The sequence below is a fragment of the Citrus sinensis genome, chromosome 6, assembly GCF_022201045.2.
Source record: "Citrus sinensis cultivar Valencia sweet orange chromosome 6, DVS_A1.0, whole genome shotgun sequence".
In the NCBI taxonomy this organism is placed as follows: Eukaryota; Viridiplantae; Streptophyta; class Magnoliopsida; order Sapindales; family Rutaceae; genus Citrus; species Citrus sinensis.
The window spans coordinates 8,811,750-8,872,736 of NC_068561.1; the positions used below are offsets into that span (position 1 = coordinate 8,811,750).

General features: G+C 34.0%; 3 protein-coding genes and 1 non-coding gene across 16 annotated transcripts in view; 2 read left to right on the forward strand and 2 right to left on the reverse strand.

Annotated features, from left to right (window-relative positions):
• LOC102615668 (putative pentatricopeptide repeat-containing protein At3g23330) overlaps window positions 1-6,427 on the forward strand; it is an 11,771-nt gene extending 5,344 nt beyond the window's left edge. Inside the window, exons 1-6 of one of the 12 annotated variants that reach the window (XM_052443859.1) lie at window positions 1,454-1,610; window positions 1,713-4,387; window positions 4,666-4,750; window positions 5,344-5,519; window positions 5,603-5,692; window positions 5,827-6,427. In XM_052443859.1, the coding sequence (XP_052299819.1) occupies window positions 1,991-4,342 (2,352 nt within the window). In that variant the 5' untranslated portion in view covers window positions 1,454-1,610; window positions 1,713-1,990 and the 3' untranslated portion in view covers window positions 4,343-4,387; window positions 4,666-4,750; window positions 5,344-5,519; window positions 5,603-5,692; window positions 5,827-6,427. Of the gene's footprint in view, window positions 1-1,453; window positions 1,611-1,654; window positions 4,751-5,343; window positions 5,520-5,602; window positions 5,788-5,826 lie in introns of those variants that run through there. The other 11 variants (XM_052443863.1, XM_052443858.1, XM_052443855.1 and 8 more) reach the window with 11 other exon arrangements.
• Window positions 6,428-35,631: 29,204 nt separating this feature from the next.
• LOC102616163 (hypothetical protein) lies at window positions 35,632-42,119 on the reverse strand. Of its 2 annotated transcripts, XM_052443336.1 has the most exons (6): window positions 41,869-42,119; window positions 38,651-38,718; window positions 38,486-38,562; window positions 38,302-38,387; window positions 38,086-38,209; window positions 35,632-36,040 (listed from the first exon to the last, which is right to left on the reverse strand). In XM_052443336.1, exons 3-6 carry the CDS (start codon window positions 38,489-38,491, stop codon window positions 35,993-35,995), a joined length of 264 nt encoding a protein of 87 aa, XP_052299296.1. In that variant the 5' UTR covers window positions 38,492-38,562; window positions 38,651-38,718; window positions 41,869-42,119; the 3' UTR covers window positions 35,632-35,992. The 2 variants fall into 2 exon arrangements, with proteins under 2 accessions (XP_052299296.1, XP_024948509.1); XM_025092741.2 differs by lacking the exon at window positions 38,651-38,718.
• A 15,537-nt stretch (window positions 42,120-57,656) lies between these two features.
• LOC127903578 (small nucleolar RNA R71) lies at window positions 57,657-57,763 on the reverse strand. Its single transcript, XR_008056286.1, has one exon. It is a non-coding gene; the product is annotated as a small nucleolar RNA R71 (small nucleolar RNA).
• Window positions 57,764-58,013: 250 nt separating this feature from the next.
• LOC107178784 (uncharacterized) lies at window positions 58,014-59,483 on the forward strand. The gene is made up of 2 exons (XM_015534372.1): window positions 58,014-58,127; window positions 59,010-59,483. The coding sequence occupies exons 1-2, from the start codon at window positions 58,014-58,016 to the stop codon at window positions 59,481-59,483; spliced, it is 588 nt and encodes a 195-aa protein (XP_015389858.1).
• The last annotated feature ends 1,504 nt before the right edge of the window (window positions 59,484-60,987 follow it).

The following is a 60,987-nucleotide window of genomic DNA, read 5'->3' on the forward strand; positions in this document are numbered from 1 at the left end:
ATAAAAACTTGTGGCCTTAAATTTTTGGAAGCATAGCATTTATTTTTCAGTATTTTATAAATATAATAATCTATGAAATAAAGATTGAAACAAATAATTTAATCAAATGATCTCTAAATAATATAACAACATTAATAAATAGTTAAAACCTACAAGTTTAAAAGTCATTTTAGGATAATAGAATAAAAGTTTGTACATATTACAAGATAATTGCAAAATAATAAAGTGATTTAATCACTAACAAAATGAATTGTGCTAAATAATTTAAGTAAGAGTATTATAGTATATGTAATAATATTTTATATCATTATTTATATTATTATAATTTTAAATTAATATTATTCAAATTTAAATATTTATTATTCATTATATTAAATTATTTAAAAATCATTAATTGTTATTAATATAATTAAATAATGTAATATTATATTATATTATTGTATATTATTTAAGCATTTATTATTAATGATATTAACTTTTAAATATTAACAATTTTATATATTAATTATTATAATACAATTAAATAATAAGTTATTTATTATATTTTTAATATAATAAAAATTAAAATATAATATAATATTATTGAATAATAAATTATAAATTTATTAATTTATATTAACAATAATAATGTAAAAATAAAAAAATGAAAATTAATATTATATAATATTATTTTAAATTAAAAAATTATATTTTATTTATAATTATTATAAAGTTAAAAAAAAAGACCAACTAACTAATGCGGCCACAGCTGCGCTAATCGGATTTAGCTAATGCAGTAAGGGTATGTTTGGCAGGTGGTATTGCATTGTATTATCTTGTGGGCCCAGCATTAGTTAAAATATACCTGTGTTTGGTGATCAAATGGATTGCATTGAGCAGCATTAAAATGCAGCTTTTGCTGCATTATCAAAACTCGCGCCCCCCTCATGATTAGGCTGTATTACTGATTTTTGTGTTTTAAAAGTCAGTAGCTTCCCCTTTTTTTAACTTTATAATAATAGTAATAAATAAATAAAATTTTAATTTAATATAATATTATACAATATTAATTTTTATTTTTACATTATAATTTATTAATAAATTTATAATTAAATATAATTAATAATAAATACTTAAATAGTATATAAAAATATAATATAGCATTACATTAATTAATTAAGTTACAATAATTAATATAAAATATTAATACAATTTAAATATATTAATATAATATAATATTTAATTTAAATTAATAAAAAAATTATTATAGTACAGTGTAGTACCAAACATTGTACAGTATTATTATAATACAATATTAATATAATATAATATAATATAATATAATACATCAATATTAAAATAATACAATACAATATAATACAATACGTATACCAAATGCACCCTAAGTGGCGGCATTATAGTGCATTAGCCAAATATGGGGTTGCCTGAGGGTAATGAGGGGTGTCAAACACCTCCAAACGAGTAATGGATGGAACTACAACCCTTACTGCATGCTATTTTCCAATAATCATTTGTATTAAGGAACCAAAGATGTTTGCTGAAATCTGTATTCTAGTATGCTGTCAAAAGTGCTCCTAAAAGTTTCCTTTGACTTTTGCATGTTTAATCAAGTATTTCTTTCACCTTTTTTGCGTAAATCTACTTGTTTTTGTTTATGATATTTTTTCAAATTTTGAATTATGTGCCAACCTTCATTTGTCCTTTTCATTCAGGAATCTGTGAAGACCAAGCATCCTGAGGGGATCTCTGTTTAACCTCCACCCAGATCAGGTCTTGTTGCATTGCTTCGGGGGCCTTGATTTGTAACAGTCTGTCAATGCCCTTGTGTTGAGGTGACATACTTTGACGGTATCTACAACTTTGAACGTACTGTGAAACAGATTTTGCCAATTGTGTAACTAACATTTAAGTGAAGTTTCCTTTACCGCCAACACAACCACCTCAAACCAAAACACCATGCTCAATAACCAAAACTTGATCAATCAAACAAATGACATCCACCAAAACCCTAATAAACTTACTCAAAAACCCTGTCTCCATCAAAACCAAATCCCAAGCAAAACAACTCCATGCCCAAATCTTCAAAACTCTAGAACCCAACTCTCGCTTTCTCATCTCCAGACTCCTCTTTATCTACAACAACTTTAACCTCGTACACGACTCTCTCTGTCTCTTGGACACTCTGAAAACTCCGGCCCCACCTGTTACCTGGAAATCTATCATCAGATGCTGCACTCAAAATGGCCTTTTAGTTGAGTCCTTGACATGTTTCGTACGGATGATAGGTTCCGGTGTATACCCAGATCACAATGTGTTCCCTTCTGTGTTAAAATCTTGTACTCTGTTAGTGGACTTCAGGTTCGGTGAATCTGTCCATGCCTGCATTATCAGACTTGGTGTGGATCTTGATTTGTATACTAATAATGCTCTTATGAATATGTACGCCCAGTCTCAAAATATGGATATGCATATATATGATAGATTTCAAGGTTTTGGATTTAATGGTGGGAGGGAAGCATCTGTGCATGAAGTGCTTGACAAAATTCCTGAACGAAATGGAAATGTTGAATTAAGTAGTGGGTTAGCTGGATGTAGTGAGTTTATTGATAAGGCAAATAGTTTTACAGATAAATTTGAGAAACGGGTTGTGAGTGCTGGTCATGATGCAGATTTAGATGCAGCAAGTGATCCGCTACTTAGTAGTAGTAGAGGTAGGCAAGTTGATATTCATTCTGATGGAAGAGTCAATGAATTAAAGCCTTTGCGATCAGATAGTGTGAGGAAGGTGTTTGAAATGATGCCAGTAAGCGATCTTGTTTCATGGAATACTGTGATTGTGGGACTTGCGCGAAATGGCTTGTATGAAGAAGCTTTGAATATAGTTAGACAAATGGGGAATGTTAACTTAAAGCCTGATTCATTCACCTTGTCCAGTGTCCTTCCTATATTTGCTGACTATGTTGATGTTATTAAGGGAAAGGAGATACATGGGTATGCTATTAGGCATGGATTAGATGCAAATGTGTGCATTGGAAGTAGCTTGATCAACATGTATGCAAAGTGCGCGCGAGTGGAAGATTCACATCGGCTATTTTGTCTCTTACCTGTAAAAGATGCAATTTCATGGAACTCGATTATTGCAGGGTGTGTGCAGAATGGCCTGTTTGATGAAGGACTAAAATTCTTTAGGCAGATGTTAATTGCTAAAATTAAACCAAGGCATGTTTCTTTCTCTAGTATCATGCCAGCTTGTGCTCATTTGACAACACTGCATCTGGGGAAGCAACTCCACGGGTGCATAATCAGAAATGGATTTGATGATAACATGTTCATAGCCAGCTCACTTTTGGACATGTACGCCAAATGTGGTAACATTAGGTTGGCAAGATGTATTTTTGATAAAATGGATCTCCATGACATAGTGTCTTGGACGGCTGTTATCATGGGCAATGCTTTGCATGGAAATGCCCATGATGCTATTTCATTGTTTGAGCAGATGGAAAAGGATGGTGTGAAACCGAATTCTGTGGCTTTTGTGGCTGTATTAACTGCTTGTAGTCATGCTGGTTTGATAGATAAAGCTTGGAGTTATTTCAACAGTATGACCAAGGATTACGGCATTGCTCCAAGCTTTGAACACTATGCTGCTGTGGCAGACCTTCTTGGTCGTGCAGGAAAGTTGGAGGAAGCATATGAATTCATATCTAACATGCATGCTGGACCTACTGAAAATGTCTGGTTGACATTGTTGTCTGCTTGTAGAGTCCACAAGAATGTCGAGTTGGCTGGAAAGGTTGCTGAGAAGATATTTATGATTGATCCCAATAACATGGGAGCTTATGTTATCCTGTCCAATACATATGCAGCTGCTCGGAGATGGAAAGATGCAGCAAGTTTAAGAGTCTTTATGAGAAACAAGGGCATGAAAAAGACACCAGCTTGCAGCTGGATTGAAGTAAAAAACAAGGCATATGCTTTTGTGGCTGGAGATAAATCCCATCCTTTCTATCACAGAATAAATGAGGCTCTGAAAGAACTCTTGGAGCGGATGGAACAAGAAGGGTATGTTCCTGATACTAAAGAAGTACTTCATGATGTTGAAGAGGAACAAAAGAAAAACTTACTATATTACCATAGTGAGAGACTCGCCATAGTTTTTGGAATTATCTGCACGCCTGATGGGACAACGATTCGAATAATAAAGAACCTTCGAGTCTGTGGGGACTGCCACACAGCAATAAAGTTTATATCAAAGATTGTTCAGAGAGAGATAATTGTTAGGGACAATAGCCGGTTTCACCATTTCGAGGATGGGAAGTGTTCATGTGGAGATTATTGGTGATAGAGTCCATATGGTCTGCAGAGAGCTGCTACCTGATAGAACAAGGTATATGATCTGCAAAAAACACGGTATATGCTTTCGTGGCTGGACCTGTTGCTTTTCAGAGTAGGTGACATGCTCACTAAATATACATTTTTACATACATTTAGAGTCTAATATAAATTTCGTCTACATCTGAATGTTCGACTGATTGTTTGTCAGCATTTATGGAGAAGTTAGTGCTTTGTAAACTGCAAATGAAAGATTTTGATTTGTCGCTGATATAGTGGATTCTGGAGGTTACATGTTTATTTTGTTGTTTGCTGTTTTATCCTTTGCTACAGATGCTTTCTTCCAAGGATATAAATTTTGTGGGTCATACATACAAGACGTTTGAAATTGTAAATGAGCATCACTTACCTGGAATTGGTAAGCTGCTGCTTGTCTTTTAATTTACATGTACATCCATTGCTAGTTTTTATTTTTTTAATTTACAACTCTCAGAATGCTTTTTTTTTTTTTGTTTCCCCATTCCCATTTCGCACATTGTGTATGGAATCTGAGTCAGAAAAGTGATGAAATCTAATGACATTGCAGTAACACATCGCATTTTCATTTTAGGCTCAGTTCTACTGATTTCAGTTCAGTGTTTGTATTGGTTGGGATACCATAACATAGATTGTGGGGATATGAGGACAATAACTAGCGTGGCTTAAACTGGAAATGTTTTGTGAATTTCAAGTCTGCATCAAGTATTCCCTTGTGTCTGAAATTTTTTCACTTCCATGTGAAAGATAAATATTTAGTTTAAATTATATAATAATGAATTAGGAACAATAACTAGGTTTTGTCCCACACTTGGTCGGCGGATCTTATCAATTTCGAACATCAGTTGCATATCTCTGCTGTGGTCTTCATATTTGTAAAGATTGCAATTCAGACTTTAGAGGTGTAATCTTTGCAATTTTCAAGATTGATTATATAAGCTTTAATGTGACTGTTCTTTGGTATTCCATGCACAGCTGAATGGAAGAAGAAAAGCACAAAACTGAAGAAAAGCACAGCTGACTTCTTTCCACCAGTGCTTTCATTGGTTGTTGTAAGCGTCTACTTAAATGTTTATGATCAACAACCTACCCTTCACTTGCTGACACTGACCTTAAAGTACTCATATACTAAATGTATGAGATATTACAAAGTAGGAAACCAGTTTATTACAAATTAGCATTTTTCCAGGGTGTATTTCTTTTTCTCATATTAATTTGATTATGTGTGTTACAGAAGATGAGTCTGCTACAGTCAATCAACCTGTTCGTGGGTGGAGCTTTCTAAACCTTTTGCCTCCCCTAATAGAAGTTCCCGAGGAGGAGGGTATATCCTCCCAATGAGCTACACTGTTATTCTAATGATGAGCAAATAATATATACATATTTTACCCTTAATTATATAATTGTTAGTTATTTTTATTTGTTATTTTTAATTAATTGAATTATTTTATTGAATAGGGAATTAATTAGAGATTATGGATAAAAAGGCATGAAGAAACTCAATTTAGGAAGCAATGGAGATGAAATTGAGAATCAATTGAAGGATAAGAAATTAAAAGAATTAATTTATTGAGATTTAATTCAAGAAGAGAAGAGATGCTCACTTGGGAAGCAATTGCCGTTAATTTTAGCATGCGCATGGCATTAAAAAAGGAATTCTAATGCAATTCTAAGTAGAGATGCATCACTTGGGAAGCAATCACCGTTAATTTTAGCATGTGCATGACATTAAAAAAGGAATCCTAATGCAATTCTAAGTGGTGGGCACGTGTGAGAGCAAAACAAATTAAAAGGTCAAGCCTTTCGGCTTTAGAATTGAAAAGGTCAGTGGCCCATTTTGAAGACTATAAAAGTTGATTTGGCTTTTGAGAGGGCTGCTGCTAGAGGAGAAAAAAGAGAGCAACGTTAGGAATTCGGCAGAGAAGAAAACCGGCAGCAGCACTTCAATAATTTCCATGGATGGTTTTATTTATTTTGTTGTTCCCAATTCAAGTATGTTTAGCTAATTCTCTTATACTGAGATTAAATATGAAACCCTATTTAATTAAATAATTATCTTTTAATTAATTCCCTATATATGTTCTTTAATGTTTATGGTTCTTGTTTCACATGATTAGTTGGATGTTATTAAATCTTTTTATCAATTCTGTCATGCATTATTGATTGTTAGTATTAATATTTGACTAAATCTATACAAATCTATAAAGTTTATATATGATTATTTTTTATCTGTGTCTTTCATTAAATTGTTTACATAGAGTTATTAGAAAAACTTTAACTGTTTGTTATTTAATATATTTACATGAGATATTTAAATATCATACTATTAAGCATAAAAAGAACATACACAAGATTAATTTTATTTGGGCTTAATTGTTATATTCATGAGATGACAAAGATTAATTTCGAGTTGTTACTCTAAAATTGGAGATTAATTAATAATTAGATAATTACTAGTTGAATTGTGGTGAATTCTAAAATCTTGGTAATTTTTGTCTTATTAAATTCTCCTTTGTTTTAATTATTTTTTTAGTTTAATTAGTTTAATTTTCCTTAAAATTCAAACTGCTCAACTAAATTAGAATTAATATTAATTTTAGATTTAAATTAGACTTTTTAATTTGTAACAATCTCTGTGGGTTCAACCTCATTACCACTATTCTATTTTTATATTCGTGCGCTTGCGAGTACATTAAAATTTTTCACAACAAGTTTTTGGCGCCGTTGCCGGGAAATGTGCCAGAAAGTCAGTTTAATCTAAATTGATTTGATTCTTCCACTAGTTATAATTTACGTTGTCTTTTATTTTTTTAATTAAAAAAATACAAAAAAAATTTTATTGTTTGGTTGTTTAATTTTTTTTATTTTAAATTTTATTTATTTTTATTATTGTTGTTTTATTTTTCTTTCTTTGTCTAGTTAGTTTATGAGTGTTTTGGAACGTGATCAACAAATCGTTTGGTCAAAAAAGAGTCTAAAATTGATAGTAGTCAAGCTAGTTCTTCTCAAGTGATGGATGACACAAATATAATATTGCAAGTACTTCCACCAGTGCAAGCAAAGAAAACCCTTAGATAATATTTTTCACCACTTGTAGTCTACCAACCATCTTGTATTGTGTTGCCACAAACCACAACAATACACTTTGAACTCAAGTCCTCTGTCATTCAGCTTTTACCATCTTTCCATAGGTTAGAAAGAAATGATTCATATTTGCACATTAAGGAATTTCTTGGCATATGTTCTACATTCTGTTTTCAAAATTTTAATAATGAGTCAATTAGGCTTCGTATGTTCCCTTTCTCATTAAAAGACAAAGCAAAAGCTTGGTTGAATTCACTTTTTGCTGGGTTTATTACTACGCGGATGAGTTGAGTAATAAGTTCATCACCAAGTTTTTCCCTATGTCTAAAACAAATGCCCTTAGGAGAGAGATAAGTGATTTTTATCAAAGAGAGAGTGAGCAATTTTATGAGTGTTGGAAAAGATTCAATGATTTACTCCTTAAGTGCCCCCACAATGGCTTTGAGAAATGGAGACTTATACAATGCTTTTATAATGGTTTAACCATGTCGAATCATCATATGATAGAGTTTATGAATGGTGGGAGATTTTTAAACCTACATGAAGGGGCTGCATGTGATTTCTTTAATTCACTTTTTAAGAATTCTCAACAGTGAGATTTTTCAAATCAAAGAGAGAAATCACCTCTAGTTTTTAGGAAAGGTCTATATGAAATTAATGATGATTTTGATGTGAAAAACACTCTAACTACACTTTTTAGGAAAGTAGATGCCTTAACTATGAACCAATCCATGAATCATCACCCTAGTGTAGCTAATTAGGTGTGTGCTCTTTGTTATAACTTGTCTCATAAAGCACATAATTGTCCTTCATTACCAGCCTATCAAGAGGCTTATTCTGAGTAGGTACATGCCTTACAATCATATGAGAAAAACCCCAATAGTCCATATTCACACACATATAATCCTAATTGGAGGAATCCCTAATTTTTCCTGGAAACAAAATCAGCCTTTATCAAACCAAGGAGGACAACGATTTAGTATGCCTAATCAACAATTTGTCTCTCCTAACCAAGTATACCCCCTGCCCAACAGCTTGTCCCTCAATTTGTCGCACCCCAATAAAGAAAACCTTCTTTAGAGGATACATTTCAAAGTTTCATTCAGTCAATCCAACAAACATTTCAGTCAAACACTCAAGCTATTCTAAAGCTTGAACATCAATTGGGTCAATTAGCAACTACTGTAGCTGAGAGAGAAAAAAAAAATTTCCAAGTCAACCAGTTCTTAATCCCAAAGTAGTGCATGAAGGTAGATCGAGTTCAAGCCATTAGCATGAATAAGAAAAATCGATTATGACCTTGAGAAGAGGAAAATTATTTAACAACAAGGTAGAGGTTCAAACAAGAAAGACATCTGAACCTACTTCTTCAGTCCAGTTCCATCACAAGACTCATCACCTGATGATTAAGAAGGAAGTGGCCCACTAGCTTACATTCCTAAGGCTCTTTTCCTCAAAGGTTAGCAAAGGTAAATAAAGAGACTTTAACATGTGAAATTATGGAAATCTTCAAGCAGCTAAGTATAAACATCTCTTTACTTGATGCTATTAAGCAAGTTCAAATATACACATCTCTTTACTTAATGCTATTAAGCAAGTTCCTTCTTATGCCAAGTTTTCAAAGGATTTATGCACTAAAAAGAGAAAGTTGCATGTCACCAAATAAGCATTTTTAACTAAACAAACTAGCAATTTACTTCAATGTAAAATGCCACCAAAATTTAAGGATACATGTTCCCCTACTATCTCATGTGTTATAGGGAACCAATTGTTTGATAAAGCATTATTAGATTTAAGAGCTAGTGTTAATCTCTTGCCTTATTATGTTTACATGCACCTTGAACTAGGTGGATTAAAATCAACTTCTATTATTTTGCAACTTGCAGATAGGTTAATGAAAAGACCTCGTGGTCAATGAAAAGACCTCGTGGTATTATAGAGGATATATTGATACTGATTGACAAATTCTATTATCCTATTGATTTTATTGTTATTGATACTCAGCATGTACAGAATCCTAAGAAACACACCTCAATTGTTCTAGGTCGTCATTTTTTAGTTACAGTTTATGCTCTTATTAATTGCAGGAATGGAAACATGCAACTGTCTTTTGGTAACATGACCGTGGAATTAAATATTTTTAATGTTCCCAAGCAGGCACAAGACGATGATGAAGTCGTTGAAGTATATATGATAGAAGCATCAATTGATGACTCATTTATTTCTAACCACTGTGACAATCCATTAACATGGCGCACAACTGACTTTGATTTATCTTTGGACGTTGACAGTGGTATTGAAGAAGTTAATACTTTACGTGATTCAACTCTTATCATAGATCTAATTAAGTGGAAAGAAAAGATGAACCACTTCCTCCTGAAGAGAAAATTGAACCCTTCAAGTTGGAGTTACTTCTAAAAGAAGTGCAACATAAGTCACATTCTGACATGAAAAAGGTGGTAAGATCTAAAGTGCTTAAATTGTTAGATTTTTATACTACTTCAGATAATTCTCAGGAAAGCTTAGAACAAAAGAGATCAAAGCAGTGCGATATTGAGGAGTTTCATTACCATAATCCTTTTATAGATAAAATGCTCCAATGCTTAGTCAATTATGTTTTTTTGGTATTTTATGTATAATTGCTTTGGTTTTCACCAAATTCTTATTGATCCTCATTGATTTGTTGTTTACATTAATTAGTTAGTTTAGTAGGATTTTATTTTTTTTTATTTTTATTATTTATATTTCTTCTAACATTTTCTTTTTAGTTGTCATTTTCTTTTAAGCTTCCCCAACCCATTCAGTTGTGATCTCTCCAAACTTTTCTTTTATTATTTATGTTTTTATTTTTTTTCATCTTTTTGCATGCATATCTTTTATTTATGAAACATTAAGGACAATGTTCGGAATAAGTTTGGGGGTGGGAATAATGTGTGCTTTGTTTGTTATTAAAAAAACCAAAAAAAAAATCAAAGAATTCAAAAATTCAAAAAAAAAATTGTTTGTTTTTATGTGAAAAGTAATGATAAGAACTTGATTGACAATGAATATGGTTCTTAGAAATATTTGAATATTGTCTTAGTTTATACTTGATTCTTGTGTTAGTTCCTCTTGATTGAGATTCTTTACACATCATGAGCACTACTATGAATTCTTTCATAATTTTGACTTGAAATTTGAGATTGACGCAGCTTGAGTTGAGAATTTTAAATAGACTAAATGACTGTTTGCTTTGATTCTTATCTCCACAATACAAAATAGTATACACAGGCGCCAAAGTCAGAAATAGCTACCTATAACCCTTAAAAGTGAAGCTATCCTTAAGTAATTGGGGCCTATATACTACTAGTATGTAGATGATAATCTACCATGAGAATAATGTTACCTTAAGGGGTAGAGTGAAAGCTCCTGACTTTGGTTAAAAAAAAAAGAGAAAAAAAATAAAAAAATCAAGTGCATATGCTGAAATGAAAAAAAAAATCAAAAGAAAATGCACATGAAGCCCGTGAAAAAGGAAAAAGAAAAAAATGGAGATCAAGATGATAAGATTAGTTTGACCTACTCTTTTCTTTGTTCAAGGCGAAAACTGTTGATATTGAGGATTTTATGAATGGATTTGATTGAATTGATTCACACACACTACAAGAATCAAAAGAAAGATGAGATTAACTATTGAATTAAAGTTAGAACTTTGCCAATATTTGAAATTTTCTTTGAGCTATATAATTTGTGCAATTTTTGAGGCTATTTTTTTAATGTTTTGTTTAAAGTTTGTTGTTCTTTTTTTTAAATGATGTTTGTGGGTGTCATCGCTGAAGCCCTTACGAGACTATAACTCGTCCACTAGGGCTGCCTAGGGTTAAAAGGCTTGTTGTATACGCTAAATGCAATCACGGTTATCTGCGAAAGTGGTTTAGTTAGGATTTACTTTTTGTTTTTTTTTAATTTTTGTTTTTAGTTGTGCTCTAGGACTAGCAAAATCTAAGTTTGGGGGTATTTGATGACCATATAATATATACATATTTTACCCTTAATTATATAATTGCTAGTTATTTTTATTCGTTATTTTTAATTAATTGAATTATTTTATTGAATAGAGAATTAATTGGAGATTGTGGATAAAAAGGCATAAAGAAACTCAATTTAGGAAGCAATAGAGATTAAATTAAGAATCAATTAAAGGACAAGGAATTAAAAGAATTAATTTATTGAGATTTAATTCAAGAGGAGAAGAGATACATCACGTGGGAAGCAATTGCCATTATTTTTAGCATGTGCATGGCATTAAAAAAGGAATCCTAATGCAATTCTAAGTTGTGGGCATGTTGTACAAATTTTATTGAACTCGCAAGTGCACGAATCTATTGTAGAGTAGATTAATGGTGGTAAATGTCGATCCCACGAGTTGGTGGATTTTAATTATGTGTAGAATTAATTTTCTAAATGGGTGGTTGGATTTGTGGTGAAAGTGACTTAGATTATCCTAAAATTTGAATTAAAATGGAGGGAATAAATTAAAGAGAAAACTATGGAAATGAAGTGCTTGGGTATCTAGATCTGCATCAATATACACCATGAGCTAAATATTCCTTATTAATGCTAATTAAATCATGGGGGGATTTCCACTCCTCATGAACCACACTCTAATCAATATGGTGTTAAGGACTTATCGTGCTAAATAATAATAACCTTATACTAGAGAGCCGGTTAAACCAGTGCGGTATCTAAACAAGATTATTACTATTTGTCGACGAAAAGACAAAACATCCACAATAATTAGAGGGGAAGAGAAAGTAAATTTACCAAATAAACCTCATGACACATGTTGAGACTTCACCTTCAACCCAAGCTTGAAAGAAAATTAGTTACTCATAATTGAACTAGGGGTAGAATGAAAATTTATTGAAATAGATAGAAAATACAAGATGGAGAAGGAATTATAGAAAATGGAACTCACAAATAAATTCAAAGATGTCAAATTAGGGGGGGAGCCCCCTTTTTATAGATACATTGAGTAAATCATGGCCATCAGATTAAAAACAATTTGGACACTCAGGATTGCGCCACATCATCGGTCAACAGTACGCGGTTTGACCACACAGTTTGAATAGTGACGCAATTTGGTTGTAAATAATTCTGTGTATATGCATAGACCGTACGCATGATTTTTGGTCCACTAACATGCTGCCACGTCACCGATCAACAGTACATAAGAATTTTAGTCCAATAGGATTGTAACACCTCATCGGTCAATGCTACATCATCGGTCAATGCCACATCATCGTTCCGTATATGTGAACAGTGTCGTGAACAGTAACATGAACAGTACCGTACATGTGAATAATGCCATTTTTTTTTATGCTCCTCTTAAGGTTTTCGACTGTCCTGAGTTCAAAAGTGATGTATGTTTTGCTGTCTGATCTCTCGTTCATTGTGAAATGACCATGATGCCCCTAAAATACATAAAATACTTCATTAAAATAAAACACACATAATTAAATCACAAAAGACTTAAATACATAAAAATAAGGGTGTTAATAAGACTTGAAATGTAAAATGATGATTTTCTCCTTTATCAATATACACTTTCTAGTACTCAACACACCTCTCAACTAGCTTATTGCTAATTCTTAGCAATTTAAGCGAAGACAAAATTCAAACACAAAATGATTTTTTTCCAAAAAAAAAAAACAATCGTGTTTATTCAATCAGACTAATGATATCAATCAAATAAAAGTATAAGCATTATCTCCAGTCTAAAGAAACATCACACCCAATCAACCATCCACATAAATTAGCCCAGTAGACTTTGTCACAGCTATTTTCAAAAATGACATGTCAAACCCTAAAATCTCATTGGAAGTAGTGACACTTTCATAAAGAAATTAAACTCAATAAAAATAGTCACTCCAATGAATGGTAAATTGAGAGAAAATAATAAAGAAGTGATATCACACACTCTCACTAAGATGAAAAGAATATGCCCACAGCATAAAAATAACACGATCTTAAGTCAAACAAAATGCTAGCCAACCCAATGCATTCATTTTTTATTTATTTATTTATTTTTATTTTATTTTATGCATCATTACATCTTTTTAGCCCATATAACTAGCTTCTACTTCAGACTATAGATCCCTAAAATCAAGGACTTTTATTAGGACGTAACGTAGGCTAGGGACATGGCTAACAAATGAGGGGAAATAAAGAAAACAAAGTATATGGTTGAGAAAAAGTAGAGATCTTTTGTAAATTATAAGGTGCATTTTGCTTATTTATTATTATTGTTATTTTTTTTCTTTTTTTTGAAACAATTTTATTTTTTTGCTTTTGTTTTATTTTGTATGGCACAACTTTACTGAACAAGATAATTATTTACATTTTTCTCAAACATAAATAGGTGTTGGAACTTATAAGATATCAAGTAATACTTCAAATCAGAGTAGGTTAAGATGATAAGCTGACAAAGAATTTTTTTTTTAAAAAAAAGGCTCAAAAGGGTTAACTATGGATATTTGATAAAATGAATGGTTAGAAAGGCTCAAATGGGTCAAAGATGGCATTTCTATCGTCTTTTAAGGCTCTAAATAATCTTCCATATCTACTAGTTAGATGGAACTTCAGATGTAGCAACACATTTTTTTTTTAAGGATTGACTCAAAGGAAATCTAGAGATCATGTATAAAATAATAAACTGCTAAGTTGTATGAAGAATGGGCAAAAATGGTTACTCTTCAAGAAAAATGACAGGCTCAAAACCTCACTTGGAATTTATTATGACATGTGCATTCCCTCAAGCAACTCACATTTGTCTCCGACATCAACATGTAGAGTAGCAAATATGGCGTAACATCACTTAAGACCAAAGATAATATAAATACTAAAATTTGAAAGTCATCATGTCATCAAATGTTAAAAAATCACACAATTATTTTTTTGTTTTAGGTTCAAACGACATTCTACCCCTAACTTTTTCTAAACATGAAAAGAAAATATGCATGCAGAAAGGTGAAAATGATGCAAAAATCTAATTAGAAAAGTTACACATAAAATAATAGAAAAGAAAATGATTTTTTTTAAACTAAGAAGATGCGTTTCTAGAGTCACTATACTTTATATTCAGCCATTTTCGACTCAAAAATTTGAAAGTGTATATTTATAAAAGAGAAATTAGAAAGAAGAAGTTAAAAAAAAATGATTGTCAAAGCAAAAGAAAATGTCTGAATTTTTTTTTTGTTTTTTTAAACAAAGAAGATGCGTTTCTAGAGTCATTACACTATATTTAGCCATCTTCAACACAAAAGGTTAGCCACAGTTAGTCTCTACAACAAAAAATCAGTAAAAACTCAACTAAGATTCTACAATTGTCAATTATTCTCTCCCCCCAACCAGAACGAAACATTGTCCTCAATATTTTAAAGGAAAGAAGTAGAGTTTATAAGACATCACCTGAGTGGTGCAACACAGAAGCAAATATTTACAAACGGAGAGTTAAATCTAATTTGCACTTCTTACTGAGGCTACTGTTCCTATCATTATTTGGACACTCCAACACAAAGGTCCTGGGGTCTGGCTCTAGTCTATAAGCTCGTAACAGATCAAGTAGCTCATTAGCAGTGTGAGCACAAATAAAAAAAATTTTCACTGTGGAAGGAATGAAATAGTTTTTTATTACATAGTTAAGAAATGCGATGAAGCCATCATAAAAGTTATTGACATTTAACAAACCGATGGGTTTATGGTGAATGTGCAGATGAGTCTAAGATGCTAATGTGATAAGTGCCTGTACAGTTGCAAGATCTCCCGGTAGAAAAATAAAAGCATCAACATGATTTAGCATTTCAGTTATTCTTTCTTGCATACTTGAGACGACTAACTCTTCTCCAGTCGGTGAGTCAGAAAAACTGCCCAAAGGTTTTAGGGCTCTTGGGATGATGCTTAACATTTGGCTTCCTCTGAAAAAAGCAGCTTCTGAGACCAATTTTGTTAACCCTCAGTTACCTCCTCCATACACCAAGTGTAATTTTCTTTCTGCTATACGACCAAGATCTATGGCTGCCTCAACGAACTCTTTATGTTTGTTATAGTTAAATCCAGAAAGCACACAAATGTTCTTGAATTGTTTATTAGGAGTAGTTGCCATTGGGATACTTCTCAAAAATAATTTGTGAGTGCTTAACAAAAAATCATATTTAAGGATCTTGGTGACAGTGGATCACAACTGTAAATGAGGTAGCATGTCATTGTCAATTAACGTGTAAAGCATATGGCTTGAGAGTCAAAAAGGAAAAGTAAAAAGAAAAAAAATAGATAAAATAAAATTATTAAAGACAATAATGCAAATGATAAAACAACAGTGAAGTAAAATGATATTTACATGTAGTTGCGACTGTGGCTCACATCTTCCTCTGGTTTTACGTCTAGAAACGGCTTGAACGCCCTCTATGGGTCGAAGATATGCTTCCCATTCAGTTTTCTTATAAACTGGCAAACAAAGTCGTTTATAGTCAGATTCCTGAGACTATATCGCACATGTTCTTTCTGGAATAATGGTCATAACTGGAGAATTGCTCTCGCACATATCCACTAGGATGCATTTCAAGAAACAAAAGGATATCATTCAATAACTCCTTATTCAAGCCATCCTTAATGAATTGAATTTTATCTTCCTTGTTATCAGACACCATTCCTAAAGAACATGGTTTTTTTATCGCATCTCATTTTGGCACACTTATGACAAGTAATAGAAATTCTTTGAGCTATTTATTTTCTTGCATAATTTCCTTTACCACAACCAGACATGTATGCAATAAATTTAGGAGGCAACTCACCTGCTAATCGTACTTTGGCCTCAATTAACCAGCGGATGTCAGCAGGTATGTTATTCCTCATAAGCAATCGCATGCGTTCGGACCGAACTTTATAGATTGTAAGGAGGGCATTCTAAGGAAGTGAAGGGAATCGATTGTGAAGCTTTGCTAAAATTTCGTTTCTGTCCATACCTTCGCCTCAGAATATCAGTTATTATGAGAAACTGAAGTAATCGACTTGATTGTCACGAAGTACCGTTATCCGCTACTTAATCGGGGTAACAAACTAAAGCACACAAACAAAGTAACAAACTAAAACACACAAAGAAAATTACAATCGTTCTCTTATTGAATTTACCTCAAGCTCCAACTGGATGTCGTAGACACCTCCCTCAATGTCTCTGAGTTGTCTTTCTAAAGCCTCAACATGGGATACTAACTCTGGTGGTTATAGATCCCAAATATGATATGTTTTACAAAATTGAATCTAGCTTCTAAGATGAGATTTTACACGGTGAAGTCGTCTAAAAAGGTCCAAGAGGATCTGTTTTGCTGAGGAACTCATGATTAACAATGATGAAAGAAAACTTAATGGTTAAACAAACACACTTATGCAAAGATAATTTAAATTAGCAAAAGAATAGTAAAAAGAAAGAAAAAAATCAAATAACCGAAAAGAAAAAAAATCTCAATTCAAATTTGGTGGGTCACTCAAATTTATTTCGGTGTCCTCTCCATGTGGTTGGTACTCTAGATATGACTTTAATCTTTGACTATTAACTTTAAAAGTGACACCGTTATTCGGGTCCTTAATTTCAATTACCCCATGTGGAAAAACAGTGTAAATAATAAACGAGTCAGACCATCGAGAGCGTAACTTACTTGTGAATAGGTGCAAGCGAGAATTGAATAAAAGCACTTTCTAACCTGGAGTGAAAGATTTTCTCATAATTTGCTTGTCATGGAAGACTTTCATTCGCTGCTTGTAAATCTTGGCATTTTCGTATGCATCATTGCTAATTTCTTCAAGTTCTGCCAACTGTAATCTTCTTTCTGAGCTAGCTTGTTGTATGTCAAAGTTGAATTTCTTGATGGCTCAGTATGCACGATGCTCGAGTTCCACAGGTAGGTGATAAGCTTTTCTATACACTAGCCTGTAGGGTGACATCCCCATCGAGGTATTGAAAGTCATTTTATATGCGCATAATGCATCATTGCGTCTTAATGACCAATCTTTTTTGTCTAGCCTTACTATCTTTTCTAATATGTCCTTTATTTCTCAATTGGAGATCTCAACTTGGTCATTGGTTTGCGGATGATATGGGGTCGCCACTTTGTAAGTGATGGAATATTTTGTCAAAAGAGCTTTAAATGATTTGTTGTAAAAGTGGGTACCACCATCACTGATTATTGCTCGAGGGAATCCAAAGCGTGAAACAATGTTACTTTTCAAAAATTCTATTACCATCTTGTGATCATTAGTTCTACATGGAATTACTTCTACCCATTTTGATACGTAGTCAACAGAAACCATTATGTATTGATGGCCAAAAGAACGGGGAAATGGTCCCATGAAGTTGATACCCCATACATTAAAAATCTCAACCACTAAAATTGGATTTAGTGGCATCATATTCCTTCATGTAATGCTCCCCATTCGTTGACACCTATCACATGAAGAGTATAAAGTGTAAGCATCTCAAAATATAGTTGGTCGATAGAAACCACATTATAAACTTTAATAACTGTTTTCTTAGCATTGAAATGGCCTCCACAAGCTTGTTCATGGCAGAATGAAATAACATTTTGAAATTCATTTTCTGGGACACATTGTCTGACAATTTGATCTGCACAATACTTGAATAGATAAGGGTCATCTCAAAAGAAATTCTTTATTTCTGTAAAAAATTTGGCCTTGTCTTGCTTGGTTCAATGTTTTGGAAGCTGACATGTAACAAGATAATTAACTATATCAGCATACAACGGTAATACTTCCACACTCATTAATTGTTCATTTGAAAATGACTCATTCAATATTAATAGTTCTGTAATTGTGTCAAAATTGAGACGAGAGAGATGGTCAACCACAATATTTTTTGTGTCTTTCTTATCTTTAAATTCCAAGTCGAATTCCTACAAAAGTAACACCCAACGAATTAGTCTAGCTTTTGCATCATTTTTTGTGAGTAGATATTTAAGAGCAGCATGATCTGTGAATACAATTATTTTACAATCAATGAGATAAGATCGAAATTTCTCTAATGCAAACACTACTGCTAGCATTCTTTTTCAGTGGTTGAATAGTTCAACTGTGCATCATTCAATGTCATACTAGCATAGTAAATAACATAGGGAATTCAATAAACGCTTTGTCCTAATACTGATCCTACTGCATAATCAGATGCATCACACATGAGCTCAAATGGTAAGCTCCAGTTTGGGGGCTGAATGATGGGTGATGATGTCAACAATTGCTTTAGTTTTTCAAATGCCATAAGACATGAATCATCAAAGATAAAATGTACATCCTTAGCAAGTAGATTGTATAAGGGTCCATAAACTTTGCTAAAACCAGCATGCTCAAGGAAAGATTTTACTTCTCTAACTGTTTTAGGTGGAGGAAAATTGGAAATAAGATCTACCTTGGCTTTATCAACCTCAACACCTTTGCTCGAAATGATATGACCGAGAACAATACCTTGTTTTACCATAAAATGACACTTCTCCCAATTTAAGACTAAGTTCTTCTCGATACATCTCTGCAGAACTAGTGTTAGATGATGTAAACATTGATCAAATGAGTCACCAAAAACAGAAAAGTCATCCATAAAGACTTCAAGGAATCGTTCAACCATATCAGAAAAAATACTTAACATGCATCGTTGAAATATAGCAGGTGCATTACATAATCTAAATGACATTCTTTTATATGCAAAAGTACCAAAAGGGCAAGTGAAAGTGATCTTCTCTTAATCTTTTGGTGTTATTGGAATCTTATTATATCCTGAGTAGCCATCTAGAAAGTTATAAAATTCATGGCCTGCTAATCTATCAAGCATTTAATCTATAAATGGTAAAGAAAAATGGTCTTTACGTGTGACAGAATTCAACTTTCTTTAATCAATACTTACACGCGATCCTGTAGTCACTTTAGTGGGTATCAATTCATTATCAGTATTGGTAACTACTGTGACTCTTGATTTTTTAGGGACAACTTGCACAGAACAACTTGCACAGGACTGACAAATGAACTATCAGAAATGGGGTAAATGATACATGTATCTAATAGCTTAAGGACTTCAGTTTTAACAACTTCTTTCATGTTAGGCTTCAACTGACGTTGCATTTCCCTAGTAGGTTTAACATTTTCATCAAGGTGAATGTAATGCATGTAGTCTACTGGGTTTATACCTTTTATGTCGGCTATGGTCCATCCTAATGCTTCTTTGTGCTTTTTTAACACTTCCAACAACTTACCTTTTTGTTCGTCATTTAGGGATGATGAGATGATTACTGGTAGAGTGCTTTATTCTCCTAAAAACACATATTCCAAAGTGTTGGGTAATGGTTTGAGCTCGAGTTCCGGTGGTGATTCTGATGATAGGATGAGTTTCTTCTCTAATGGTGTTAGTTGTTCAACTCTTGACTTCCATTTATTAGTGTCCATGGATGGTGCTGAGTTAAGTAGAGCGTTGACCTCATCAACTGATCTGTCAATATCAAAATCAAAACCAAAGTGTGTTAAATATGTTTGTAAAGGATCATCACTAAGGTTTGAAAGAAAAGTATTATCAATTAATACTTCTATTAAATCCACATTAACAATTCCATCATTTGCATTGTGAGGTTGTTTGGCAATGTTAAAAATGTTTAGCTCCATAATCATGTTGCCAAAGGACAACTGTATATTTCCAGTCTTGCATTGAATGTGAGCATCGGTAGTTGCCAAGAGAGGTCGGCCTAGGATAATGGGGATGTGCTTCCTAGAATCCTGAATTGATTGAGTGTCAATTACAATGAAATCAACAGGAAAATAAAACTTGTCTACCTGGATAAGCACGTCCTCCACAATACCACGAGATATTTTCATGGACCGATCTGCAAGCTGTAACACTATTGGAGTTGGGTGTAATTCTCCCAATCTAAGTTTCATAAATACTGAATAGGGTAACAAATTTATACTAGCTCCTAAATCCAAAAAAACATTCTCAATGTGTGGTTCCCTATACTACACGAGATAGTGGGGGAGCCTGGGTCTTTGTGTTTTAGAGGAATTTTGTGTTAGAGTATAGAACTAACGTTTTCTGTTAAAAAGGCATTCTCTTGAACATGAATGTTTCTCTTTTTAGTACAAATGTCTTTAAGAAACTTGGCATAAGATGACACTTGTTTTATGTTTTATAACATCAAACAAAGGGATATTAACACTTACCTGTTTGAAGATTTCAAAAATCTCACATGTGGAGTTTCCCTTCTTTCCTTTAGCTAACCTCTGAGGAAATAGAGCTTTAGGAACGTATTCTCGTGGGTTGGTTTCTTCTTTCTCCTCTGATGATGAGTCTTCAGTATTTATAGGTACAATTTGATTTATTTTTATCACTGGCATCTCCACCTTGTTGTTGACTTCTTTCCTTTTCCGCAAGGTCATGACGGCTTTGACCTTTCCATGTTGCTGTGGTGAACTAGTACTTACTTCATGCACTCCTTTAGGATTAGGCACAGGTTGACTTGGGAATTTACCTTTCTCAATAGTCATTGCCAAAGTCTGAACTGAAGAGGCAAGCTGTCCCACTATTTTCTCGAGGTTTGAAACTGATTGGGCTTGTGAGTTGAAGCCTGCTCTTATCTCATTTTGTAGTTCATCAATGGTGCGGTCTGTTGCTCGATCGTAGAGTGAGTAAGATTCTTGAGATTCTGAAATGCATCCTCCTATGGTCTGGGTTGAGAGTAGCTCTAGTTCTGATTGTATGGTCTAAATAGGGGCTGAGAAGCTTGAGGAGCTTAAGGAATTGGTTGCATTGGTGGAGCTGAAGCCGCTAGACCATTCTGTTGGAATCCTTGAGACCATAAAAAATTAAGGTAGTCTCTCCATCCAGGGCTATATGTGTGGGAGTATAGGATGTAATTAAATGGTTTTCTCATTACACCTATAGCATGGGCTTGATCTGAGTATGAGTCATGGTCATGTGGTTCTGTTGATTTAGCAGTCGTTAACGATGCTATTTGTCAGGAAAGACCTTCAACCATTTCCTTGACTTCTTTAATTCTCGAACTTGACTCGCCAATGTGAACCTCATTCACTCCTTTAATTCTTTTAGTATTTCTAAGCGATCGACTCCGTTGTTGGGAATTATCTGCTTGTCGCTGAAAGAATTCCAAAATCTCTGATGCACTTTTTGACATTAGCTCTCCGCCACTTTTTGCCATCAGCCATTCTTGTACATGTGGCAATAATCCTTCCAAAAAGTATTGGCATTGGTGTCATTTCTCGTACCCATGATGTTGATACTTCAAGAGTAGCCCATTGAATCGCTCTCATGTTCGAAAAACTGATCATCTTCTCTCTGGGTAAACTTTGAGATTTCCCTGCAAATATCATTGGTTTTATGCATTGGGAAATATTTATTCAAAAAATTTGTTTACCATTTGTTCTCATGATGTAATGCTATTAGTAGGCAATGTATTGAGCCATTAACGAGCTCTATCCTTTAAAGAAAATGAGAATAATATAAGTTTAACATCATTATATAAAAAATTCTCATATTTAAAAGTTTGACAAACAACATGAAAATCATTCAAATGATTATACGGGTCCTCATTTTCTAGGCCATAGAATGTTGGGAGATAATTTAGCACACTAGGTTTTAACTCAAAACTTCTAGTAGTTACATTTGGGTATCTTATGCATGATGTACTCAAATTAGCTAAGGGACTGAAGTAGTCCTTAAATGGCCACTCCGGTGGTGCTTGTTGTTGTTGCAAATCCATTTCAAATTTACTTTTAATTGCAACGTGTTTGTGTGTGCAAAACGTTTTTTTCAAGTTCAAAGTCTATACGCTCAAGATTAGGTAATGATGACCTTCAACCATGCATGCAAAGAACACAAAAAAAAAAGGGAACAAAACAAATAAAAATAAAGAAGAAGGAAAAATTACGATACTAACCTTATCACGCTGTTACAACATTACTATGAAAACACACTAAAATAAATACGTGAAACAAATTAACGAAAAATAAATTAATAAGATAAATAAAAAATTACAAAGAGAAATAACCTGAAAAATTAAACTACAGAATTTTAAAGAAGAGAAAAAGAAAAGAAATTCTTACCTCTAAATGCAGATTCAATTTTTTTCTTTTTCTTTTTCTTTTTTCTTAAATAAGAAAAAAATTACAAGAAAATAACTAAAAGAAATTATTTACAAAAATTAATTTTACGAATTAAAATAACTTACCTCCCCGGCAACGGCGCCAAAAACTTGTTGTGCAAATTTTATTGAACTCGCAAGTGCACAAATCTATTATAGAATAGATTGATGGTGACGAGTGTCGATCCCACGAGGAGATGAATTTTAATTATGTGTATAATTAATTTTCTGCAATAGTGGTTGAATTTATGGTGAAAGTGACTTAGATTATCCTAAAATTTGAATTAAAATGGCGGGAATAAATTAAAGAGAAAACTATTGAAATGAAGTGCTTGGGTATCTGAATCTGCATTAACATGCACCATGATATTAATGTCAATTAAATCATGAGGGGGATTTTCTGCTCCTCATGAGCCACACTCTAATCAATATGATGCTAAGGACTTATCGTGCCAAATAATAATAACATTGTACTAGGGAGCCGGTTAAACCAGTGTAGTATCTAGCCAAGATTATTACTATTTGTCGACGAAAAGTCAAAACTTCCACAATAATTAAAGGGGTAGAGAAAGTAAATTTACCAAATAAAGCCCATGGCACATGTTGAGACTTCACCTTCAACCCAAGCTTGAAATAAAATTAGCTACTCATAATTGAATTAGGGGTAAAATGAGAATTTATTAAAATATATAGAAAATACAAGATGGAGAAGGAATTATAGAAAATAGAACTCACAAATGAATTCAGAGATGTCAAATTAGGAGGGGAGCCCCCTTTTTATAGATACATTGAGTAAATCATGACCATCGGATTAAAAATAATTTGGACGCTTAGGATTACGCCACGTCATCGGTCAACAGTACCCTGTTTGACCACGTGGTTTGAATAGTGATGTGGTTTGAACAGTGAAGCGGCTTGAATAGTGACGCGGTTTGGTTGTAAATAATTCTGTGTATATGCATGGACCGTACGCACGATTTTTGGTCTACTAACATGCTGCCACGTCACCGATCAACAGTATATAAGAATTTTAGTCCAATAAGATCGTGACACCTCATCGATCAATGCCACATCATCGGTCAATGCCACGTCATCATTCGGTATATGTGAACAATGCCATTTTTTCTTTTTATGCTCCTCATAAGGTTTTCGACTGTCCTGAGTTCAAAAGTGATGTCCGTTTTGCTGTGTGATCTCTCGTTCATTGTGAAATGACCATGATGCCCCTAAAATACATAAAATACTTAATTAACATAAAACACACATAATTAAATCACAAGAGACTTAAATACATAAAAGTAAGGGTGTTAGTAAGACTTGAAATGTAAAATGACGATTTTCTCTTTTATAAATATACATTTTCTAGTACTCAACAGGGCATGAGAGCAAAAAAAATTAAAAGGCCAAGCCTTTCGACTTTAGAATTGAAAAGGTCGGTGGCCCATTTTGAAGACTATAAAAGCTTACTTTGGCTTTTGAGAAGGCAGCCGCCAGAGGAGAAAAAGGAGAGCCATGTTAGGCATTCGGCAGAAAAGAAAACCGGCAGCAGCACTTCAATAATTTCCATGGCTGGTTTTATTTATTTTGTTGCTCCCAATTCAAGTAAGTCTAGCTAATTCTCTTATACTGAGGTTAAAGATGAACCCCTATTTAATTAAATAATTATCTTTTTAATTAATTCCCTATATATGTTCTTTAATGTTTATGGTTCTGTTTCACATGATTAGTTGGATGTTATTAAATCTTTTCATCAATTCTGTCATGCATTATTCATTGTTAGGATTAATATTTGACTAAATATATACTTGGATAATAAAGTTTATATATGATTATTTTTGATTCTGTGTCTTTCATCAAATTATTTTCATAGAGTGCTTAGAAAAACTTTGACTCTTTGTTATTCAATATGTTTACATGGGATGTTTAGATATCATACTATTAAGTATAAAAAGAACCTACACAAGATTAATTTTATTTGGGCTTAATTGTTATATCCATGAGATGACATAGATTGATTTCGAATTGTCACTCTAAAATTAGGGATTAATTAATAATTAGATAATTACTAGTTGAATAGTGGTGGATTCTAAAACCTTAGTAATTTTTGTCTTATTGAATTCTCCTTTGTTTTAATTTTTTTTTAGTTTAATTAGTTTAATTTCCCATAAAATTCAAATTGCTCAACTAGGTTAGAATTAATATTAATTTTATATTTAAATTAAACTTTTCAATTTATAACAATCCCTATGAGTTTGACCTCGTTACCACTATTCTATTTCTATATTTGTGCGCTTGCGAGTATATTAAAATGTTTAACAACATCTAACATCAGATCAAAGAGCTGTAAAAATCTGAACAAAGAAGGATTTTGTTATGAGGTGAATACCTTTTGGTTTTGCCTCTCCCTGCATTTCAATTTATAGAGTGCAACTTTTACGGGTGAAGGCCCCAAAATGAATGAGTGGTTTGAGATGCTAACTGGCATTGTATGTTCTTTGTAAAATAGTGTTTAAAAGTAAATATTCTTTCAAATTTGTTTCTGTATCTTTTCGCCTTGCTATTTCATCTAATATGAAATTTGTGTAGTATTTTTTTAATCGTAATTATTCGTAATGTTGTTTGTTAGATGATAGGTGTACAATTTATTTATGTATGGAGAAAAGAAAGAAAAGACTAGTTCTCTTTGTGTCTCTTGTCTGTTTAATCTCAACAGTTAATCTTCTTTGTGCTTGCAATGGCTTATTCATTGGCAAATATAATTATTTTTCATCTTTCGATTGCAAACTTGCAATTGGCAAACTTATGGGATGTTAAAGAAAAAATTAGTTTTATATATTTATAAAAAAACCTAAATTGATTTTTTTAGCAAACTATACGGACTTGAATATGGTGGCCATCAAAATAAAATATAAGTTGGGTTTTGTTTTTATATGATGTTGTGATTAAAATTATGGCATCAATCTTGTAATAGATGTGAACTGTTAGATTTATATGAAAAATCATCATCATTAATTCTAAATAAATAGAGAACATGTAACCTAAATAACAGGTAATTATCTTTTTTAGTTAAAGAGTTAGGTTATATTTACTAGTTAAATTAATGTGTTATGTGATAGTTAATGTTGTTTTACAAGTTTTACGTTACATTTACAAGTTTTTTATTTTTATTTTTTACAATTATGAAGACTAATTTATCACTCCAACATTAATTCACCTCTTCTCCCTTCAATTTATTACTCCTATTTTAGGTTTATAAATTTTTTTTTTCATTTCACACTTAATGTCAATTTACAAGTCTTACATCATTTTTCTAAGTTTTTATTTTTTTTACAATTCTAAAGACTAATTCACCACTCCAATATTAATTTATTTATTTTCCTCAATTTACTATTTAGCTTACAAAATTTTTGTTTCATTTTACACTTAATGTCAATTTATAAGTCTTATGCTATTTTTCAAAGTTTTTATTTTTTTAACCATTATGCAAACCAATTTACTATTCCAACATTAGTTTATTGTTTTTCTTTCAATTTACTAATTCCATATGTGGTTTACAAAATTTTTGTTTTAATTCATACTTAATTCAATTTACATGTCTCAAGTCATTTTCTAAGTTTATGTTCTTTTTTTTTTACAAGTATAACAATTACTACTTCAACATTAATTTACCCTCTTTTTCTTCAACTTACTACTCCTATATTGGGTTTATAAAATAATTGTTTCATTTCACACTTAATGTCAATTCACAACTCTTATGTCATTTTTCTACGTTTTTATTTTTTTAAATCCCGAAAACTAATTTAATACTCCAAAATTAATTTACCATTTTCTTCCTTCAATCTACTATTGTTGTATGTGATATACAAAATTTTTATTTTATTTCACATTTAATGTCATTATACAAATCTTATGTCATTTTTTTTTTCAATTCAAAGACCAATTTACCACTCCAACATTATTTTGCCCCTTTTTCTTTCAATTTACTACTCTTATGTATGGTTTACACAATTTTTGTTTCATTTTTAGTCAATTTACAAGTGTTATGTCATTTTTCTAAGTTTTTATTCTTTTTATAATTCTAAAGACCAATTTACCACTCCACCATTAATTAGCCCTTTTTTCCTTTAGTTACTACTTCAATGATCATTTTATAAAATTTTTATTTCATTTCACACTAAATGTCAATTTATAAGTCTTATATCATTTTTCTCAGTTTTTTTAAATAATTATGAAGACCAATTTACCACTCCAACGATAGCTTATCCCTTTTTTTCTTTTAGTTTACTACACTTATGTATAGTTTATAAAATTTTTGTTTCATTTCATAGTTAATGTCAATTTACAAGTCTTATATCATTTTTCTAAGTTTTTTTTTCATAATTCTCAAAGACTAATTTACTATTTTAACATTAATTTACTTTTTTTTCCTTCAATTTACTACTCTTATATCGTGGTTTACAAAATTTTATTTCATTTCACACTTAATGTCAATTTACAAGTCTTAGATCATTTTTCTTAATTTTTTTTTCACAATTTTGAAGATCAATTTACCTTTCAACATTAAGTTACCATTTTTCCTTCAATTTACTAGTCCTATGTGTGATTTACAAAATTTTTGTTTCATTTCACTATTAATGTTAATTTACAAGTTTTTTGTCTTTTTTTTTTAACTTTTGTTTTTCTTTACAATTCTGAATATCAATTTATCCCTCTAACATTAATTTACCCCTTTTATTTTCAATCTACTAGTTTTATGTGTGATTTTTAACTTTTTTTTTCTTAATGCACACTTAATAGGAATTTAGATTCATTAGTTTAGTTTCGAGTTTATACCCAATCAAGGTAAGTTTCTTAAAAAAAATTAGGACAAATTGAGTAAAACAATGATCATAAGAGTTTTTTGGGTAAGTTGATTTGACCTAATCAAAATCTAGCATGAATTACTTGGAGTGTTGGACTATTGGCATCCTTTTGAAAGTCGTTGAAAAACTTTTTATGCATTTTACAATTTTAGATAGTATTAAATTAAAATGATAGTAATAAATTTAGAGAAAGTATGAATTTATTTGATGAATTCATGATAGTTCTTGTCACCGGGCTTCTTCTAACTATGTACTGCAACCTACATGATGGTGCTAAGTACTCCATTTAGCCAGCCACTGCACAATGTCCAATGGAAGCTAAAGCGTTGCAAGTAAACCAAGACTCGCAATTGAGGTTATGCAAGAGAGATTTCTTACCAACATAAAGAACAACACACACACAAGCCACAAGAACACCAGTAATTTATTTTTTACGGAGGCACCAACCCCCAACTTTTCTATTTCCGCAATAAGAAAATATTACAAATAGTTCAAGTTTTATGCTCAAGGACACAACTCTACCCAAAACTCGCCCTCTAACATAAATGCTCATCACTATTTATATAAATGAGCTGGCAAATGACACCCCCATTTGCTAAGGTTAGGTGGCGCACCACAAGGTTAGGTGGCGCACCACCCTCGCGCCACCTCAAATTCCCTCCCCAAAGTTTAAGCGCCACCAAGAATTATCTAAGGACCACATCTCCACTCCCCCTTCAATCAAGCAACCGTTGCCCATTAAGCCTATTAGTAAAGAAATCATGGGATGTAACCATCGCTACCCACCTCCTTGATGAGTAACTACCACTACCCATTATCTTTGCCCCTCATTTCTAGGCATGTGATCTAAGGCCATGTTCTCCCACTTAGTTGCATCCACAAATGCCCACTTATGCTTGATTTTAGGCCACTTTCGGAGAGTTGCAGCCACCATGCTCCACGTTCAACCGCCATTATTCGCACATTGCCCACACATGAACGCCTTTCATTTTTGCATGATTCAGCCCCACGTGCATGCCCCATGTTGCTGCATGCTTGCGCGCACTTCTGGCACGCAATTACGCCATTGTCTCGCAAATTGCCCAGGCAATTAAGGTACTGTCTTGCGCGCTGCTGCGCCTAATGCTCGAGCGCCTCTGTGCCACACTCGTGACTTGTTGCGCCCAATGCTTGGGCTCTCTTGTGCCTCACGCTTGCCTATGTGTCTCTCGTGCACGCCCCATTGCACCTTGTGCTCGTGCGCTTATGCACTTGTAAGATGTTGCATTCACCACCCACACACGCCCTTACATGCGCTGTCCTGCCTTCCTTGAGCCTATGCCAGAACATACGCTTGCTGCTGTGCTGCAGCCCACGCATTGGACTTGCCTTGCTTTCGTGCTCGCCACAAGCACGCCCATGTTGCTACCATGACTTGGCACAAGGCCCCAAGCCAAGCCAAGGCAGTCAACCACATGACTCATGGTGGTGACAATTCTGTAGTAAGTTCACATCTTAATTTTCACTTTTATTCATCCAAAGTGGGAACGATCATTATTTTTGTTACATCTGGATATAGAGCAAAAAACATAAATATATGATTCATTTTGGAAAAAAAATCATATCATACAAACTTTTGTATAAACTTATTTTCTACAAATTCATGCAACATAATTCATTTGGTTGGCCTGATAGCTTTTGGCTCACATTATTTATTTTTAGTATTTTGTAATTTCATTCAACCAATGAATTTAGACCACATCAGTTTATATAAAATAAGTTTATATAAGAGTTAATATCTCTATCATCACTCATCAAACAATGTTAGATGAAAGCAATAAATGAAATATACAAAGATATCATTAAATTGAAAAAAGTCCACATGTCGAAAAATGTCCCATCATTTGAGATAAAATTATTAAATATTATTTTCGTAATCAATAACAGTGGAACCACAAAATATACATATATAAAAGTTTGAAAACTATAACACAAACACACACACACACACACACACACACACACACACACACACACACACATATATCTATGAAGTCTGGCAACTATGACACAGAAACAGTATCTCCTTCCCTGTGGGTCCAACTTGTGGCCTTACCCTTTGAAAGGAATGAAAGGAAGCACTTGCCTATACAAACTAAATCCAGTTGTATAGATTACCTAATAGTTCTCGACTTGATTAAAATAAAATTTGAGAAACAACTTCGAATTCAAAAAGCAATTTTCAACTCAAATGAAAAAAGGAAAAAAAATCAAGGGAAATCAAGTACATAAAAAATCAAGGTACATGAGCAGCAACCCATCTTAAATATTTTAACCAAAACAATCTTCCAAATAATATCAACAGCATACTAACAATTGCCGCTTAAATTTCAAAGAAAAACAATATCGACAATAGGCTAACTTGATGGGCATTTCAGCGTGTGGCAGATTTGGGGGGAAAAAAAAAGCACAATGTGAAGACAACCTCCACCCCTTCGAGTTTGCAAGGATTATGTGTTTTGGGATTTATCGAACGTCAGCCCCTTCGAGTTGGCCAAAGGGCAACAAACTCTGCCATCCCTTAACACCTGAGGGAACAAAACAATGAAATGATGACGACGACATCGAGTTGGCAATGGAGAAAGACTCGGGTGCTCTTTCCCTCTCAATCTACTGGGGTAAATAGATCCAAAATTCCCTCTCTTCTCTAGGCGTGGCTATCAACCGCTAGGAATTGCTTTCCCTTTTGCCCTTTACCAAGGTGTTGGTGGTCTGGCTAAAGATTTGGTTGGTGAATGGGGTCACTGTGTTCTCATCTTTTTGGTCAAGTAAAACCAGCGGCTAAAGTTTGATTTCAATAAATCCCTAATTTGGGATGAGCGAGTGGTTTTAAAATAAATCAATTATAATAACTTTTCAAAAAAATATAATATTTTTTTAATTAACCGGTTAACTTTTACTTTTAAAATAAAGCAATGATTACCTTGGAGCTGCTCTAAGGTAGAATACAAATCAAAACAACGCACGTAAATTGATAAATAATAAAAAAATACGTTATAATTTTGATTGTGTGGTTATAAAGGCGTGCTCTACCTTAGAGCAATTCCAACATAGCCAGACCCTTAAAATAAATTAATTGGTTTGTAACCTGTTAAAAAAAATCAAATCTTTTTATTATACTATAGTTATTGCATGTCATTCATCTAGTCAAATGGTACACAATAACTGAAGCACTAATGTAGTGATTTTAATCATGATATTTGTCATGGCCCAACCCACAGGTTTGTTTCTAGAGAGCCTAAACACTCCAAAACGCGTCTTGCTAATTAAGGTGTGGATCACTCCTTATAAACTCAACATTTCTCCCGTCTTTTGCCGATGTGAGATTCGCCTAGGGTGTTATATACACCCCTCCTTAGGGACTCAGAGTACTCGCTGAGGTTTGCCCCACCATCGCTCAAGAAGACACGCGAAACCGCTCTGATACCATAATATTATGACCCAACCCATACCTGATAAGATATTGTCCGCTTTGAGCCTTAACAATGCCCACACGAGTTTGTTTCTAGGGCGTCCATACACCCCAAAATGCATCTTGCCAATTAAGGTGTGAATCACTTCTTATAAACTCAGCATCTCTCCCGTGCTTTGCCGATGTGGGATTTGCCTAAGGTGTTACAATATCTTAGAATTTTCCTTTATTTCAGTTTTTTTTAAAGCAAACAGGAAAGCATTGGCTTGGTTTCAAAATTTTCTTTTCTCTTAAAAAAAATGGAGGATGAAAAATGTAATAAAGGGTTATTTTTAAATGCCTACCCTGAGGTATGGGATGATTATATTTAGATGGCGATTTTCCTTGTACTCTCATTTACCTCTCTTGTCGTTAGTATAAATGCATATATTTCTGTCTCTTCTATCATTATTTTATTTGACTTAACCATCAGCCAATACTTTCACAATAATTCCATCTGTACCATATTTATTTTTACAGCATTACCCTTCAACAAAGAACTTTCTTGAACACTTTTGACTATTTCTCCTCAAAAGGAAGCCACATGAGTGCATAATTTTTTTTGATAAAATTTTTGCTTCAAATTATCATATAGCAAGTTCTCTATAAAAGACTCAAAATTTTCTTGCCAAATCATTTTTAATCTTTACTTTTCTTTTATTAAATAAACATTTCACAATATCACATTAATTACGTACACTACACTAGTGAATTCTAATTTAAAAGTAAAATTACTTAATATTAATAATTTTTAGATGATTTGATTTGTTGTATGTAGTAAAAGGTTGTGCACTTGTTTAATAATTATGTTATACGATTTATTAAGTTATTTGGTCTTTTTCTGTAGTCATTAAAAAATAATCTTTGAAATTATGTTTAAGTAATTTGATAATTACATATCTTTAAGTTTTGAAAACTAAATGGGTGAATATAATGATATACTTTTTATATAAAATATCATTGTTTATATTTATTCTTGACCCATTTTAGCCAAGACATGTTTGAAATATTTTTTTCTAGCTAACTCTCCAAATAATTGAAAAGGTATCAAGAAATAATCTGTTTATTTGTTATTTACTTATTTAAATCTGTGTGGTCTAAAAGAAAATTTTACATGGGACTTACAACTTGTTTGCTAAGGTATTTCACTTAGTGTCTTTTTTTTTTCAAAAAAAAAAAATTAAGAAAATACATTTGGTAGATAGTTTTGTAATAGTAAAATGAAAACAAAGAAAATAAAAAGTTTCACGTTTTCTATCATTTGTGAAGAAAAGTTGGAGAATGCCAATTTTATGAGAACAATGGAAAAAAAACTTTAAAAAAATAGAGGCGTGTTATTTTTTTTTGAATACTGTTTATACAGGATTGTAGGTATTACAATTAATATTTACACACAGATTCTACAATTGGGACCTTCATCGTGGCATGTACTCCTCTGAAGCGCTGCCCAAATTCTTCAAACCTTCTCAAATATTTGAGGGCTGTCCACTCTACTCACATTTCGTGATGAATAGACTGGCTCCACTCAATTATGTGATAATTGAGGAAGGATTGTAAATAAGCCCCATAAATGCTTTTATGGAGGCTCGAACCCTTGCACTCATTATTCTAAATGCAAGGGCTCTCCCACTGGACCAAAGGCCCATTGGTAATAGAGGCGTGTTATTGATTTGTCTTTTCTGGGACCTACATCCAAATCTCATTTAACATACCTTTTTTCTTTACTAAAATCCCATCCCTCTCCCTGCAAGCTCCCTTAAAAATACTCTCATGAATAAAAAATACTTTATATAATATGTCTTGGATTTTTAATTCTTAAATTATAAAAATAATATAGAGCGTTAATCAAAAATCTATTTTATTTGATCAAAAGTAAAGACTAAATAAATGTAATTAAAAATTAGTTTGGAAATAGTATGGTGTGATTTACTTGTGTCAAGTATGATGATTTTTTTTTTTTTTTTAACTCAATGTATTAACTTATGGCCATTGCTATAGACATGCAAATAATTAGGTATGTATGGATGCAAAAATAATATGTACTTTACATTTTTCTAGTATTTTTTAGATTGTAAATTAGAATTGCCCATGAGTAGACTCCTTTAGAAAGGGGGAAAAAGGTTGTAGTTGGGTTCATTTGTATTTTATTTTATTTAAATAAATAATAATAATAATAATAGATAAATTAAAAAATATTATTTTTATTGAATAATGAATAGTAAAAAAATATGTTTTACAAATATTATAGCAAATGAATTTTCATATTTTCAGACAATCAACCAAATACACTTTTACTATTTTTTTTATTTTCATATAATATTTGAAAATGAGCTGGCAAATATATTTTCAACTTAAAAAATGTCACATCAAAGACATCATTTTCCTTCTATACAACAAACATAAAAGATGCCAATTAAAAAAATAATAGCAAACTAACCCACATAACTACAAAAATATAGTTCAAAAAATTTTCTAAGTTTTTGCAACATGTGGCTTCTCTTGAACTTGAGATAAGTAGTGAAAGCAATTTCTTGAAATTGAGAAGTAACTGGAAACAATTTTAGAGAAGCACGTGGGGAGCTAATGTACTTTGTACCATGTTGAATCGTTTTTGCTATTGTTTACTTTCTAGAATATACTAATTGTTGACAATTCAAAGATGAATTCGTTAGAAAACTAAGATAAATTATGAACTATGCAGATCGTATGAAGAGAAAGTGTGATGGATGATATTATTCCAGAGAGATCAATTAAAAAAATGAGATTCAATTAAAAAAGAATGCCAATCAAATCTCAAGAATCAGCGGTTAGAACCATCAATCATCTAATCTAATTCTGTTAGATTCTGTTATAGTGAATAGTTACATCATTATACATCATATCTCACAAATCACATCGAAATGATTATCCAAATCAGCCACATTACAACAACAATAATAATAAGCAACAACTATTTTGTATATCATGTTAATTCAATAACTAAAGAGTCTGAGCAAGTAACAAGGAAAATTGGAGGCAAACTGCTAAATTGTAATTAGATTTAATATTAATTCAGATGGATTTTTATTCGAAACATAAATAAATAAGATAAAAGAAATTAAAATTACTTTTTAATTGCTATCCAATTGATGTCTAAAAGATTTTGCTAAGTACGTGTGAAAAAGAAATTTAATCGCTTTTGTTTATAAATACAAAATGTTGTTCTTTCTACAAGGCATCTCCCTTTCTCAACAGATTGAGATATATACATACAATTGAAGTTTACATCATAAAGTGACTCTAATTACAAAAAGAACTCTAGTTACAAAAATATAACGATTGTATTTGCAACTGACAATTTGTCAAAGGACCGATTAAAAAGAAAACAATAAAGAACTTAACTTTCTATACTAACTTCATAATGATTAAGTGTTGGTGACAAAATAATAAAACTAAAAGAATATTTTAAAGTTTTTTCTTTATCGGATAGTGAGTAAAGGAAGGACATGTGAAGATGAATTTAAAAGAAAATTGACTACTTAGACATTTTTTATCTGAAATGGCTGGTTGGCTAATCTTCCATGTCACTTTCAATGTTAGTAAGTTACAGTGGCATTGAGAACATGCTCTTGAAATACCGAGTTATGATGCATATAGCCACCATTTCCGGTTCTTGTAGTGAATGCTCGACTAAAAAGTTACCATAAGGCTCTGGTAGACATCTTCTCTGGCTTAGCACGCTCAAGAGAGCAAAAAATGCCAATATCAGGTCGCTTTCAGATCATATGGACTCTTATCACCAATAATCTCAAAACGAACACTTCCCATCTTTGAAATGGCGAAACCGGCTATTATTCCTAACGATTATCCCTCTCTAAACAATCTTTGATAAAAACTTTATTCCCGTGTGTCAGTCTCCACAGACTCGAAGGTTGTTTATTAGTCGAATTGTTCTCCCATCAGGCGTGCTGATAGCACCAAAGACTATGGCAAATCTCCCACTATGGTAATGCAGTAAGTTTTTCTTTTGCTCGTCTTCAACATCATGAAGCGCTTCTTTAGTAGTAGGAACATACCCTTCTTGTTCCATCCGCTCAAAAAGATCTTTCAGAGCCTCATTTATTCTGAGACGGTAAGGATGGGATTTTATTTCAGTCCAGCTGCAAGCTGGTGTCTTTTTCATGCCCTTATTTCTCACAGAGACTCTCAACCTTGCTGTATCTTTCCATCTCCGAGCAGCTGCATATGCATTAGACAGGATAACATAAACTCTCATGTTATTCAGATTGATCATAAATATCTTGCCAGCAACCTTTTCGGCCAACTAAACATTTTTTTGGACTCTACAAGCAGACAACAATATCAACCAGACATTTTCAGTAGGTTCAGCATGCATGTTAAATATGAATTCATATGCTTCCTCCAACTTCCCTCCGTGACCAAGAAGTCATAGATATTGTCGAAGTGTGTCACATAGGCATTGATAGACTTTCTGTACAAATCAAGGCCCCTAATGCAATGCACAAACCTAATCTGGGTGGAAGTTAAACAAGGATCCCATGAAGAAGCATTTAAGTTCCAAACTCTTGTATCATATAAGTAATCAAAATCTCTCGGCCACGAATTCATGCCAAAATCATCAGAACAAGACAAGTATTGCATCCTGATATAATGAAGAAAATAAATTGAAAGAAGAAATAGAAATATTGCAATTCACAGCTAAAAACTAAAACCAGAACATCACACAAAGGAAGCAGGGCAGTGGATACCATAGTTCAGATCCATGGCCTTCACACCCTAATTTAAACAATTTATCAGCACATTGATTAACTACATAAAAATTTATATAATTCCAAGGATTGCAACAACACTCGAGCATTCATTTCAGTACACACTACTACACAGTTTTGTCAGTGTCACATGAACATTGTTCCTTGAAGTGAACACCTAGATATATCACAAATGCTCCTCAGCCTGGAGAGAGCTGGAGCCCAAAATGTTTCATTTCTCAGAAAGGGCATCCTAAACTCTCAATCATCTTCTCTTTCAGGGGGTAAGCCGCAAGGCAAAAGCATTTTCTGCAGAAAAAGATTGAAAAGCATAAACATTAGACTAGTCATATATAAGATAATAATTCAGACAAGAATAGTAGTCAAAGAGTTATTTGACACACACAGACACACCCCAAATAGAATAGAAAATGACATGTAGTAAGATTTTTAATTCTTGCATCCAACTATTAACCGTTGGAGGGATCCTCTTTGACCACCAATAAACCTAGCCAATCTCTCTTAAGTTACCACAAATGAGCAAAATCTAAATATTTAGAAGAATATAATGAAAAAAATTCCGGATTTTTAAAAAGTCAACTCATAATGTCAACAAAATAGATCCAAAAACTAGTATATAGTCATAACCACTATTGGAGAAGGCCAGGATGAAAAGGGAGATAATAAATAAATAAAATGACATCTGAAAATTGGGTAAGATGACAAGTAAGATTTCAACAAGTTAACCTCCAAAATTATTTTGTACCCTGCTTCCTACTATGGCAACCAATGTCAATGAGACTTGCACTTTTGATTCCAATAAGTTAACTAGTAGCCCACCATCATACGCTAGTGAAATTGAAAGACAATAAAAGGAAAATAAAAAAAAGTTTTAGAAGCTCTGATTAGAGGCATAAATAGACCACAAGTTCAAATTAAAGCTAAAGGGTGTGAAACTACCATCTCAGATTTAACAACTTCAAGTTCACAAATCTTGCACCCATGAACTTGATGAAGCTAAAAACATGAGATGAAAAATTAAGATTTTTGGTCTCCATAAATGCTATCTAATTTCCACTAAAACCTTAAAATAAAAATAAAAATTCCTAGGGTTGAAAAAAAAATTAGGAAAATTTGCAATTAAATAAAGTCATTAACCCATTTTTCCATCCAATCTCCAATTTAGATCCTTCCTAAGATTTTCGGACCCCCAAAATCTAGAAACGACATTCGTTAAACCATGCGGCATCTGAAGATATCAGAATGAACCAAGTAGAGTTGGTGTTTGTCAAAATGTTATGAAAAACCATTATAAAATTAGGCTTCTCAATATCCTCTGTCAAACCTTGTGGCAAAATACTCAGTCCTAGGGTTGAAAAATCTTAAGTGTTAGTGAATTTATTTAAGTCCAAAATTTTCCCTAAAATTTGTATTTTAACAATAGGATTTAGTTTTTATTTTAAGGTTTTAGTAGATAGCATTATTAGAGACCAACAACCTTAATTTTCATCTTTTATTTTCAGCTTCGTCAAGTCCATAGATTCACAGATTCATTCTTGTCAGTATGCACCTAGTTGATAGCTCATGTTTATCTATGAACTTGAGGTGGTTAAATCTGAAACGATACTTTCAGAATGTTAACTTTAATTTGATCTCATGAGAAGATTTTAAAACATTATTTTTTCCCTATGATTACCATGGTGACAATCAATGTAAACGACCATGAATGGTTATTAGAAGAACTGACCATGACAATGAATTATTTCCTTCTTAATACTGCAAAATTTTGATCCTCGACACACAACACTAAAACTCCTAAATCTAATTCTAATCACTTTCTTCTTCAACCTTTTTCTTAGTAATGGTTACATGTAAGTGGGTCATCAAGAGAGCATAATAAGATGAAAAATGGCATCAAAATGAAAAATATCAACAAAGAACATGCTTTTCATAAACTAGACAAATGCCAAAACCTCCATAAACCTTTCAACAATATTCCGAACTTTAAAAAAGAAAATAGCTCTTCCAATAACGAGTCCTAACCTACATAACTAGATGCAAAATCTTGCACCTACATAACCGATTGACACCGTAGAAAACCTTTCTTCAAACACGGGGAAAAAAAGGCAGCTACATAGATCCTAACAAACCCGAGTCTACATATCAAAACTAACATAGACTAACGCGAGTAAAAAATACAAGAAAATCTCAACCCTAGTCACACATAAACCATCCACTTCCACAGAATACAAAACTTATAATCTTCATCTCCAAACATGAACCTTTGATTCAACATGAGCTATATGCATAAAATTAATTCTCATCAAACGCAAACGAAATTAAAATAAAATAACCTGCATAAAGTTATAGTGTTCCCTTCCAATAGATTCATTCTCGGCAATAGCAAAATAGGCCAACATAGGGTAATGCCCAATATACGAGGCATAGCTATCACGCTGAATGTTCACAGCCCATTCACTGAACAATTCAAAACAAAGTTAATTAACACAATCAAATAAATAAAAATACAAATAAATATATAAATTAAAAATAATAGCGTTGAAGCTCACAATCTGTTCAAATCAGCATGGCCAGTACCAACGTATTTGGCTTGCAGATGCTCTAGCTGGGAGTTTATATTAAACCTATCACTCGCCTGCAAGCGAATTGAATGCTCAACAATTAAGTATAAAATTCGATCATGAAATTAACGAATAAAATAAATAATTTTTTTAAACTATTGTTAATTGTTACCTGCATTTTTGCTGTGCTTTTTTGAGAATGATAACGAGAAAGGGAGGAAGAGCGAATGCGATAGCAGGGGTTTGAAGCTGAAGAGCGAAAAAGAAATATTGATCAGTAAATGAGAAGTGAGAACCATGACGGTCGATCCAGATGTTTGGCTGTGGAGAATGGAACCTGCACCGGTTTAGGGTAATCCCGGACATCGACCCCAGCACGGATTGAGAAGTTCTTGGGCTTGACAGCTTGGCCCATTGGCGATCGATTAGGTTTTGTTTTTTTTGTTAAATAATCACAATTATATAGTAAGAGAAAGAAAGAAAGCAAATAAGAAACAATATGTGTAGAGAGAAATTTTATTCTATCTCTTATGTGTATAAATAAGGAGTAAAAGCCTCCTTTTATAATGATACAATCATAAAGTGGTAATTAATACATCATAAGTACGAAAGATAATAACCCTCAAATTAGGGAGATAATGAGAGTTATAAGAAATGAAAAGATATTTGTGAGGAGATAAAATGATACTTTAATGAACATCTACATAAATTATAATTTTTTCATAACACTCCCCTTTGGATGCTCATCTTGCAAAGAATATGCCTCATTAAAATATTTGCTAGTAAAACCTTTATGGGAGAAAAAACTAGTATAGGAAAAAAAGTACATTATTCATTTGTATCTTATGGAGGTGCAATTGCCTTATTGAAACTTTATCAAGAAAAACCCAATGGAACAAAAGCCTAGTGAAGGAAAAAATAGTACAATACATGCAATCCTCCATATTAATAACTCTCCTTGTTAAATATGCTCCGCTCCAAATGACATGGATGCTTGAAAGATCAATCATAATTTGTTGTAATTAATAAAATTTTGGCGAAATAATCTGCAGGATCAACACCATCCTTTCGAAACTTGAAAACATGTAATAAATTATTGATACCATCATCTTGAATTTGAAGAATATTTCCATACATTTATCTTCATAATTTTGTTGATTTTCTTAAATAAAACTAAGCTTTTCCATCCATATCATGGGAAGAGTGTGATATACTTTTTACATTATTTTGAAATTTTCAAGTTTATGCTGAGCATAATTTAATTTACAATATGTAACTTTCCAATGCCTGTATAAGCACAATTTTGAGTAAAGTATGATTCTTTAGGATCAAGACATATACAACATATTTTAAAGTAGAACAATTTTAAATATGAAATACTTTTAGTATTTCTATAATATCAGCATTCCACTTGATAAACTTCAATTCATAAATTGAGAAGAATTCTTTTATTGCAAGATCTTTCATCTTGAATTGTATTCTTAAAAGAAATAATTTCATAAGCTCTTTAGGAGTCTTTTCATGATGAAGTCATCAACACATTATGCAAAGATTGCAAATTTAATTTTCAATTTTTAATAAAAATCACATAGCAAAATGACAATATCCCACTTATAATAAATTTACTCAAGTGATTGTACTTTCATAAGTTTAGATTACTATAATATACAGAATGATGATTATAACTTTTTCAAGAACATATAAAGTGCAACCTTTTTTATTTAGTATTTTTAGTGCTTGTTTTAACCATTTTATCCTCTAGGGATAAGTGTATAGATTCTTCAATTTAATTTCTGACATGCTATAGTTTATATTCGTATTTTATCAATAAATTTTACGACTTCAGGCATATGGACTGTAGCGTATGGACTGTAGGTCCAAATATTTAAACAATATTGGCCAATTGATGATCTTCACATTTTGAGACTTAGGATCCTGGATATTTTATCATGACAACTATATTTTTATTGATAACAATCTTGTGTCAATTTTAATTTTTCCCTCACAACAAGTACCAACATGCTATTGGTAATATATATATATATATATATATTCAATATATATGTCCAATGAGATCATTCAAAACTTCTAATATATATGCTTTTGCAAGAGTTAAAAATCTCTCTTTCTTAATTTGTACGCGTGTCTTTTATAAGGTAATTTGAATCTCTCTGCATTTATTACAATTTACTTCTTCAAGGGCATTTGAGATTCATTTTCTAATTGGTACATTATGCCTCTCCCGGGACAATATATTCAATAATTTAATATAGATCAAATATTTTACCATTCATACAAACATGGTCTCTTCCAGACCACCAAATTATTTCACTTCAACTTCTAGGAATTAAACCTTTTGTATCGATTGGTCTATTACATGCTTCAGGCATTCATATATTTATTTGTCTCACCATTTCCTCCTTCACGAACATCATATAAACAAATGTCAAATAATCATATTCTATTTGTAATTTTTCACTTTCACATATTAATAAATTCATTCAATAATTGATCAATAATGTGCATTGTACAATAATCTTATTGAACTTCAGGTTCAAATAAATTAACTCAAATGTGCAAAACAAATACAAATAAAAAAAAAGATGCTTTTTTAAAGTGGACAAAAATTCGTAATTAACTAGCATGCAAAGTCGAGACATCTTTGTTCTTCTTTAACGTTGTAGTGATTAACTAGTATCCATAAAGAAACAAACAAGTTGCTACTCGATCGCCACCATTAAGACAATTTTGGTCTTAAATAAGTATTTAGATTAGATAAAAACAATGATAAGTAAATTCAAATAATTGATCGATATGAATTTTGGGAACAACACTAATGGGAATAGATCTAGGAAGAAATGGGACTTTTCCAATCATTTATAAAATCATAGATTGTTGTTGACCCAAATTGTTATACAACCCTTGACATTGATGATAACAGACTACATGTTGAGGGTAAAATGAGAAAATTTCAAATCTTACAAGCTCTTGAAAGGTAGATTATTCGTGCGAGATCATGCTCAAAGGTGAAAGGAATCAAGGACCTAGAGGGGTGCAAATCGGATTTCAGTTCATTGTTGGGGTTTTAGTTGGGGTTCTAAGCCGACAGGTTGGAGAATTCAACATAATTGGGTTCAAAGCTCAAACCCAGATCAATTTAAATTTCAGACTAGTTAGAATTAAAAATTTGGTTATAAATTTTGATTTTCAATTCGGATTTGACCTTAGTATCAGTACTATGAATATTTTCTACAAAGTACAATGTTTGGTATTTTGGATGTAGCTTTAGACTCTTAACACGTTGCAAATTTAAAACAAAAAGGAGCCATTATTACTAGTTCATGTGTGTGACCCCCAAAATCAGTTTCTAAATTGCTAATTCTAATGCCCAGATCAATAATGCAAAAAATTGAAAAATAAATATCAATTATAAACCTTTTGGCCATTCCTGATTGAGTTACAAAAAACCGTTATACAAATTTCAAACTATAATAAAAATTTCCCATTCATACACCATTTGATATTGCTATAAAACGTATGTAAATTTGAAATTACCTAGTGCAACTGACGATGGCAAACGAACATGGAGGCAGCATCGGCCGAGATGACAGCAGCTGGATCGCAGAAGTGAATCGACTCAAGAATGGTAAAGAGGCCAACAGTTGAAGCCTGAAACAAGAAAGCAAATCAATTCAAGGATGGCTGGATCTAGTGCTGGCGCACCTGAACGAATTGATAGCGATGACAACATGGATGTTTAATAGCTTAGTGTGACGCCCCAAGCCTTGGTGTGTGCCACCATCCTTGAAGGTTCTAAATTCATGGAGATGCTTGTAGATATTTCCATGTAATTAATGAGTTAGGTGGTAGTTGAGTTAATTCTAGGCCACCGTTTAGGCCACTATCCATGAAGGTTCTAGATTTATGGCCAAGACACAACAAGAAACACAAAAATTCTAGAACAAAAAACATTGTAAGCTTTCTTTGAGCAATAAGAGTTCTTTCCTCCCATCTTGTGCAAGTTTGAATGAGTGCTCTTTTCTACTTTAAAATCTAGCAACATATTGAGTATGCAAGAATGGCTTAGGGCTAAGAGAGTGGGATTTGGCTCTTAAGGCCACACGGTACAGTGAGAGAACAAACGGGCCATGACAGGTGATATCAAAGCCATAATCACTTGTATGATAGTTGCGTTGTTTAAAAGGAAGGATGTTGGACCTCACTCATAATGATCAAAAGAGGAGAGAACAAAATCCCAATGCGAAGAAGGGGAAGTACAACAAAGATAAGTATGTGGATTTGCTAAACGCCTTGAGAATCGGGTTGTCCATGGAGAGATTATTGTCACTGAGATTAAGGAGCGCCTCGAAATCTTTAAGCAAAAGATGGAGGAGGTGGATGATTTTAGGTAACGGATGGGAAACTGAGCCAAGACGTGACGGCGCAACGTCAAAGCCTTGAGGACAAGCCGTGGTCAACTTCATTGAAGCGTTAAGGGCTCAAGTGGAGGAGCTTCACGCGAGCCTTGAAGAGACCAAGAGTGATTGGACATTTTACAAGAAGGCGGTGGCCAGCAGAGTGCTCACCACCAATGTCGCACCTCTAATGAAGGTTGAGGTGCTAAGACCAAGGAGGTACAGAGACAAGCGGGATCCTAAGAGATTAAGAACTTCTTGTGGTCCATAGAGAGGTATTTCGAGGCCACCAATGTCTAAAGTAGCAAGAGAAAGTTAATATTACGATCAGGTATCTTGAGGACCAAGTGACCACTTGGTGGTAGCCGAAGCATGTGAAGATTGTGTACGGGACGTGCATTATTAACACATAGGATTGGCTCAAGTGCAAGCTGAAGAAACAATTATATTCAGAGAATGTGGTGTATAAGGCTATTAAGAAGATGAGAGAACTAAAGCACACTAGGTCCATCTCAAACTATGTCGATGAGTTCTTAAAGCTAATGCTTCAATTTGACAACATGAACTCGAATGACTTACTATTCAACTTCTTAAAAAGACTCCAACTGTGGGCATAATAAGAGCTGCAGCGGTCCCAAGTAAATGACATCTTTATTGTTTCACCGAGGCAGACACACTTGTGGAGCTTCGAAATGGTGAATCATTCAAGCCGAAGAAGGATGAGAAGCCCTTACAAGGAAAATTGGAGTAGCAAAAAGAGATAAGCTGTAGCATTATGATGGCAAGAAGAAGGTGCTACAAAAGAAGAATGGCCCAAATGATGGCAAGAAATAGGCTAAATACAAGCACAATTGCTTCATTTGCGATGAAGACCATTGGTGAGGGACTGCTCAAAAAAGAAGGCTTTCAATGCCATGTTTAGTGAGTCCGGAGAGAAGCAATTGAGGTGCCATGTCTCCAATTCTTTAATGCATTGAATGCCAAGTAAATTACAGCAAAGGTGCAAGACAAGTCGCTAATACATGTTGAGGCTACAATCAACAGAAATAGAGCCCTAGCCTTGATTGTCATGGGAGCTTTCCACAATTTTATCAAGGTGAACGAGGCCAAGCATATTGGTCTCAAAGTTCAGAAAATTAACGGTTGGCTCAAGACAGTGAATTTGGAGGCCAAACTACTTAACAGGGTAGCACGAGATACGAAGCTACATCTAGACCCTTGGCGAGGTAAGGCAAACTTCTTTATCGTACCTGTAAATGACTTTACTCTTGTTTTGGGTATGGAATTTTTACGATAGTTTAATACAGTGCCACTTTTGAGATATAATTTGATGTGCATCCTGGAGGGAGTCCCATGCATGGTTCCGAATGTGAGCAAGGCAGCCCCATCATGCTAACTTTCTACAATGCAAACCAGCAAGGGTTGTAAGCGACATGAGGAGACTTTTCTGGCCACAATTCATGGGGTCGATGACGGGAAGACACTACAGCCATTGAAATACCGAAGATGGTAACTTAAGTCCTTGAGGAGTATAAGGACATGATGGCACCTGAGTTGCCAAAGCAATTCCTGCCAAGACGGGAAATGGACTACAATATAGAGTTGGAGCTGGGTGCCAAGCCGTTAGCAAGAACACCCTACCGAATGTCCTCATCAGTTGCGGAGGGAAATTAAGGAACTGCTAGATGTGAGATATATCCAGCCCTCAAAGACACCATATGGGGGCACCCGTTCCCTTTTAACGAAAGCATGATGGCTCGCTTCGATTGTGCATCAACTATCGGGCCCTCAACAAGGTGACCGTGAATAACAAATACCATATCCCATTGATTGTGGATTTTTTCGACTAACTTGGACGGGCCAAGTACTTCTCCAAGCTTGACCTTGGATCAAAATACTACTAAGTGCGGATTACAGAAGGAATGAGTCAAAGCCTGAAATGCAAGTTATGCAACCCAAAAAGGGGGGTGAATTGGGATTTTAAAACTTAAGCTAAGCAAACCACACAACAATTTAATCTAATGCCTTAATGGAATCGAAAACAATAAATTCAATAAATCACAATAATAAAAGAGTAAGGGAAGAGAAAACAAACACAATGATTTTTATGTGATTCGGCAATCTCCGCTTACGTCCATGCCTCCAAGCACACTGGGCTTGAAGATTTCACTATTCAAGCCTTCAAAGTTTCAAGAACACTTACAAATGACTTCAAAGGTGTCGATCAACCTTTATACCAAGAGATTGTCCCTAATTTTTTAACCTAAGTGTATCATAACACTTACAATCACTCAAAACAAATATTACAAATTTATTTTCTCGCACGCAATATATATTACCACAAATCAATGCGCAATGTGTGAATAAGTAAAGCAAGAATAAATTTGAAGCTTAATGAATGTTGTATTCTTGATTATAAGTTCAATAATAACGTTGTTTAGCACTTGTTTGAATTTGATTGAGCTTATTTATAGTTGGAGCTAAAAATAGCCGTTGTTGACTTTCTGCCCGAAATCAGATCACCGTTAACAGTTATTGTTTAACCATTTTGACTGGTCCAAATGACCATTGAGCTGAAATTCAAATAAATGGTTGACCGTTTGCCACTATCGGTTTGTCGTTAATTTCCAGAAACCTGCAAGTTTAAGCATTTATCCCTCTTTGCAAATTATCGATAACCGTTTCAAGGATAACGGTTCATCGTTTAATTCTAGAATCAGAGTTTTAACCAAAAACTTGGCTTGATTTATGAAAATTCCTTCCTCATTTTCTTTATTTGCAGCCCAAGGAAGTACTTCAACTCTTCTATCATACTCATTTCAAATTCTTTACTCATACAAGATGAAAATGCTTTACACAATAATTCATTAGTAGAACTAAAAATAATATCATCAACATAAATTTGAACAACAAGTATATCTTGATTCTTATGCTTAACAAAAAGAGTAGTATCCGCTTTCCCCATTGAAAAATCATTATCCAACAAGAAATTTTTAAGCCTATCATACCATGCTTTAGGTGCTTGCTTTTATTCATACAATGCTTTTGACAACTTGTAAACATGATTTGAAAATTTTTCATTTTCAAAACCAGGGGGTTGTTTCACATAAACTTCCTCTATAATATAACCATTTAAGAAAACACTCTTGACATCCATTTGAAATAAAATAAAATCTTTATGATATGCATATACTAACAACATTCTAATGGATTGTAATCTAGCTACAAGGGCAAATGTTTCATCAAAATCAATTCCCTCTTATTGGTTGTAACCTTGAGCCACCAATCTATCTTTATTCTTTATAACCACACTGGATTCATCAATTTTGTTTCTAAATACCCATTTAGAACCTATAATGGATTGATGTTTTGGTTTAGGAACTAATTTCCATACTTTATTTCTCTCAAATTGATTTAACTCCTCTTACATTATCATAATCCAAGATTCATTATTTTCCGCATTCGTAAAGGATTTTGGTTCAATTTAAGATATGAATGTAGCATGCTCACAAGTATTTCTAAATGATGATCTAGTTGTTATGCCACGTGAAGGATCTCCTAAAATTAAGTTTTTAGGATGAAAAGAAACATATCTCCACTCTTTAGGGAGCGATTTAGAAGTACCTTCATTTTGCTCTGCATTTGTTTCTTCATGTTGCTCCTCTTGATTTTCAGGGTGTGCATCCTTTTGGTCATCCCTTGATGAATCTTCTTGTAGCTTTTCATGTGCATCATCATCAACAATAACTTTCTACGTAAAGGAAGGGTTAGACTCATCAAATGTAACATGCATAGACTCTTCCACAACTAAAGTTATTTTATTATAAACTCTATAAGCTTTGCTTGAGTTTCAATACCCAAGAAAGACGCCAATATTGGATTTTTGATCAAATTTGCCACGATTATCCTTAGTGTTCAAAATAAAACATTTGCATCAAAAAACTTAAAAATAACCAATGTTGGGTTTTCTATCTTTCTAAAGCTCATATGGAGTGTTATTGAGATGAGGTCTAATCAACACACGATTTAAAACATAGCAAGCAGTGTTGGCGGCCTCGGCCCAAAAACACTTAGGCAAAGTTCATTCAACATGGTCCTAGCCATTTCTTGAATCGAACTATTCTTTCTTTCAACAACTCCATTCTGTTGTAGAGTTCTAGGTGATGAAAATTGATGCACAATGCCCATCATTACAAAAATTCTCAAATGAATGATTTTCAAATTCTCCACCATGATCACTCCTAATGCACACAATACCATAACCTTTTTCATTTTGAGCTTTCTTACAAAATACTTTAAAAGCATTAAGAGCATCATCCTTATTAGTTAAGAATAATACCCATGTGTATCTTGAAAAATCATCAACAATTACAAAAGTATAATATTTGCCACTTAAGCTAGTATATCTTGAAGGTCCAAATAAGTCTATATGAAGTAATTGAAGAGCTTTTAAAGTAGAAATATGATTTTTGTTTTCAAATGAGGTTTTGATTTGTTTAACAAATTGACATGCTTCACAAATTCTATCCTTTTGAAAACTGATTTTTGGAAGACCTTTAACTAAATCATTTTTGGAAATGTTTGAAATTAAATCCATGCTTGCATGTTCTAGTCTTTTATGTCATGGCCAACCATCATCATGCAATGCCGAAAAAACATTTATCATGAGCATATGCACATTCTATGTCAATGGTATAAACATTACCACATTTATTTCCAACAAATAAAATCTTGCAATCACATGAATTCTCAATAACACATCTAGATTTATCAAAAATAACTTTATAACCTTTGTTACACAATTGACTAATACTAATCAAGTTGTGTTTCAAATTTTCAACCAAATATACATTTTCAATTAGGGTTGACGAAACTTTACCGACATTACCAATTCCGAGAATCTTTCCTTTTGAATTGTCTCTAAAAGAAACATCTCCACCGTTTTCGATTTTGGTGAAACTTAATAACCATGCATAGTTTCTGGTCATATGCCTTGAACAACCACTGTCCAAGTACCATTTATTTTCTTCTTCTTTAAGCCTTGCAGAGAAAATCTCAAGTCTTAGGTACCCAAAACTTTTTGGGTCGTTGAGTGTTAGCAATTATTCCTTTTGGAACCCAAATGCATTTTACTCTATGATATACATTTCTTTTAACAAGACATCCAAGCTTCATGTGACAGTTTTGATTACAATAATGACATACAACTTGATTGTTAATAGATGTACTCTTCACAAAGTAGTTCTAATAATACTTTTGTTTCAAATTTGGCTTATAGCCAAGTCCTCCTTTATCAAACACACATTTTTGTGAATTAAGCAAGTTATCCAACATCTTTTGTCCATTTGTAAATTTTAAGACAATATCACTAAGTTCAATATTCTTTTTCTTAAGCATTTCATTTTCCTTTTTCAAATCATCTATATGTGATTCTAGATGCTCATGTGAAGTGATAGGTTTCTCATTTGATAATGCAACTCTATCATGCAATATTTTATTCTCTAATTCTAGGCATGTAATCTTTTCACTTAGAGATTCATTTTCATTTTTGAGCTCTACCATTTTCTTTTTAAAAGCATCATATAATTCATCACAGGTAGGATCACTTACCTCATCGAGATTATTATCATCTCTTATGGCCATAAGTGCTAGATTTGACACTTCTTGCGAATCTTCTTCATCACTTGAATCTTCATCGCTATCATCCTAAGTAGCAATCATGGCTTTCTTCTTGAATTTGTTGAGAAGTGGGCACTCCGATCTTATATGGCCAGGCTTTTTGCATTCATAGCATATGATTACTTCTTTCCTCTCCTTTTGGTTATTGAGGTTTCTAAATTTTCTTCGCTCACTGATTTTCTGGAAAAAATTTTTTGAACCTCCTCACTAGCATAGCCAACTCCTCATCATCCGGCTCACTTTCTCCAGTACTCTCAGATTTTGAGACTTTGAGAGTAATATTTATCTTCTTCTCCTCATTGCTTTTTTTCGCTGTCAAGTCTTCCTTATAGAAATAAGAGAGCCAATTAAATCATCAATAGGTAGGGTATTTAAATATTTGGCTTCCTCAATGGCAGTCCTCTTAGCTCTCCATTCTTTTGGAAGTGACCTAATGATTTTCTTGACTTTCTCACTATTTGAAAAAGTTTTTCCTAGGGCTCCTAGGGTGTTCACTATGTCCGTAAATCGTGTGTACATAAAATACATATTTTTATTTTGTTCCATTTGGAACAATTCATATTGACGAGTGTATCTACAAATTTTAGACTATTTAACTTGATTTATCCCTTCATAGACAACCTCAAGTTTATTCCATATTTCTTGGGCACTCTCACAACTAGATATTTTATGAAATTCTTTCTTATCAAGAGTATAAAACAAAGCATTCATTGCCTTGGAGTTTAAAGATATCTTTTTCTTTTCTAATTCACTCCAATGACTTGATGCTTTTGGAATATCATCTCCTACTTCATTTTTTAATCATAGGCATGGCATGAATGTACCATCATAAATAACTTTCCAAATTTCATAATCTAAAGTTTGCAAATAAATTTTCATCATAAATTTCCAATATGTGTAGTCATTATCGTCAAAGAACGGTGTTTTAGTTGTGGGCTGTCCTTCCCTAAAGGTTCAGTCATTTTGAATTATCATTTATCTTTAGCTTTAGACGGTTAAGTCTAAACAAGAGCACCTTACTCTGATACCAAATGAAATATAAGTTATGCAACCCAAGAGGGGGGTGAATTAAGATTTTAAAACTCAAGCTAAGCAAACCACACAACAATTTAATCTAATGTCTTAATGGAATTGAAAACAATAAATTCAATAAATCACAATAATAAAAGAATAAGGGAAGAGAAAACAAACACAATAATTTTTATGTGGTTCGGTAATCCCCGTCTAAGTCCACACCTCCAAGGATACTGGGCTTGAGGGTTTCACTATCCAAGCCTTCAAAGCTTTAAGAACACTTACAAATGACTTCAAATGTGTCAATCAACCTTTATACTAAGAGATTATCCGCAATCTCTTGACCCAAGTATATCCTAACACTTACAATCACTCAAAACAAAGATTAAAAATTTGTTTTTCTCTCACACAATATACATGATTACAAATCAATGCCTAATGTGTGAATAAAAAAAGCAAGAATGAATTTAAAGCTCAATTAATGTTGTATTCTCGATTATAAGCTCAATGATAACATTGTGATCAACCCTTGTTTGAATTTGATTGAACTTATTTATAGTTAGAGCTTTAAAATAGTCATTGTTGACTTTCTGCTTGAAATTGGATCGCCGTTACCAGTTATCGATTAACCGTTTTGACTAGTCCAAGTGACCGTTGAGCTGAAATTCAAATAAACGGTTGATCGTTTGCCACTATTGGTTTGCCGTTAATTTTCAAAGACCTGCAAATCAGATTGTTGTCATCCGTTTTTGCTAAACGGTTGAAGGTTAGCATAGAATGACATTCTGGAAATTATTGGTTAGCCGTTTGAAATTAACGGTTCACCGTTTAACTTTAGTAACTTGCGAAACATATTTGTTTTATTCATTTTTTATAACCGGTTCAAGTTTAAGCATTTATCCCTCTTTGGAAATTATCGATTAACTGTTTCAAGGATAATGGTTCACCGTTTAATTCCAGAATCACAGTTTTAACCAAATTTTACAGGGAATTGTTTTCTGATTAAAGTTTAACGATTATCCATCTTTCATGAACACATTTAGTAAGATTATATGGCTTTTGAGAAATTGTTTATTAATGAAAAACTTCAATAGTTTAATCAAAAGCATTTAAAGTTTGTTATCATCAAAATTAATAAAATGAACATATACATATTAACAAAGACCACTTGTGTGACTAGTTACGGGGCGTACGAGCTCAAGATCATGCCTTTCAGCCTCACTAACCCTCTAACCACATTTTACACGCTCATAAACCACATATTCCAGTTGTATCTTAATCAGTTTGTGGTGGTATATCTTGACGAAATTGTGGTTTATAACAAAACATTGAAGGAGCATGCCAAGCACTTGTAGGTTATATTCAAGGTGTTGCGGGACAATGAGCTCTATGTTAAACAGGGGAAGTGCTTGTTCGCATAGCTGGATGTTGATTTTATTGGCCACAAGATCAAAAGATGAGATGTTGCTCATAGATAAGGCTAAGGTCAAAGGCATCGCCGAATAAGAGCCACCCACGAAGGTCACGAACTTGCGCTCCTTCTTAGGCCCTCGCAAACCACTATAGGAGGTTCATTAAGGGCTATTCTACCATTGTCGCACCACTCACCAACTTGTTCAAAAAGACCACCAAGCAGGAATGGACGGAGAGGAGCCAACAAGCCTTTGATGCCTTCAAGAAGGTTGTTACAGAAGAGCCGATTCTAGTGCTACCGAACCATGCATTGTCATTCGAGGTGCAACGGATGCTTCTGATTTTTCTATTAGAGGTGTATTGATGCAAGACAAGCATCTGATAGCTTTTAAGAGCTGAAAGTTAAATAACACGAAGCGGTGGTATACGGTACAAGAGAAGGAAATGACAGTGATAGTAGATTGTTTGTGCACTTGAAGGCATTACTTGCATGGGTCTAAGTTCATGGTGAAGACAGACAATGTGGTGACTAACTACTTTCAAAGCCAAAAGAAACTACTAAGTCCGAAACAAGCAAGATGGAAAGACTTCTTGACCGAATTCAAGTATGTCTTGGAGTATAATCTGGGAAAGGCTAATTTGGTAGCAGACACCTTAAGTCGAAAGGCTAAGTTTGGCGCCATGAGTCGGATACTAGGAGAACTTCTTGTGCTCATAAAGGAGGGAATAGAGCATGATCCCTTGGCCAAGCAACTGGTTTCTCTCATGCAACAAGGGAAATTGAAGAGATTTTGGGTTGAAGATGGCCTTTTGTACACCAAGGGATGGGTCTATGTTCCAAAGTAGGGAAACTTGAGGCATAACTTGATTAAAAAGTGTCACAACACCAAGTAAGGTAGACACCCGGGACAAAGACAGATATCAAGATCGTTAGAGATGGCATACTATTGGCCTCAAATGCAGGATGTGGTGGAGCAGTTCGTGAGGACATGCCTTGTTTGCCGACAAGACAAAGCATAGCAACAATGTCCTGCGGGGTTACTTGAGCCACTTCCCACTCCGGATCGACCATGAGAGAACATATTAATGGATTTCATAACTTGTCTTCCGAAGTCCGAGGGGTTTGCGACTATTGTTGTGGTGGTGGATCGATTCTCCAAATATGTCACTTCCATTCCCACCCCAAAACAGTGCTCAACGGAGGACACCGCCAAGCTTCTCTTTAAGCATGTGGTAAAGTATTGGGGACTTTTAAAATCCATCATTAGTGACTGTGACAAACGGTTTACTGGGAGGTTATGGACTGAGTTGTTCAAGCTTATGGGAATGAGTTAACACTTTGCTTTACAAGCTCTCACCTGCAAACTGATGGGCAAATGAGAGAGTGAACACTTTGCTCGAGCTATACTTGCGGCATTTTGTGAGTGCCAACCAGCATGATTGAGCGAAGTTGCTGGGCGTTGCCCAATTTTCCAACAACTTAAAGTGGAGTGAGACTATTTCTAGGAGCCCTTTCGAAGTGGTCATGGGACAGCAGCCACTAATGCCATGCACATTCATCACGAGCTATACCGGGAGGTGTCCTGCGGCATACAAGGTGACTAAGTTGTGGCATGAACAAGCAGATATAACACGAACGCACCTCGACAAAGCAATTAAACAGATGAAGAAATGGGTGGCCAACAAGCGTAAACATGTGGAGTTCAATGTGGGTGACTTGGTGCTAGTCAAGATCTTACCGTCAAAATATAAGTCCGCCCGCTCAGTGCACAAGGGCCTTGTTCAGCGATATGAGGGCCCATTTTTTTATCATCACAAGGGTCGGCAATGCGTCATACAAGCTAGAGTTGCCTTCTTGGTTTAAAATTCATTCGGTCTTCCATGTTAGTTGCTTGAAGCCATACCATGGGGACACGGAAGATCTGATGCGGGGAGAATCCAAGTGCCCTTCACTCGGCAACACAAGGGTGTATAACAAAGAAGTGAAGACCATTTTGGCTGATCATGTTGTTCGAAAAAAGAGTTTTTGGTCGTATTAAGAATACTTCGTCAAGTGGAAGGGTCTACCCCGAGAGCGAAGTAAGTTGGGAACCCGCAAACGACTTGTGGCAATTCCAAGACAAGATCAAAGACTTCCACTGCGAGTCAACAAGGACGTCTTCGGATTAGGTGGGGGAGAATGTGACGCGCCAAGCCATGGTGTGTGCCACCATCCATAAAGGTTCTAAATTTATGGAGGCTTGTATGAATGCTTGTAGATATTTCCATGTAATTAATGAGTCAGGTGTAGTTGAGTTAATATAAGGCCACAATCTAGACACTTCCTTGTATTCTATAAATAGAAGGGGTTTCATTTGGCCAAGGCACAATAAGAAACACACAAATTCCAGCACACAAAGCATTGTAAGCTTTCTTTAAGCAATAAGAGTTCTTTCCTTTCATCTTAAGCGAGTTTGAATGAACTCCCTTTTCTACTTTCGAATATAGCAACAGATTGAGTATGCAAGGCTGACTTAGGGCTAAGAGAGTGGGATTTGGCGCCTAAGGTCACACAGCACAGCGAGGGAAAAAAAAGACCATAACATTAAGCAGGGTTAGGGGCTGTGTGTGTGACTATGTGTGAGTGAATGTGTCGTTTGTGGGTGGAGACACTCCTTGATTGCTGAATAGGATGAACTAAGGTTGGAACGTTGGAATTCACAGCCTAAAACTTTCTGATGCACAAGATCCTCCAAAGAGGCGAGTGCAGAGCATACTCGTTACAGGATCGAAATAAACTATTAAGAGATAGTGTCGTTTTTCAAGGAAGATAGAGGAAAAGGAAGAAGCTTAAAATGTCATGTTATTAAAACACGATTCTATTTTATTCTTAAACGAGTTCTGATTTACAAGCAGAGATAAGTCTTCCTTATATAGAAGAACTTATAAAGAGAGGATATGACAGGACCCTTATCCTTTTGCAAAAGTAAAAACATAAATAAAAAACATCATTATGAAAGGGATACGACAAGATCCATATCCTTTTTCTTAAAGCAAAAGCAAATAGGAAATGATTACAGACAACATTATTACAAAGCAAAAAGTAAATGCTTTGCTTTTATCAAAAGCAAAAGCAATTATTACAAGCAAACAAAAAGACTTAAAGAGGCAGCAAACACGAGACTTGCAGATAAGATCATCAGTGGTTATGAGAGGGTGACAAGTTGCCAACATCACTATCGACCTTTGCGAAAGGTTCTTTCCATTAGGGCAAATGGGAATAGTATTGACGAGTTGGTGAATCTATTGGTGGAATTGGACTGGTTTGTGGAACTGGACTGGTTGAAGATGCACCAGGTGTTTCTGCAGAATGCAGAATTGAAGTGAATTCTTCCCAAGGATCTTGAGAATCTTGAAAAAGAATGTTGGCACAGTCTGGTCTTTCTTCCTTAATCAATATTCCAGTGGATGGAGAATGACTGGATAAGGGCATTTTAGAAGTAGGAATGACTATAAGTTCATGATGTGGACCAAGGGAGATACGTTGAATATTAGTTAGTGTGGGCTGAACATGGTTTAGTTCAAGAAGGTAGTTTTTTAAGGTAGAGACGAGGTTACAGTCGTGCGTCAAGGGAAAACTGTGAGGGATGGTTTTCCACTCATAAGCTTGATCCTGGGTCCAAAAGAGTTTGATGACAGGGTGTTCAAAGTAAGGACGGTGGATGATGAAAATTGAGGTGAATTGTTCACCTTCTTGATCAGGGAGAATATTGAGGTAATGGTGATTTATGATGAGGCTGAGTTATTTTCTCTACCAAGAAAGAGGAGAGAACCATTCAAAGAGAGTCCATAATAAGGAATGAGCTTAGGTTGAGTCGATAAGGCGTCTGGACATTGCCTGTACAAGAAAAACAAGCTTAGTAGCATATAGAACAGTGAGGCACCATAGGTACCACAGTTCATCTTCTGTGATCTTTCTTATTTGCATCTATTCTGGCTAATTCAACTTTTAGTCTTCTGATCTCTGCTTCTTTTTGGTTGAATTTTATACCCCAGTATCGGTTTTGAATCATCATCTGAAGTTCTGAATCAAGCTGAGAGACTTGATTTTGCAGATTGAGGTATATATGTTCAAGTTGAGCCGTGATTTTATCAACTTTGGTGTCAGTCTGTTTGACTTGAGAAGCAACCCTTTCAATTTTGTCATCAAAGGTTTTGAAAGCTGAATTTTGTGCCCTAACATTTTGTGTCTGCCAGTTTAAGACGGCTTCAAAAGGTCTTGGTTCCTCAAGTTGGCTATGGGAGTTACTAGAGACTGGACAAAAGGTTTAGTGACAACCTTTGTCTGAGGTTCTGTCTGTTTTTCCAAAAGTGGAAATTGTTTTTAGTACGAGCCAGATGAAAACATCATGCAAGACTGGATTGGTGAAGGTTGCATACTAGGTTGATTAGCCTCTTATCTGTATTTTTTTTGTTGATACTCCTTTTGGATGAGCCTTAACCCTTTTTGATAGATTGGCAAGGGAGTTGTACTGTCTGGGTCATCTAGAGGCAAAAAAGGCCTTTATTGGCATGGCTTCATCTTATGACTTTTCTTTTTTTGACGTCTGAGCCGTCTGTTACAGTGATCATCATTTTCTTCTTCTAGGCATGGTGATAACTCTAGGAAATAAGAGTTATTACATCAATTCCAAACTTGAATCAAGGTCATTTAGAGAACAAATAATGTGTTTTTATTACATTTTGATTACCTTTTGCATAAACATTCATTTTAGTTGGGTTTTAATAAGTTTTGTTTAAATCAAATAATTTGTGCTAAAAATCAGGTGCATAATTGTAGGTTTTAAATTCATAAGGGGAAGCTGAGGCATTAGAAGAGCAAGAGGAGGAAAGAAGATGGCCACAAAAGAAGACAAGCACAATCGGTAATAATGCAGTGCTGTTGAGGATGCTAGGGCAACTAGTGTTGTAGAAATCAGAGAGGAATGCGGAAGAAAGCTTAAAGCGTGGGCCAACCATAAAATTGCGATCTGCATGTTTTCTAATTTAAAACGCATGCACACGCATGGACTTTGGGTCTTTTACCCTAATTTACAATATAAAAGGAGGCGTGCACCACTTATAAAGGCGGCAAGGAATTATCATAAAAAATAATTACAAAGGTAAGAAGAAGGAGATCAAGATTGAAGAGTGCTATTCGGAAACAAGGAAAAGAACCGTTCAGAATTATTTATCTTTCATCGTGCTCAACTTATATTTTCTCTTCTTCCTTGAATTGTTTGGATGTATTCCGAAATCAATATATTTGTGTTTATTTTTCTCATTCAGATTATGAACTAAATTTACTTGTGGTTGAATGACAAATAATCCAATGGGTTCTTGACTGTTCTTTTATGTTGTTATGGTAATGCTGTAGCATTATACTCTAGTAGTTTTTATGAATATAATTGTTATTTCGGTTCACCTCCCATTTAATAGTTTTAGTTAAGATAGAGCAGTAAAAGGGCATGTCTTAGCGAATATTATTAGAGTATTACTAGTTCTTAAGTCGAGTTTCCTGGATTAGGTTACCTTGAATCCCATAAGGACAATGCTTGAAGTTAAGATTTATGACACTCTAGACATAGGTGTTCACCTTGTAGGGTGGAGAGATTAAAGGTTATAGTGTCGTACCATAAATATATGAGCAACTGGTCATTGTTAGTAGATTTAAAGGTATAAGATTTCCAACATGCGATAGCTGCGGATGCAGATTTATTCTACCCATTGCTGCAGCACTTATTGTAACAACTGGTGCTATTTTGGTAAACAACAGTCACCTCATTAGGAGAGTTTGATCATTCAACTACTATATTCTCAATTGAAGGTTAGACACATTTAATTTAGTTTAGTTCAGTACAGTATTTTTTTATTTCCATCTCTCATAATTATTAGTTACGATAGAATTATTTGACAATTGTTTGTTTCGATCTTTAGTTGATTTGTGCTATTGTGATTGCTTTAGCGTTTTGAAGTAACATCAATCCCTGTGAAGACGATCTTGAATATTCATCGCTTTATTACTTGTTGTGTATACTTGCACATTGGCATTGATAATAATTGATTATATAAATCAATCAACAAGTTTTTGGCGCCGTTGCCGGGGATTGATTGTTTATTTTTGAAGTGTGAAGTAAATCGTGATAGCGCCAAATTTGATTTGATTCATTCTATTTATTGGCAGATCGGTACATGCATGCACAAAGACAGATCTGTGGCATTCCAATTCGATCTTGAAATTGAAAGGACTGTCAGGAGACTACGAAGAGAACAAAGGAATTCAGAAATTGCTTCAAGCATGAATAATTTACAGGATGCGCAGAACTTGAATCCTCATAGGCCCCTACAACCAGTCAACATTCAAGAAGAGTAGAATGAACATGCCAACGAAAGACAGCCAAGCAATAACAATATTATTTACATGGCTGATGACAGAGATAGAGCTATAAGAGATTACGCTGTACTAACCCCGCAAGTTGTATACCCTAGGATCATCAGACCTGAGGTAGAATAGCAAATTTTGAGTTGAAACCAGTGATGTTTAAAATGTTACAAACAGTGGAACAATTCAATGGATTGCCTAATGAAGATCCCCATCTCCATCTTAAATTGTTCTTAGAAGTAAGTGATGCTTTCAAGATTGCTGGAGCAACACAAGATGCCTTAAGGCTGAGGCTCTTCCCTTATTCCTTAAGAGATCGAGCAAGAGCATGGTTAAATTTGTTACCCTCTGATTCCATTACTACATGGAATGAATTGGCTGATAAGTTGCTAATGAAATATTTTCCACCAACAAAAAATACAAAACTGTGGAATGAGATTACTTCCTTCCATCAACTTGAAGATGAAAGTTTGTATGAGGCGTGGGAAAAATTCAAGGAATTGCTAAGAAGGTGTCCTCATCATGGTATCCCTTGTTGCATTCAATTGGAAACTTTCTACAATGGGTTGAATCCGAGTACAAGGTTAATGGTGGATGCTTCAGCAAATGGAGCTCTGTTATCCAAATCTTACACTGAAGCTTATGAAATTCTAGAAAGAATTGCCAACAATAATTATCAGTGGCCTTCAACCAGGCAACCAGCAGCAAGAGGATCAGCAGGGGTACATAATATTGATGCAATTACAGCCTTATCAGCATAAGTAACCTCATTGACTAACATGGTAAAAGCCATGACAGCTGCTCCAGCAACAGCAAAGCAAGTTACTGAAAATTCTTGTGTCTATTGTGGTGAAGAACATGATTTTGATAATTGTCCTGGAAATCCAGCTTCGGTAAACTATGTAACTAACTTCAATCGACAATCTCAGAACAACTCATATTCAAATACTTACAACCCAAGCTGAAAACAACACCCAAATTTCTCATGGAGCAGTCAGAATTGAAATGCTCCAACATTGAATGGACTGAGTAGAAACACACAACCACCTGGTTTTCATCAACAAAATCAAGGGCAAAAGCATATTAGTCATGATCCAATCACTTCACTGGGATCACCGATCAAGGAGTATATTGCAAAGAATGAAGCAATTGTGCAGAGCCAAACTGTGTCCTTAAGAAACCTTGAGAACCAAATGGGACAACTAGCTACAGTAATGAGCAGCAGAACTCAAGGAAGCCTACCTAGCAACACAAAAGACCCTAGGAGAGAAAACAAAGAACACTGCAAAGTAATTAGTTTGAGATCTAGAAAGAATGTTAATATCCCAATTAAGGTGACCAAAAATGGGATGGAATACAATTCAGCACAAAAACCAAAACCAACTCAAAAGGAAAGCCTGTTACAGCAAACTCCTCTTTAAGACACTGGTTACATGGGTTAAGCTACAGCAACTGCGGAGGAAATTCAACCAGAACATGCTGAAAAAGAAGTCACAACACCAGTAGTTACAACTTGCACCAAATCAAACAAACAAAGTTCGACATCTCCTGAAGCTACCTAGCAGTTTAGACATCCACCACCTTTCCCACAAAGGTTTCAGAAGCAAAAACAAGACAAACAGTTCAGCAAATTCCTGCAAGTGCTGAAGCAACTGCACATAAATATACCTTTTGTGGAAGCTTTGGAGCAAATGCCAAATTATGTGAAATTTCTAAAAGATATTTTGGCACGAAAAAGAAAGCTGGGAGAGTTTGAAACTGTTGCTTTAACACAGGAAAGCAGTCATATGCTCCAGAGTAAAATTCCCACAAAATTGAAAGATCTAGGGAGTTTTACAATACCCTGTTCTATAGGGACTAGGTATGCTGGCAGAGCACTTTATGACTTGGGAGCTAGTATTAATTTGATGCCACTATCTGTATTTAAGCAACTGGGAGTAGGGGACTGCAGACCAACAACAGTCACTCTGCAATTAGCTGACAGATCTCATGCATACCCTGAAGGAAAGATAGAGGATGTATTGGTGAAGGTTGATAAATTCATCTTTCCAGTGGATTTCATTGTGCTGGACTTTGAAGTTGACAAAGAGGTTCCCATTATACTTGGAGGATCTTTTCTAGCAATTGGGAAAACTTTGATAGATGTGCAGAAAGGAGAGCTCACCATGAGAGTGAATGATCAGCAAGTCACATTTAATGTACTAGAGGCTATGAGGAACCCTGAAGAAGTAGAATATTGCAATTTCTGAAGTGTAGTGGATCTTGTTGTAGCATACAGAATAGACAGATGCTGCAGAAATGTACTTGACAAAGTCACCACCTTTGAGGATGTTGAAGAGGAAGATGTTGCAGCAATCCAAACAGATTAAATGGACAAACAACAATCTGATAAGCACAACAGGTTTATTGAACACTTGAATCTTTCAGACAGGGAAGTAAAAATAACTTTACCATCTATTGAATCACCTCCTAGCTTTGAATTAAAACTACTACATTCACATTTAAAGTATGATTATCTTGGTCAAAACAACACACTCCCTGTAATCATTTCTTCTACTTTGGATGCAAGTCAAGAACAGAGTCTAGTAGATTTGCTGGGAAAATACAGAAGAGCAATTGGATGGACCATGGCAGATATAAAAGGGATAAGCCCATCCATATGTATGCATAAAATCCTGTTAGAGAATTGTTCCAGCAACTCGGTGGAGCACTAGAGAAGTCTGAATCCTATTATAAAAGAAGTGGTGAAAAATGAAATCATCAAATGGTTAGATGCTGGAGGCATATACCCAATATCAGACAGTTCATGGGTAAGCCCGGTTTAATGTGTTCCAAAGAAATGAGGGATAACAGTAATGGCTAATGAGAAGAATGAACTTATTCCTATAAGGACAATGACTGGATGGAGAGTGTGTATGGATTACAGGAAGTTAAACAAAGCCATAAGGAAAGACCATTTCCCACTTCCATTCATAGATCAGATGTTGGACAGACTTGCTGGAAAACAGTACTACTGCTTCTTAGATAGGTATTCAGGCTACAACCAGATTGCTATAGCCCTAGAGGATTAAGAGAAGACTACATTTACTTGTCCCTATGGAACTTTTGCCTTCAGAAAAATGTCATTTGGGCTATGCAATGCTCCAGCAACTTTTCAGAGATGCATGATGTCTATATTTTCTGATATGGTATAGCAGACTTTGGAAGTTTTCATGGATGACTTCTTAGTTTTTGGAGACACATACAATAATTGTTTACACAACTTGGAAGAAGTTCTTAAAAGATGTGAGATGACCAACTTAGTACTCAATTGGGAAAAATGTCATTTCATGGTACAAAAAGGAATAGTGCTGGGTCACAAGATATCCAGGATGGTATTGAGGTAGACAAAGTTAAGATAGAGGTAATAGATAAACTGCCACCTCCAACTTCAGTAAAGGGCATTAGGAGTTTTTTGGGTCATGCTGGATTCTACAAAAGATTCATTAAGGATTTTTTCAGAGTAGCTAAGCCTCTGTGTTCATTACTGGAGCATGACAAACCATTTCACTTTGACAAAGAATGCCTTCAAGCATTTTGAGAATTAAAGAAAGCTCTGATCACTGCTCCAGTAGTTATATCTCCAGATTGGACTTTACCATTTGAATTGATGTGTGATGCTAGTGATCATTCTGTGGGAGCAGTATTAAGGAAACTGATTGATAAGGTTTTTCATTTCATAGACTATGCAAGCAAAACGTTCACTCCAACTCA

What these genes read in the sequence shown, in the direction of transcription:
- LOC102616163 (XM_025092741.2), bottom strand. An exon ending in CATGCTGATTTGAACAGATT is followed by an intron (nt 38,210 to 38,301) that starts GTGAGCTTCAAC and finishes TGAATTGTTCAG; the next exon opens with TGAATGGGCTGTGAACATTC. An exon ending in AACACTATAACTTTATGCAG is followed by an intron (nt 36,041 to 38,085) that starts GTTATTTTATTT and finishes CTTTTTCTGCAG; the next exon opens with AAAATGCTTTTGCCTTGCGG.
- LOC107178784 (XM_015534372.1), top strand. Translation starts at nt 58,014, where the DNA reads ATGGTAAAAGCCATGACAGCTGCTCCAGCAACAGCAAAGCAAGTTACT. An exon ending in GTCCTGGAAATCCAGCTTCG is followed by an intron (nt 58,128 to 59,009) that starts GTAAACTATGTA and finishes GCTTTAACACAG; the next exon opens with GAAAGCAGTCATATGCTCCA.